Source organism: Chenopodium album, chromosome 11 (genome assembly GCF_948465745.1).
Source record: "Chenopodium album chromosome 11, dcCheAlbu1.1, whole genome shotgun sequence".
NCBI classification, from domain to species: Eukaryota; Viridiplantae; Streptophyta; class Magnoliopsida; order Caryophyllales; family Amaranthaceae; genus Chenopodium; species Chenopodium album.
Window position 1 is genome coordinate 60,042,920 of NC_137844.1, and position 71,250 is coordinate 60,114,169.

Here is a 71,250-nt window from a genome sequence, read left to right on the forward strand (position 1 = left end):
GAAAAAACTTATGCAAAAGAGGGTTGAGTAGCACAGTAAAACATACCTGGCTTCACTGGGAACACAAGAAGGATAAGATAACCACTCACATCGAAGATGGGTGGCCAAGGTAATCAAGGTGCATTGCAAATCAACACAAGGGCAAAAAAATATGAAACATCGAGCCTTGATGTAAGCTTTCATCCAATCAGTATGACAAGGTGACAGATGACAAATTGACAATAACCAAATATGATGATGAAAGAAACATACCCAAAAAAAAAAAATGCATAATCACTCGAACAGTTGAGCATTCAATTGCTAAGTAGTGCCTAGGCAATCTCCAATAATGCTAACTCACAGTGGTATTACCTATATCCACTTCTCTCAAGTCACTGGAAAATATTTCTACACTTATGATCATCATGTGTCATAACTTAGTTGTTTGTCAACAAATTAAACATGGAAAAATATACACAATCAAGTAAAAACATTTTCAACACTGAGCAAACTTGCCAGAGAATTAAACATGGACAGAAAAATATGATACTTAACAATTAGAATGTCAAAGGACATGAAAGCTACGGATACTAAACTTTGAAGTTAATTGTTTGGTTGTACATAGCAAAATAATACGCCGGCTTGAAAGGCACAAAGGCTAGAATACTCACAAGCAAGGAGATAGAAAAGAGTTTTTAAGCCACAAAGAGAGGTGTCATCATCACCATAGCTTCTAATTATTGACAATATCATGTATCACATAAAACATTTAAAACCTCCGGGAATGCAATGTGACCAATATGCGAAAGCAAACCTCCTAGCTTGATGGAATTGAGTCTTCTCAACACCTCCATGCCGAAGCTGCCACCAGTTCCCGCCTCTGCCAACTTAGCACTAGAGATGCCTGCCGCTTCTCTACATGAAATCCCCTCCCTGGAGTTCTCTTTACCACATAATCTGCCTGAGTTTCGGTGAAATTGCTAAACTGCATGGGTGAAAAACCAGCTGAAGCAAATAAGTTCTTCCAGTGGGGCAACTTGTCAGGGACATGGACACGCCCCAACACCGTGCTTTCAATCCTAGGCTGGATAAAAAACTTCTCAACCTTGTTTACAATGTCTGTGGCTACATTTAGACCATCAAGTGACTCTAAGAAATTAGTGCACGAGTCAAGAGTATGGACAAGATGTTGTGGGAAAGGAACGTCACAGCGATCAAACCCTCTGTCCAAAGAGACCACAATTTTGGGGGCACGCTGCTTAACAAACTGGAGGATGGGTGGAAGGATAGATGGGCGATTGGATGACGACCAAATGGGGATACTAACAGCAATTGCTTCATCCTCTGAGGTTCTAAAATTGGGCAAAGAGCATGAAGACGCATCAAACAAATCCAAATTGACAACTTGAAGCTCAAAAGCAATACCAATATCATTTGCAAATTGCACAAGGTTTTCACGGATTAAGGCAAGTTCAAAGGGGTGACTTGAGGATGGAGCTAAAGCAGTGATTTTGAGGGATGGGGGACCTCGTTTCCTCAAGGGAAGCTCTTGAATAAATGACGCCCATTGAGCACCGCAACCAATATCAAAGTCAATAATATGAATAGCATCAGCATCATCAAGAGCCTCGAGGATGGCTTGTGTGCAAGTGAAATTCATAAACTGAGTAATGGGGGAGACCTCAGAAAACATCTTGTAGGCATTCATCTTATGAACAACATCATATGGAGTGAGGGTCTTTGACGAAGGAGCTGCAACTGGGTTGCCCGTCAGGAGCATTTGTAGAGCTTCCTTCACATACAAAGCAGCCCGAACGAGGGGCTTTGCCGGGAGGGAGAGCTGGTGATTGAGCCGCGCCAATATCTCTTGCGCGAGTGAGAAATTCCCAGTTAATATCAGGTCTGCCGCCTTGAAGAGCTGGTCTTTTATAGCCTGCTCTTGCAATTGCTGCTGCTGATGTAGGACGGGCAATGGGAAATGGTTCTGTTGCTGCTGATGATGATGGTTTTGTTTAGGCACCATCATTGGCGGAGGCAAACCCATGGGAAACTGCTGGAAACCCACACCCGCCTGCTGCTGTTTCCGCAACATTAAGTCATGACCCTGATCATGAAACGGGTTCTTGACAGCAAGATTCGGGTCTAGAACAACGCCAGGATTATGACGTTTGTTGGGAGGTTGAAATAAATGCTGGTCTAGGTGACAGTAACCCAATGGGGGCATGAAGAAGCTAGGGTTTCCTAGGCTCTGCGCCTGGTGTTGGTTCATCACCAATTGTGGGTTGAATATCTGGGGCTTTTCATCACCAACCTCAAATTGATGCGGATAATTATTACTATTGTTAATTGAACCCAGAAGCATAGCATTTGAAGGATTTATCCCCCCGTTTTTAGTATCCAAATACCCAGATGAAGAATTAGGAGAAATTAAACCAATCTTGGCATTACCATTACCATATGATTCAGACCCCCCAAGAAAGGCTACACCTTCAGAAGCAGCCGGCGCGGGGAGAGGATGAGGATGCTGTTGCAGCATGTGGTGCCTGGACGGCGGCGGAGTGCCGAATCCAGGACCTTGATCAACAACACCAAGACCAGCATTACCCTCATAATCAACAAGGGTACCAGATTGCAAAAGATGCTTCAAACCCAAAGAAGGGTCTTCAGCATCTCCAATGATCCAAGGCAGTAAAGCACCTTCCCCAGTTGGAAACAAGGCATCCCAATCTTCTAAACCCGCAACTCCGACTCCGGCGGAAGAAGCAGCGGTGACATTGTCATTGTCAGATCCTTGTTGGTGATGGTGGTGGGAGGGCCAATCCTCTTTGCGGGCACAAGCGGGGTCCGCCACACCGGCAGTAGTGGAGTTGTTTTTGCAGTTCGTGAAGGAAGATGAAAGAGTGGATGTGGAGGTGGGTGGACTGGGGCTGCGCCTGGTAGTATCCAGAGTAGATGTGGGTTCACTCTCAATCGAACTTGCCGAGATTTGCTTTTTCGCCGGATTCTGTAAGAATTCGTCTTCGTCGTCTTCTTCGTCTCCCTGAGAAAGTTGTTGGTGGTGCTGTAAATTGTCTAGGGTCTTCCAGGTTGGAGTAACAGAAGAAGAGATTTGTGAAATTAAACCAGAAACCTCAACCACACCCTTGCCTTGCAAATTGTAGGGCATAGCTCGCATCTACATCCAGAAGAGAAAAACACCACCCAAATTAAAACTAAATTAATCAAAGAGAAGAAACCCTAAAGAGAAAAAACATTACACTAAAAAATAAAGACAGAAAGGAAGGAAGGAAGAGATTTGAGAAAAGGGAAAGGCATTACATTACCATAGTGAAATGGGTGGTATCAGAAAAGAGGAAGCAGAACAAGTGGATGAAAGTGGTTCAAGAAGAGGAAATCAGGCATATCTAATCCCTTGAGGCTGAGCAGCAACAACAACATTTCTAATTTCTTCTTCTTCTACTAGTTGTACAGAAGAAAGAGGAGAAAGAGGGTTGCTTCTTCATATCAATCAAATATCATATGATAAATTTTATTAAAAAAAGAGTGGGGTTCCTTGTTGGTGAGCCTAGGGGGTTGGTTTTGTAATGTAGTCTAAAAATGAAAGAGGGAAGCAGTAACTAGTCTGTAGGCTTGTATGGTTGTTCTGGCATGGATGCGTGCATCATAATAAAGTTAAATAAAGTTGCCTCTTTTCTTTCTTTCCTATTTTCTCTCTCCTCTTTCTTTCTTTCTTTCTTTCTTTCTTTCTTTCTTTCTTCTGGGTTTGGTTTTAGTTTTCTCCCTCTATTCAATTTCTCAAGGACATAGGACATTAACCCTTTATTTTCTCTCTCCTGTGAGTTATGTACAGTACTTGTATATTTTCTCTGGGGTTTTATTATGTCCCCTCCTGCCTCCAACTGGTCTACTATTGCTCAACCCATTCTACACTCCTCTCCCTTTTTTTTAAAACTCCTTCCACTATGTTGTTTTAGTTTTTTAGACTCCTTTAATTATGTTGTTTTAGGGCATGTTCTATTCAGCTTAATTTTTAATCAATTTAGTTTAGTTTAGTTCAGTTCAGCTCCAATCAATTCACTTCAATTCAGTTTCTAATTTCCTTCTCTCGTAAACAATTCATTTCGGCTCTATTCAATTCAGTTCAAATCAGTTGTTTTCAGTAAATCAAAACAGGCCCTTAGTGTTTCATTTTGACTTTGTACTATTCATATACTCCGGTAGTCTTCGTAAATCACATTGACTAATGACCTATTAGTCATCAACTCAAAAAAAAGGGACACATTTGAGCAATGTCTTGGTAGATCGGGCATATAATCGAAGACATTCATTCCATCTTTTCTTGGTTTCGCAATTGGAGCATCCAGCACGTCTATCGAAAGACAAATCATACAGCGGATTAGTTAGTTCAAAAACTTTTGTATATGTCCGATATATAGTAATATTATTGTACATCGAGGTAACTTTTGTTGAATATAGAGTAACTTTTGTTGAATTTAGGGTAACTTTAATTTATATCAGGATAACTTATATACTGGGTAACTTTCATTCATTATAGGGTAACCTTTGTTCATTTTAAGGTAACTTTAAAGCGGATGTACAATATTATATTATACATCCGTTTTTTTAAAATGTTTGTCTAGATAGTTAATGTAGGTCATTTAGTATATAATAATAGTAGTATGGATATTGAGGTTTGTAATAGCTCTAGTTTGTTTTATATTCTTTATTTTGATACATTAGGAATTCTCCTCGTGAAAAGGACTTCCTAATGTTTAATCTTTCTTTCCTTTTCAAAAATAAATAAATAAATACTTCATACAGTAATTCTCCCTTTGTTTTTATTTAAGTAGGAGCATGCATGTTTTGTTCAACTTAATTTCAGCTCAGTTCAGCTCCAATCAGTTCTTTTGCTAATTTATTTGTTTTATATGATTTAGCTAGTGATATTGTAATGACAATTTAGTTTAGGCATGCCTTTGGGCCGATCTTTCTAAGTTCATCATCATGTCTAATGATATTGCTATTGATAAATAAAGCCAAATTTCATACTTTTTAGTATATATATTACAACAACAACAACAACAATAATAATAATAATAATAATAATAATAATAATAATAGTAATAATAATAATAATAATAATAATAATAATAATAATAATAATAATAATAATAATCATTGTTCAAATGGTTATTATTAACTATTAGTGGATTAATTTTGAACTTCATTTTATTTTTCATAATTATTAGTGGGTTAATATCATTACTAATCCATAGTTAAAAATCATTAATCCATAGTCAAATATTTCAGTTTAAAACTGTTCAGCTCCAATCAATTCAGCCCCAATCAGTTCAGTTCAACTTAGTTAAGTTGTTTTCAATAAATTAGAGCAAGGCCTACCCTTAATTTGATTGAGCACGTATGTAAATAAAAAACTATGACCAATTTTTTCTTTAATTATCATATATGTATAAAATGTAAAAAGTTAAATTCCAAAACTAAACATTAAGACAATTCTAACAATTAAATACATACATGACTATTTTTTCTTACCTACGAGTACAAATCATTACAATTGATCAAAGAATTTTATGTAAATAGAGTTAAATCAAAATGAAAAACTTTAATAAAACGAAAGGAGTACTTGTACCAATGTCACTATACAACACGGAGTACTATCTTTGCATATATTTAGTTGCAAAATTTACGTGTTTTCACATTTTTCAATTCATTACTTTAGTGTTTGATAACTTTAAACATGCATTTGTAAATTAGATTTTTTATTAAGTACACGTTAAAACAGGTATTACAATATCTTATATGAAAAATAAAAGTAAAAAAGCAAAAGAGTATATAAGATTACACATATCGTCTCAATGTATACTTTTTGAATATCTATTTCTATCATTATATCTTGATAATCTACAATTAAATTAACAAATGCAGAGTACATAAGAACATCGAATCAAACTAAGTATTTATTTTTTTCATTTAAATCACGATCATTGAATAGATTTGGTATTTTCCTTTTATTTGTAGTTACAAGGAGATTGGTACATCTATTGATCACAACCAATCATATTCCTTACACTACAAAGATATTGGTTTTAGGATTGTGTATATTTATTAAAATTAACAAAGAAATTTTGAAGAAAAGGGTCAAAATTAAAAAATCAAACGTGTCAATTACAAAAGAACGAAGAAATTAAAATGCGTTATATTTGTTGCTCCATTCATAAGTCCTATAATAAACCAACCAAGTAGTAACAAGTAGGAGTCAACATCAGTCCGTTTACAAATTTTAAGTAAACCAATTTCTTAAACTTGATTACTTAGCCAAAAAAAATATATTAAAAAAAAAAAAATCAAGGCCTAAATTAGTTTAAGGGGTTGGAAAAACATTTGTTAAGCTTAAGAATGGGTCAATAGGAAGAAATTAGTGACAAAAGAAGCCCCTGAGATAAAAGCAAATTTACTACGGAGTAGAAAATGGCTACACCAGATTTAAGGCACATGTGGGTAGTTAGTACAGTAGCAGCCTTTTAACAAGACAGAGTTTGTAGTAGGAGTTAACTTCTTTTTCTTACTGCGATAAATAAGGCTGTCAATTCTTTTTCTATTTCGTAGTACTTTGTCGTGAACCCCCCTCTTCCATTTGTATTTTTCGGATTATAGCAATACCTCTCCATATTATTTTGTTAAGGTAAGAAAAAATGACGCAAATCAATATATATACTTCTACCGTCCTACGAGTATGTACATTGTTGATTTGTTAAGGAGTACGGAGTATTTTGTAATAATACTAATACAAGTAGTATTTATAAATTTACATGTATAAGCATTTTGTAAAACTAATTTCCAAGACCGTTATATGCTTGGGAGTAAGGGGATTTAATTATATCCCCCTCTATTCTCAAGCGTAGAGCAACAAAGTTGATTTAACATGTTGTGCTAATTCAGTAGGATTTATTTATCTTACCTTTAAAAAAAAATATTTATATAAATCTGATCAAGTTGGATTTTACCTCGTATCTAAAACTAAAACCCAGATTGTCTAGCTAGACTTAATCGCCTAAGAGGCCGAGAAAGAGCCTTGGTGGCTTGGTGCTAATGCAAAACATTGATAATCAACCTTAGCTAGGGAATGGTAGTCTCTATATGTTGCCATCAACTTTCTAAACTCATTTGACAAGCCAAGCAATGCAAATAAAAATGCAAACAAATTCCTATTTCATTTATTGCCTTTTTAAAATTACGAAATACCTTCTACGATTACACCCTAGTGAAATTATTGAACACTTTATTTATTGATAAATATTAGAAGCTACTCTTAAATTGCACTGTAATGGTAATTTTAAAAAAACTACTTCTATATGGACTCTAATCAACAAAACTTGGCAACATAGCAATACAAAAGGGACATGTTTCAATATTGTTTCACTCCTATAAAATCTATTAGGGTTTCACGAGAAAAATGACAATGCTTACTCCATTTTCCCCTAACTATGTCTTTTTCAAATGATCACGTTAATTTTATAACTTCTATAGGGGTTTTCCAACACTATGATGAAATTGTATATGCATATTATGACTCTTAGCAACTTAAAAAATTGCTTAATGATTACTCTTTTAAAATAATAGTGAAGGGTTTGAGAAAAATAATTAATTTAAGCATGTTTGAGTGAAATAGATAATAAAAAATTTCTCCAATCACAAAAAGGGTTTCGGAGTAGTATTTAGATTAATAGATTATAATTAAAAAAAAAAAAAAAAAAAAGAAAAGATTAATAGATTATTTTGTTGTCCCTCTCCACTACTTTTATTAGAGATGATTAAGTTGACGGTAGGAAGGAAACATACAAAGGTTTATATAATTTTTTTATACTTCCTCCGTTCTTTTTTTTATTGCATCATAAAGGATTTCACGTTTGTCAATGTATTACTTTAGCTATCGATATATTCAATTATACTTTTGTAAAAATTATAAAAATTTGATATTTGAAAAGTAGAGATCGATACGAATCTAACTAGATCTCATATGACTATATTTTTTTCTAATGTATAAATCACAAATGATGGTCAAAGAAGATTAAGTAAATAGTGTAAAAGTCCTAATGGTGCAATAAAATAAAAACGGAGGAAGTATATGAAATCATGTTTGTTTTTTTTTTTTTTTTTTTTTTTTTGGTGGGAAGGGAATAGCCGGGTAGTGAAGAGATTAGTAGTTAGAAAAAGGAAGAGTATATACTCGTAGTTAAGTCAACAAGTGCAACGCTATATAATCCCAAACTCCATGTGATGAATCTGATGAAGTTGGTTTAATGGCCTGTTCTCTTCAGCTTAATTAGTTCATTTCAGCTCAACTTAGTTACTAATTTCGTTCTCTCATAAACATTTTACTTCATTTCAATTCACTTCACTTCAGCTCAATTCAGTTCAGCTACGATTGTGTAATGTGGAAAGTGACTTTAGGACATGTACTTTTTTCGTTTTAAGTGTAATGGGTATATACTATATAGACGTACTTTGAAAAAAACAACTTTGTACTACTTTCAAAATTTACAAGGGTCAATGAAATAATAATACTCCGTATTACTAGTGATAGTAATGGGAGAGAAATAACACGGAGTACTACGTATGAAGTGCAACCATTAATCTGAAACAGATGGATTTGTAGAGAAGTGAGAACATATCATATGAAATCATGAATGTATGACTATCATACATTGATACATATACTAAAGTCTAAACCAACTGTTGTAAAAATACCTGTTGATTCCATGAACAATATTAGAAAGTCCCTAGAACAAATTCGGTCACCATACTCGAATCAAAAACCTGTCCTCCTTCGTTTGTACCGTGGGTTGGTACCCACTGCCTTAGAAGCGAAATACGTCACTACCAGTACAGGTTTCCCAGTGACGCAACCCCCCCAAGTTTTACACAACGACCTTTGCAATTCGTGTACCCGAATCAAAGGTTGGAATTGCTCAAGACCTATTCAGATCTCAAAAGGGTAGGTTTGTGTTTATGTGTTTAGGGTTCAATACTGTATTATTAATTTTAGAAAGAAGAAGACAATACTCGTATTTATATGTATCCCAAGAATAGGAGACAAATAAACAAACCCACTCAAGCAAATTAGGTGGGCCCGGTCAGCCAACGGCCCACCCGGTTGGCCGCGAGTATTCCTTGGAAAATCCCCCACGAGTGCAGATCGTCAGGCTTTGCAATTATCGGATTGTATTACCATTTCCAACACCAACTACTTTTCTCTAAACATTTCCTTCTTCTACTGTTATACCGGTTGAGACTTCAAATAAATGATAGTGTCTTATTCAAGTGGGCTGAAATTTAGTTTATATCGATTGTAATGCACTTTTTCAACTCGCCAGCAATAAGGAGTACGTAATATCGTGTTGTATCTGGGTGTAGAACTGATTCTGGCTGGTATGAATAGTGTCTGGTAAAGAGTAGGAAGATAGATCACTTGAGTAGTTTGGTATAAGAGTAGGAAGATGAACTACTGCCAGTACGTGTAGGCATATAGTCATTTGTGAAGAAAACATATACGAGTACTTGAGAATGTGAAGCTATAGACCAAAAATAACTACAGAGTACAATGTAACGCATACTTACAGAATTCATAATGTTCATAATGTAAAAACAATAAATACTGTATTGATATTATTGATCAAGGATTCTGCAAGACTGCAACATTACAATCTTTGAATGTTCTCATACATGTGCCACAAAGCCACAAAAACAAATATGGAGTAACAGCTCAACAATGATCAAGGAGTACTTATTCTGTAAAACGAAAGCTTTAAAGAGGAGCAAGAACCATGTGGTAACTGTTTCAAGCAGCTGCAGTTCTGGCTGGCCTTTACATGTCCCTGTTTTGGAATGACATTGATAATCAGAGGTCTGGCATCTCGTTTCACTTAGATAATTCACTCTTTACATGTCCCTCAGACCCAAATTAGTGATGTATTTTAATGTGGTGACAAGACAACTAAATTCAGAAGGGGAGGTAGTACATACTATCAAGTTTTGAATCAATGATAGCACACTGATTATGCTAGTAGACCCTGCTAGAGTTGATCACAATAATTTTTTTTTTTAAAAAAGGCAACACATCTGGGCTAGTTATCAAACCGATTTTGGACAAGAGTTAGTCTTTTCTGTATAACAGAAGACATTGTTTGCTATGCCACTACCCAATATCTATTTGCTGTAAAGCACATGGCATCAGTATTACAATCAGATATATGCAAAAATACTAGGGTAAACACAGTGGTCAGTACTCAGTAAGTCAGTAGTATCATGCATCTCCTAACAGACATGAGCACAAGGCCATACCCAAGACATCAACAAATAAACACTCTCCGGCAGTCCAGCAACACACAAAACATTGTCGATTAATGTAACAGTGTCAACTCTTTCGAGGACACAATATAAAATAGAATGGGACATAAGCTCCCAGCTAACTGCGAAACAAGGTTTAAATTTACACAGTACTAAAACCAACACTGGCCATTTTCCCTTCAAATCTCTCCAAATTTGGAGGCATGGTGTTTACCGGAAGGGAAAATCCCCTTCCTCCCTTCAACCCCTAGTCCAAACAAGATCTCCCTTTCGGCCTTTCCCAATTTTCCCTCTACTTCCATGTCCTCTCATCCAAACCAAGTGTGAGGCATTTTGGCACGTACTTCACCCTAGGGCCTCCTGCCTTGACAGGGTAATAAACAATGCATGTAACCTCAGCTTGGAAGGAAGCTATGTATTATGTTTTAGGTAAGCATTGGTGAAGGAGAATGGTAGGCCTGATCCTCTGGAATTTGGATCAGGTCATAGCGCTGGACCGGTAATCTGTAATAAGCAATTTCAGGGAGTTCGTTCCAACATCCACCAATACAGTACCCTTGGACTTGAGTCAAATTCAGGTATACAGCTCCCTTCCCACCAATCCACCAACAGCAGTCTCTGTGACAGTTGCACGCCACTCTCGAACCTAACTAGTATAGTGCTACGCATATCTGATTTATGTACATGTCCTGTCAATTCTAAGTGTATAAAGTAACAATCGAAAGAGGTGTAACAGTTAATCTTCCAATCAAAAGATTCAGTGTGATTTAATTTTGCTAGCTCTCCATGTATAAGCAATAAGCTACATCCTATTTGGATTGCCTATATGAGTCGATAGTCCCAACTTTCAGGCCATCGGAAGAAACAGAATATGCTTGCAAAATTTAAAACACAGCACATTCGATAGCCATTAGTCCATTAATATTGTAAATGGGGCTATAATACATGGAGCACAGGTATACAATGGACTTGGAAGTTTCAGTATTCTATAATCCTTTGAAACCCATCAATTAATCAGTAGTCATGGACACGACTATATCCGATTAGAGTATTGGCAAACTTAATCAATCAGAAATGTGAAGCGTCAACACGATTAAGATTTAAATTGCGCTACATTGAACACATAAAACCAAAACTATTAAATCAAAAGCTGGTATAGTTAATCAAAGGGAAAAACCCATAAATGATGTCCAAGTAGTTTACAGTGAAATAATAAAACAAAAAAAGGAAAAAGAGAAGAAAAATTACAGGTAAATTAGTGATCGTCCTCTTCCCCGCGCTTCTTGGGTTTGCGATAAGTTTGCTCAAGGTGGTTGAACATGGCCATACCAGTATCAGCAAGCTTCCTCATGTTGGGGACGTTGTAATTTTGTGCCACATAAACGCCGAATACTGTTCCCAATATGAATGACAAGCTTGATCTTATGATACCAGCCATCTATATCTAATTTAGGGTTTGCAAAAAAAAAAAAAAAAACAGTGGGATTTCAATTTCCGAACAAAAATTAGATTTGAGAAAGATGTGAAATTGGGATGGGGTTTAAGTAATACTCGTTGAAGCAATGACCCCTCACCCAAGCAAGAGGAATTTATTTATTCTTCTCTCTTCCTGCTGCCGGTGAATGGTGAATGGTGAATGGTGATGATATGACCCCTCCTCCAAGACTCCTTCACGCGCCCCCGCCCCTTCTTACTTGTTTCTTTTTCACTTCTGAAATTGTCAACCCCAACACTAACTTTGACTTTGTAAGTAAATTGTCAGTTAAGACCTTGTTTGGTTTAACTTATTTTTACGACTGAACTCAACATTTCAGTTTATCTATTATCAAAACTTAATGCATTGACTTCTGCGCCACTTTAAGATTTTACTTTTATTATTTAAAAAGTAAAAGAAAAATTATTTATTGTGAGAAGAGATATATTTACAAATTCTTTTAACGCTAAATATTTTTAATTTCGTAATGAAACAAATTATGAAAATTACATATTAATAAAATACAGGTTAAATTTGACAACTAGATCTGATCGGATCAGTTTAGATACCTCTGCTTTTTTAGCTGACATGTTTTATTTTAAGATAATTTTAAATCGTACTACCTTTATTTTTTAGCTGACATGTTTTGACTTTACTACTGTTTACATACTCCTCTTTGACCGTGTTCGCTCCTTTGCCACCTTTAACTTACTCTTCCAACTCAAACCTTATGCGTAGCCATTGAGATTAGTTATACGAATATATGGATCGGTTTTGGAGAAGAAAATCTAAGTTTCTCTCTGATATAAATCTGTAAATATATCTCCTCTAAGAGCATCTCCAATGGTTTATTATAGGGACTTGCTTGCAAATTTAAAAAGTATCAAAGCAATAACTTGGCCATTGAAACAACATTGGAAAACCTGCTTCAATGAGCAACACTGCTCACTTAAGTATACTGCTTGAAAATTTGAAGGAAATACTTTTTTTTTTAATTTAAAAAATAATGCAGTTGGAATACTATGTGTGTTAAATTGTTTGTGAAGCAAAATTCTATGGAGTATAGTAGATAAAATATATAGTACTTATATATGATTTTTATTTATTTATTTTTTTGTATTATCTTAATCACGCTCTTTTTAAATATTTTAATTTTTGTGAATCAGTTTTTTTTTTTTTTTTTTAATATGGTATTATCTGTAGACTAAAAAGGTAAACATATTATATACTACGTATAAAAAAACATCTGCAATAATCTATGATATACAAGTAGTAAATAAAAAAATCATTATATTATCTAATAATTTTAATAAAATATCAAATATAAAAAAAATAAATAAAAAGTAAACAATTGTTTGATGAGGCAAGATACAAGATATTGTAGCCAACCAATGTGGAACTTTGTAGTGTGGCAATACAAGTTACAATATGTTGTACCTTGCCATTAGAGATGCTCTAATACTCCCTTTGTCCCTTTATTAGAGTAACTCTAATGGTTGTAGCTAGGGACTTGCTTGTAATTTTTAAAAGCTTTAAGCTACTAACTTGACTATTGGAGCTAAAAATTACAATTAGCTTGGCAAGCTAATTTGCTTGAGAAAAAAGTTTTCAAAATTGTAAGAGATTAATATATTAAATAATTAAATTCTAAAGTTAATTGAGAAAGTCAAGCTTATTTAATTAGCAAGCTAATAGCTAACCATTGGGATACAAAATAGCTAAAAAGAAAGTTAGTGATATGAGTCGTTTACCGTATAAAATTAATTAATAATTTACCTAACTTAAACCTTCAAAAATATATAAACTAGTAAAAGGGTAAGCAAGGGTCGATCCCACGAGGAAATCAATCAACTCTATCAATTCAAAGCCTAACTCGAAATATAAACCATATACATAAAAGAGTAGTATTCACACTATGTACATGAGATTGGGGGGGTTAAATTGAACGAGCAACTAAGCCAAACAAGATAAAAAGAATATACTGATCTATTATTTAAATTAGACGACAAGCAAACCACCAATGTGAAACCAATTCGATTATAGATTAAAATGACATAACTTAGCTACCAACTTCCTTTCATATAGTCTCTCTCCATATTCCACTTAATACTTAGGTAGTCAAATTACCACCGTAGTCGATTTGACATGTATAGCTCACTAGAAATTAGAATCTTACTAATACACTTTCTACCCCAATAAACTTGATTTATTAGACCAATCCACAAACTCAACAAAACTACAATTGAGCCGCTCAAACTAGTAATATCGAGTCATTCACTCTAAATTATCAATTAACGCCGCATCAAGTAATAATTTAGCATAGTCTAATTACTTTATACTAGCAATAATGCATTATTACAAGTATAAATAAATTAAACGTTCATATAAAAACAAGGAAAGAATCATGTGAATCAATTAAATATCAAGCATCAAATTCACCGTCAAATTCATCCCTTTGCCTTCCAATACCACCCAATCGATCAACCTTGGACCAATTCGTGCTCTACGAAGCCTCACAAACTTCCCGTATTTTTTTGTGGTAATACTTGTGTGTTTTTGGGAGGGATAATTGGGGATTTTTTATAACTGAAAACAACCTAGGTTTCCTGGGTTTGAAGGGATAGATCCTTGGTTTAGGATAAATATTCATTTTCATTATCTTGTTTCTTGCTTTACGGATGAATTTGTTAGCTCTTATTGAAGATGAACACTCAGTTTGGTTCTTTGGTTTCCACGCCTAATAGTTAGGCATTCCTTCTTATCTTTTTGCTTTTCTTTTAATTTGCAACTCCTTGGTGCTCTTCACGTGACTTGTGAGCTAGTGGGAAGTAGTTTGCCTCCATTTCCTAATCACAAGATAATGATAAACATATTAAGTACTTATAATATAAGAAACTTAATAAAAGAATAAATCAAATATGAATATACTACTAAAATTATAAAAGTAAGTAAATTTCCTAAAATAATAAATAAAAGGAAATAATAAGACTAATATTAGGGACTAAAAATATGGTATAATATGCACTTATCAGTTAGCTTAAAATCATACTAATTTAACAATTAGCTTACCATGAAAAGCCTATTTCTAATACTCTGTATTTATTCTCATATTATAAAGATAAATGGACTTCTAATTTAGGGACGGAGAAAGTAATATAATATTTAAAGTGCGTGACATAATAATAAATAAATGTAGTTGTGAGAGTTAATAAAATGAAATATTTCCTCTATCTCATAATATAGTTCCTGTTTCCCTATTCTGGAGATCTAAAATCTTGTTCCTATTTTTATTTTTGAATAGTTAGTAAAGACCATTATACCCTCGTTTTTTTTTTACTTTATTCATTATACTTTCTAATTTACCCTTGAATTTTGCTTATGACTTGCATTTTTTTCCACTTTCCCTCCTTAACTTTTGTCTATATTGTACTTTTCACTTTTATTGATGTTATTTTATCCACTTTTTCCTCCTATTTCTTAAACTAGTTTTGGTCTCGTGCAATGGATGGATTTATAAAGTAAGATTTATTAATAATAGTCAATTGAAATTAAATGACTTGTGTAACACAATTTTATTTATTTTTTTTTTTTTAATTTGAATTTATTATTGTCTACCCTTTAAATTTTTATTGTTACATATATATAAAAGAAAATTTTATTAAAAGAATTTTAAGTTTTTAATAGAATTTAAAAAATAGCATTTTGGAGGGAAAATTTTACACAAAATAATGCCAAGTGTGCATTCGGTGATTACTTTAGTATATAGTATATAGACTAGTTTTTTCCCAAGCAACGCTCGGATATTCATAAGAAAAAAAAAATTATATTTACATATTACTATAAATTTGTATTTGTTTATAGATTTTGTATACATTTAATATTTTATTTATTTAAATTTGTTATTGTTCTATTATTTAGGCTGTATAATTATTTTTATCAATTATCTTATTTTTTAAAGGAAAAAAATAAAATAAAAAATAAAAGGTTTTTGGGCGGGAAATTTTTTAATGTGGGCGCGACACATGTATTTTTGTAATTATTTTGGTGATTAATTTAGTGTATAGTATTGATGAAGTACTGATTGATGATTGATTGATTGATACCGTGAAAAAACACAAATAGGAACTATATTATGGACGGAGGAAGTATCAATTGAAGAGATTAACCTAGTCTTCCTGGTTTTGGAGCCGGTTAAATATGGTGATTTTGGTTAAAGTTATTTTGATCACTATGGCCCTGTTTGGTAATTAGCAGAACCTGATTGATAAAAGCTGATTACATTAGCTGGTTTGACAAGCTGATTGTGCTTGTTTGACTAGCTGATTGTATTAATCTGTTTGTATAAAGTTGTTTGGTAAAATTAGCTGATTAGATATAGCTGTTTTTTTAGTTGAACATATTAAAGACAATTTTAGACATTGACATTTTTTTTAGGGCATTAAAATTGTAAATTAGAGTAACTTTTTAGGATAAGATTGTCATTTGGCAACCATATCTCAACCAGCTAAAATGAAAAAGCATTATATTTTAGCTTTTTTACAAAAGTTAAAAAATTAGATGATTTTTGTAGTCAAAACTCTAACTTGATCAAATAAACTCATTTTTGGTCAAAACTCTAATTACCAAACATGGCCTATATTTAGATGATATCGGTGTATTCTTGGATTCTTGGATGAAATCGGTCTATTCTTTGACCTCATTTCCTTTCCTAAGGTTGTTGGAAATTGGAGATGACGGCATGGGAGTAAAAGAAGGGTAAAGATAGAAGAAGAGTGAAGAGAAAGATGTCGAATCGGTCGAATTTGTACAAGAACCCTTCCTTTGCTTACAAAAAGGCTTACAGCCTCTCCTCCATTGTTCAGAATCTTCATGCTTACAATGCCATCACCGGTGCCGGTAATGCTACGCCGTCTAACGATTCGCCGGCACCCGCTGTCAATCCTAAACGACGTCGTCAGCAATCCACCAATCCCCGCCAAGCCCAAATTGAAGTCGATGATATTGACGGCCCTATGTCTCACCAGGATTACATCCACTTACGAAGGTCTACTTTGATTTCAATTAATACGGTGTTGTTCTATGTTTCATCCTCGAATTCAATTTCAATTAATTATTTGACAGGCAAGAAGCTGCTTCTTCTTCTTCTCAGGGGTACCAGGAATTAACCCCAGATGATGTTCTGGTAATTCATTCTTCTTCTTCTCAGGGTTACCAGAAATCAACCCCAGAAATTAATTGTATTTTGAAATTACTTTTATGTACAATGACAGGGTTCATCTTCTTCTGCTTTACAATTGGTGGATTACGCAAGTGACAGTCAGTCTTCTATTTTTTTAATATAAAGATTAGAAGCTAGGATTGCTTTATTTTTTCTGTTATTCATAACTTGTAATTAATCTATTTTCTCTTTTGCATCAGCTGATGATTGTCCTTCAATATCAAATCAACTATCAGGACACCCAAATTTAGGTGTTTTTTCCTTCACTTTTGCCCCAGATGCTCCTTTTATTTTTTACGCATCTCAACTCTTCTTAGGGAGATAGAGGAGAGGAAATAGAGAAGTGAGGAACAAGAAGGAAAATGTGGCACACCTTCTTTACAAAACGAGTATAGTTTTCCTGCTCTAAAAAGTTACTTTCCACCTAAAACAAACGGAGCCTAACAATTTAGACTTTAGAGGCATGATTATATACCTGAATAGCATTTCATTCAGTTTAGAATGCCTTTTCGCTGTTCTGGTATTCTTGTGTGATGAGGTTTTCGTAACTGCATTTTCTCACCTACTAACAGATTCCTAATCGAATTTTAGATCATACAAAAAGTAGAAGTGAGCAGCGATTTCCTCTACCTGGTGAACCTGTTTGTGTTATTTGTGGTAGATATGGGGAGTACATTTGTGATGAGGTATGATGTAGATTGTAGAATTTTGACCACGACTTCATGTTTTTTCTGCATCCTGAATCTTATTTACACCTTTTTCATGGCTTTCCTGCTACTCGTTGGCTTATTTGGGGTGTATTGTTTTTTGGCAGACCGATGATGACATTTGTAGCATGGATTGCAAGGCTGTGCTGTTAAAGCAAAAGCATGATGGCCCTCCTGAGGTAGCAGTCCGTCTATTCTTTGAGTTAGGCTCTGAGAAATTTGAAGAAATAGTTCTTAACAGAAATCTGATTTATGCAGGGTGTTGTTAACAGTGAAGTGATTTTGTCTACATATGAACCCCAAGGATCATTAGGACGATCTGAATTACAAGAAGATACTTGGGACTTTGATCGCAATAGATGGTCTACAAAGAGATCTTGCTTATCGACTTATGAATGGTAAAGTTCTTCAATTATGTAGAATATATAACTTTTTCACAAAGTGTTTTAGCATGGCCTGTTTAGTGTCAAAAATGGTAAAAAAAAAGAACCTTTCATTAGAGTACCAATTAATTTTATGCCTTGATAAAGTGACAACCATGATGCCGGTAATGGAAAAATCTGATACTAGTCTCCTTGTGAAACTATGACTTTCTTGCTTCGTGCCTTTGAATTTGCGAGCATGACTCATGATGTTATGATAAATGATGCTCCCTCTAGGTCATGAAACCTGTGATCTTGTACATCATCATGTCTTCTGTTTCTGCTTCTTACATATTATGTCTTGACTCTCTACTATTTTTTGTAGTTGGAAGTGTAATAAACCTGGTCATCTTGCTGAAGATTGTTTAGTATCCAAACCTTGCCTCCAACCTTTAAATTTGACTCGAATCTGCAGTCAGGTGCTCTTTATGCTGTCACTCTTTCTTTGTTCCCTTCTCTCTCTCTCTCTCTCTCTCTCTCTCTCTCTCTCTCTCTCCTTCTTTGGCTTTGTTCAATCTTTGTTTGATAGCATGTATCTCAAAACTTTTATGCGTGTTACATAATTTTACAGTTTTATGTGCCTTAAACTCCTCTTCCTACAATATGTAGGGTGCAGTTAAGCCGAAGAGACCTGTGTTCATATCCACAAAACTTCGTGAATTGTACAGAAGGTTTGTGTCTGCTGTTATAAAAGAATCTTTCTGTGTTATCTCTATAGGGAATTCAACTTGCTTTTTTTTTTTTTTTTTTTTGCTTCTATGTTGCTGATATTGTGGTTCATTGTGATTTGATCTAATGTTGATCAAACAATTAGTCAATTAGTGTTTTAGTGAAGCCTGTGAAGGTGCGAGATGACTAATGCCCTTTAAATTACCTTGCATACCTCATATCAAATCAATGAAGAATTTTACATGAAGTGTCATGCTTATTTCTCATGCTTTTTTTCCCCTTTATTTTTTTTGGGAGGTGGGGGGCATGTTAACATCTAAAACGAAATATAACTGTTTCACCTCCCCTTGTCTTAATCGCGTGGGCAGGTTTTGATTTTTGACCCTGTTAAATCATAAATGAAAAATTCTTTGCCACCTCTTAACTTCATAAGAGATTATTCGTTGCAAAATTGATGCAACATTTGTCTTTTCATGGTCTTCAATGAATTAGTTTGACCATAAATATCTTTAATTATGCATTGATAAAATTATGAGACGCTTCTAAGAAGATCCCACTTGTCATGTTTTCTCTTATGAACTTGTTACAAATTATGATCAAATTATTATAATTGTTCATCGAAAGAGAAATGGTGCAACTATCAAGGCCGGGTAAGGCCCTGTGCAAGCTGGTCCTCAGCACAGGGCCCTGCTAGAGATCCTTCCAGACCTCCAGTGGTGATTACTTATGCAAGGAAGAAGCATGGCAAAGGCAGTAAAACCAATTAACAATGCAAGGGCAGAAGTGTCAATAGCTTTTATAATTCTGTTAGGGAAAGTTTGTTATAGAGAGAGAAGATTCTATTAGCAAGTGATTAGCTGGCTAAGCTTATTTAAGGGAGGGAATTCTGTTGTAATAATCATGCTAAAAATATTGTTAAGCTTTGCTTAGTTGGAGAGCTCCTTTCCTCTCGAAAGAAAGGTGTATTGATTGAATTTGCTGATCATCAATACAAACTATCTTCTTCTCTTCTCTTAATTTGCTGTTGTGGACTGAGCTAGCTTAAGGTTAGGCTAATTCCTAGCAAAGTGGTATCAGAGCAACCACGATCCTCGCTGGTGTAGATGATGGCTCGACTTACCCATGCTCAACGCTTGGACTTGCTGGAGCAGGAGATTGGTGGAGTTCCTAACCGTGTCGCTTAGTAGATCACAACGGCATTAGCGGTGTTCAAGTCAGACCTCATTGCTCAGCTCGCTGCCGGAGAAAAATCGATCTGAACCCCGATTGTCAAATGGCTCACCATATCAGTGGGATAATCCATTCGCCAGTGCGCAACCACACCTGGCGTTTGGAGATGGCGGAGATCCAGGAGGGCAATCGAACTGGCGGTTGAGGAAACTCGATTTGCCTCTGTTTGACGGCACAAACCCAGATGGTTGGATCCTCGAGGCGGAGAGATTCTTCCATTTTTATCGGCTAACTGCTGAAGATCAGCCGGAGGCGACGATTGTCGCGCTTGACGGCGACGCCTTGCTCTGGTATCAGTGGGAGCACCGGCGTCACCCCTTGTTGTCGTGGGATGCTCAGGCGTTTTAGAACCACCGCCATCGTCACGCTACATGAGCAGTGGCTCGCTCACCAACAGACTGGCACGGTGCTGATTACCGGCGATGCTTCATCGAACTTCTTGCTCCGACTGAGGGCGTACCATAGGAGATCGCAAAGGGTTAGTATATAAATGGGTTAAAAGATGATATCAAAGTGGAGGTCCGGATCCTAGACCCGATCTCCTTGGATCATGCCATGGATCTGTCCATGAGGATTGAGGAGAAATTGCGATTGGGCCCACGGCCCAAATCTGCGAGACATGCCCACTTGGCGAACACCTTATCCATCGATCCGCTCCAACCCACATACCCAGAATTCCCCGAACCTAAACACTAGCCTAAACATTAACTAAACCCTCACCAACTCCTCCACCTATAAGCCAAACACAACCCGAAACACTCACCACAACTAAAAAAACACCGGAGAGATAAGGCGGTTATCGGAAATCGAACTACAACAAAAACGCGAGCAGGGGTTATATTTTCGTTGCGACGAAAAATGGAACCTCAACCACCGTTGTCAGCGGCGTGGGTTGAGTGTTTTGCTTACCGTAGATGAAGAGGAAGACTGGGAGGATACCAGTGACTTTGATGCTGGTGACGATGGTTGAGACGCAACCTACCATGGGAATTATCAATCCACCGACAGTTGACTCCACGCCAGGGGTTTCTCTGAGTTCTGTAATGGGACTAACCAGCCAAAAACTATGAGGATGGCTGGATATGTGAAAGGCAGGTCTGTGGTGGTGATGATCGATCCCAGTGCCACCCATAATTTCATCTCCACCATAGCTGCTCAGAAGTTGGATATCCAACCCTCGGAATCCAAAAATTTTGCGGTGACTCTGGTACCAGTGAGGCGGTGTAAGGTGAGGGCATTTGTAAGGGGGTATTGTTGGATTTACAAGGTGTGTCTATAGTCGAAGACTTCCTCATCCTTCCTTTGGGTAGCTCGGATTTGATCCTTGGTATCCAATGGCTCGAGAAATTAGGCACCATCGCAACTAACGGGAAGACGCAAGTGATGAAATTCTAGTTAGGAGAAAATTCTGTCACACTTCGAGGTGATCAATCTCTTGGTCGCTCAGGTGTTTCTCTCGAGGCTATGATCAAGTCGCTTAAGAAGGAGAAGCAAGGATTCCCGGTGGAGTTAAACCACCTGTTTGGCCAGGCACAAGGGGATTCCAGTTCTAGTACGGTCCCTCTGTTTTTACATCAATTGCTAGCTGATTTCAGGGGAGTATTTGAGATGCCAGGGGTTTGCCACCACGGCGCCTAATTGAGCATTCTATTGTCCTGAAAGAGGGGACTAACTCGATTACTGTGCGTTCGTATCGGTATCCGCTAAGTTAGGAGGATGAGATAGAGCGGTTGGTACAGGACATGCACGCTGCAGGTATTAGTCAGCCTTCTTCTAGTCCTTACTCTAGTCCTATGTTGCTGGTTAAGAAACGTGATGGTTCGTGGCGCTTCTGTATTGACTATAGAGCTTTAAATAAATGCACTGTTCCTGACAAATACCCTATTCCCATCATTGATGAGCTATTAGACGAATTGTATGGTGCTTGTGTTTTTTCGAAATTGGACTTAAAATCGGGTTACCACCAGATTAGGGTCCGTGAAGAGGATGTGCATAAGACGGCATTTCGTACACACGAGGGACATTACAAATTTCTCGTGATGCCCTTTGGTCTAACGAATGCTCCCGCAACTTTCCAGTCCTTAATGAACACAGTTTTCAAGCCGTTCCTTCGTAAATTTGTGTTGGTCTTCTTTGATGATGTGTTGGTCTATAGCAAGTCTCATGAGGAGCATGAGGAACACTTAACCGAGGTGTTAAGGGTGCTGCAAACACATCAATTATATGCAAACCAGAAAAAGTGTGAGTTCGGGCAGGAACGTGTGGCCTATTTGGGTCACATTATCTCAGGCCAAGGGGTGGAAGTTGATCAGAGCAAAGTTCAAGCTATGTTAGACTGGCCACAACTGAGAAATTTGAAGGAGCTACGAGGGTTCTTGGGGTTGACTGGATACTACAGAAAATTCATCAAAAATTATGCTCAAATTGTCCATCCTTTGACACAGCAGTTGAAGAAGGATAACTACGGCTGGAATGAGGCTGCCACCCAAGCCTTTGTGACTCTTAAGGAAGCCATGACTAAGGCTCCTATTCTTGCCATGCCTAATTTTTCTCAACCCTTTATTTTGGAGACTGACGCGTGTGGTCAAGGAGTTGGCGCGGTGTTACTTCAATTTGGGCACCCTATTGCCTACTTCAGCAAGTTGTTAGGTAGCCGCGCATGGAATAAGCCTATCTATGAAAAAGAGTTGATGGCTACCGTGCTCGCAGTTGAAAAGTGGCGCCATTATTTGTTGGGTAGGCATTTCATAGTGCGTACCGACCAGAAAAGTTTAAAATTTATGTTGGAGCAACGTGAGGTAGGACAAGCCTACCAAAAGTGGGTGGGGAAGCTCTTGTGTTACTCTTTTGAAATTCAGTATAAACCCGGTTCTAGCAACATCGTGGCTGACGCCTTATCTCGAGAGTTAGTCCACAATATTACCTGTGCAAATATGGTCTCATCTTGTGGGGTGCCCTGGGCTATGTTTCAGCTCCATATTCAGAAAGATCCTCTGATTTGCAAGCTGACTAGCAGCATTAAGCAAGGGGGTAAGGTTCCCGGATGGTTTACTCTAGACAATCATGTCCTTAAGTACAAAGGGAGGGTTGTTATCCCGAAAGTTTCTGCCTTCACTTCTGCCTTGCTCCGTGAGTATCATGACTCACCTATTGGGGGTCATGCGGGAGACTTTAAGACATACCAACGGCTGTCGGCAGAGTGGTATTGGATGGGCATGCGCAAGGATGTCACTCGTATGTTCAAGCATGCCAGGTCTGCCAGCAAAATAAGACCTCTACAGTTAGCCCTATGGGTCTTTTGCAGCCCCTTCCCATCCCGGACAAGGTTTGGGAGGACATTTCGATGGACTTCATTGAAGGCCTCCCTAAGTCAGCTGGTTGGGACACCATCTTGGTGGTAGTTGACAGACTTTCTAAGTACGGGCATTTCATACTCCTCAAACATCCCTTCACTGCTCCAATGGTTGCCCAAGTCTTCGTTCGAGAGGTGGTGAGGTTGCATGGTGTTCCTTCCACCATTGTCTCTGATATGGATAAGGTATTCCTAAGCATTTTTTGGAATGATCTTTTCAAGCTACAAGGCACACAGTTGGCTAGGAGTACGGCTTATCACCCTCAGTCGGACGGACAGATAGAAGTGGTTAATAAGGGCGTGGAATCTTATCTCCGTTGCTTTGTGAATGGAAAACCAAGGACTTGGTCTACTTGGATTCCCTGGCAGAATATTGCTATAACACATCATTTCATACAGCCACCAACTGTACTTCCTTCAAGGTGTTGTATGGTCGTGACCCCCCTCATCTCATTCGTTACTCTCAAGGTACTACTTCGGTTGCCTCCGTGGAAGATCAGTTAATGGAGCACGATGCTGTGTTGGATGACTTAAAGTTCCATCTTCTAAGGGCTCAGGAATATATGCGCCACTACGAGAACAAGAGTAGGAGAGCAGGACACTTTGAAGTGGGAGATTTGGTGTTCTTAAAACTCCAACCATACCGTCAGCTGTCTGTGGGAAGGAGGACAAATGAGAAGCTGTCTCCGAGGTATTATGGGCCATACCCAGTGATCCAGAGAGTTGAGGAGGTGGCGAATAAGTTGTTGTTGCCTGATGGATCTAAAATTCACCCAGTGTTCCACTGCTCCCAGCTGAAAAGGTCGATTGGTCAGGGACACACCCCTTCTCCATTGCCTGCCCAGCTAACATCTGACATGGTGCTTGAAGTGCTGCCTGAAAGTGTCCTTGGGGTCAGGAACAATCAGCAAGGCAACCTCACTTTCGTTGAAGTCCTCATCAAGTGGCAGCATTTCTCAGAATTGGAGGCGACTTGGGAGCCTTTTGATGACATTGATGCTAGGTTCCCTGAGTTCCACCTTGAGGACAAGGTGAAGCTTGTGGCAGGGGGTATTGCTAGAGATCCTTCCAGACCTCCAGTGGTGATTACTTATGCAAGGAAGAAGCATGGCAAAGGCAGTAAAACCAATTAACAATGCAAGGGCAGAAGTGTCAATAGCTTTTATAATTCTGTTAGGGAAAATTTGTTATAGAGAGAGAAGATTCTATTAGCAAGTGATTAGCTGGCTAAGCTTATTTAAGGGAGGGAATTCTGTTGTAATAATCATGCTAAAAATATTGTTAAGCTTTGCTTAGTTGGAGAGCTCCTTTCCTCTCGAAAGAAAGGTGTATTGATTGAATTTGCTGATCATCAATACAAACTATCTTCTTCTCTTCTCTTAATTTGCTGTTGTGGACTGAGCTAGCTTACAGGTTAGGCTAATTCCTAGCAGGCCTCATGGCCCAATAAATTTCAAGGGCCCCAAATCAATGCATAGTATAATTATCAGATTTGTACATACTCTTTCATACACTACTTTGATGGCGGCTTGGTGGTAGAATTAATAGGCAATGTTTTATTTGGTGTGAGGTTCGAACCTTTAGGAAGATATTTTTTTTTCCTTTTTTGCTAACGTGTTCATATTTTTCTTTTCTTTTCTTTTTATTTTAACTTTGGTTTTGTGTAATATAATATTTTTCACTCTTTTTTTTTTTTTTTATTTTTTTTTTAACAAATGTAAAAAATATTACCATGTATGTATCTTTTGCTATTTGCAGACAATTTATCTGTTTTTTTTTTTTTTTTGTTTTTATTAACTGAATGATTTTTCTCATTACAATAATATAACATTATCTACGTCTTACATGTGTATCACTTACAGAGTATATGATTATATATCATTAACGCATAAATTCACTATTAAAAAACTTGAATATTTGTATCATTTTTTTTTTTTTCATTATTAGCAATATTGTAAACTCTTAAACATTGTAATAAAAATAGCACAGGGCCCCTTATTTGCATAAGACGGCCCTGACAACTATTTAGTAAAGCAAGTAATAAGCAGTAAACTTTAGTTGTTGGCACATTTATGGTGTATCTAGTGGTTTATTATAGATTTGGTGGGCAGCTTTGGGATCACTTTGGGCCTTTAGAAAGACGATTGCACTGCCTTCCAATCTGCCAATTTTCCATGCCATGTGTGGCGCTCTCACGATTTGACATGTTGCCACTTGCCAGTCTTCTGAATGTCGCAGTAATTGGTGGAAGCTCTCTATAAAATTTGGGTCTCACAAAATTACAATCGATTATTTGCTCAAATTCTTGATCAATGGTAAAGATATGCAGTTTTGTAGCTTTGCAAATCTGATAATAGTAAAGGGGAATGGAGGAGAAAGGGAGGAGAGAGATAATTTATAAAATAACAAGAGATATAATTGAAAATAGAAATTGGAATTCTGAGATTTAGGAGTTCGATGCTGTGGAGCATTGTAATTTAATAATATACCCTATCATGATGTTTATTTGTAGATACCTGATTGATAAAAGGTGGTAGTCTAAAACACGTTGTGTCAGGAGTGCCCAGTCTCCTCCAGCTCTTCATTACTATTACGCTTACGAGAATCTAGATTTAGATGAGGGTATATAATTGTTTTTTTCTTGTTTATATATATATTTTCTTTTTTCCAATCGTTCCCTTCTACATTAGCTTACTGTCAATATCATGTTTCAGATGCCACCAGGTAAACAAGACCTTGGTGAATGCTAAGTGCAATGCATGCTGCAATTCTATCTCCTTGGCGACATGCCTTGATTGTAGTACCATAGTTTGTGACAGGTATTCTGGAGCAATGGTTATTTTCATTGAGCTCAGTATTAATGATATTTATATGATTATGTGAAACTTTTATGTGATATGGTAAAATGGTACTATTCCCAAAATTTCTGACCTGCCTGAACCAACTCATCGACTAACGCCTCTTTTGGGTCTGATTCTTGCTGGTCACATCTTCAAGCGATTCCCAAATTTAGACTGCAGTTATTTTTTGTACGCTGTAAAATTTTAGCCTGCCTGTTCTCTATCCCTGTGTTTTATGATATTTTGTGAGTGGTGGTTACATCCCTAAGCTAGGAGGGTGCTCATGCACCTACTTAACCATTTACAAATAATTAAACAACTCACTACATAGTATGTGCTATTAAAGTCGTCAGCCTCAAGTTTGAGTCTTCAGGAGCCTATATAGTATATATGCTCGATAAGCCCCCATTATCATTTAACTTTTTCTTTGACATGTTTTTTAAAAAAAATTATATATGGTGCATCACTTGTTTATTGTCCTAGATCCTTTTATTCAGTCATTATTCTTTAATAGGAATTAGGATCTCTTACTTGCTCTGTCCTCTGACATTAAGAACTTTTGCAGTGCAGGTCATCTCTCTGGGCATATATCAGCTCATCCTGCACATCAACATATATACTCTCATAAACTTGAGCGCTTGGTATGTATTTTGCTCAGAGGATAAAATCTGCTGCTTGTTCTTTACCGCTAATGTGTAGCACTTGTCATTGTGCTGGTTGTTCAGCTTTCGCACTTGTGACAACAGAATCAAAAATAAGTTTTCTTGAGACTATGTTTATCCCAGACTATGCCGAATTCTGTCATGCATTACTTTTACACGTCTTCTGGCTTCTGTTGGTTGTAGTTTGTCTATAAAGTGAGAGTTACTGTTTCTGCCTCAGTTTATTCATCTTAGTACATGGAGAATTTGTGTACAAGATAGTCTTTCTGCTTGTTGCTTGCATTCAACTTTAGGGTGGCAGGTTTGCTGACTGCCTTTTTAGTGATGTTTACCTATATTTGTAGTGAAGTGGGGGAGTGACTGGATCCAACTCGCGTGAGAATAATGTTACTATACTGTGCTTCAAACATAGTTTTACATGTCAATTCCCAAGTTGCTACAATGCCACTTGCAAGTGACTATTTATATAGAGTATGTGGTTAAGTTCTGCTTTATTGAGATAAGCTTTTACTTCCATATAGGTCAAATGCTGCAAGTCAACTTGTGAAGTGATTGATGTCAGGGATCTTTTAGCTTGCCACTACTGTTTTGACAAGGCATTCAACAAGTTCTATGATATGTATACTGCAACATGGTATGTTCTATTTTCCTTACATTGTTCCTCTGAATTTTAATTCCAATTTGACTGTTACTTTGACACCCTCATTTACCTCAAAAATTGAGTGTCGTATCGAAGACATGACACTCTACTTGGGCACTTCATTTTTAACTAAAAACTAGTTTTTTTTCAACAAAATGGCCGAGTTCGATACTTGGACACTCGTATCCAAGTAGACACTTAATCCGTGTCCGAGTAACATGGCGGCGATTTCAGTTTGGCTTGAAGTTTTGAGCATTTTTTATCATACAAGATGATTGAAAAGGGCGTGTGTCCTGTGTCCAGCAGCTAGTCTGCTATCTAAATGCTTAGTCAATCTCCTTGCCAAAAGTCTGGCATCCAAAAATTTGCATGAATCCAAATTAACTAGAGTAAAAATTTAGATACTTAGGATGGATGTGCTGGATTGATGAAAGAGTGAAAATTTCACTCATCCATATCAAGAAGAATTTCAAGCACTGCCTATGCATGTCACAGCTTTATGGTTAACAGCTAAGAGACTTAGTTGAACATTGCATTGAACTTTTTGAGATTGGTTTAATCTGTTGGCCCAACATATAGTGATTAGCTCCTTGTCAAATACAGGAAAGGAGGTGGGCTTGCAATGGTCTGGGGATCCATTTGCTGTGAGGATCATTTTGAATGGTTAGTATTCTGTGCTTCCTGTGTAGCTGCATTCAGATTCTGTCATTTGAATGAATCTCTTCATGAAATATATCCAACTAACTCCTGATTTATCGATTCAGGCATAGGATGAATTGCTTGAATGCAGATGCAGAAGATGGAGCATACATCTTCCGGCGAGGTGCTGGAAGAGAAAAGAATGAGCAAATCAGCAACTTCATATTTTAGTAGGGTCAATCTCCACCAACATTCAGTCGTGCAGTCACTTTGCAAGGTACAGTGGTTGGTGCACTAACTAAGTTCATGGAGCCTGAGATACAAGGGACAAGATCGAGGTCTAGAAGGGAATGTGCAGGTTTCTCTGATTCCATCTATGAATCAAAGAATTGCTACATAATTTCAACTCTAATCATATACTGGGCATTGGTCCAGAGTTTTCCCTTCAAAATCCTTTTGTTGGTCGCCAGAGTCGAGACAACCCTGGGTGATCATGGAATATTGGAAAAAGATCTGATCGACTTCCTGAAATCTGCTTGTTTGCCACTGAGTTGTGCAAATGTATTATGCAGTGTATCATAAATTATTGTAGGACTGTAGCAGATAGTGTGTGTTGTAAATATGTTTTACCTCTGTTTCCTCTTATAGCTCTTAATTAGACATCCATGTTTTTGGATCGTCATCTGTGAACATTGTACTCCATATATCCTGTGTTCTTGGTTTTATTAGTAATATTATTATGTCTGTTTGCATTTATAAAGCAATTTATTGAAATCCAATGTTTTAGAATAGAAACAAAAATTATTTCTGGCCTCATTAACCGGAGAATTCCTTGGAAAAGGGAAATATAAAAAGTAAAGGTCTATTTAAAGAAGTATGATTGTATATAAATGCAAGGAATTATGTAAAATTAGATTACATATATTGTTGAATGTGATGCAATTATGGCATTTAATTAGTTAATAGTCAATGAATAAGATAAGCTTAGATTGGTCGATATCTAATTAAATAATGCAGTCGTTGAACAACAGAAGGTACCAAATGTCCAACAACTGCGAAAAGTAATACAGGAAAACAATTACACAAATAAGTAGAGCCAAAAACTGCAGTGAGTACAAGGTTTGTGAATCCAACCCTTTACAGTCAGAACGTCGTCTTCATGGGGTTGTTTCGTACATGTTAGCTAGTTTACCTTACCTTAATTACCCACTTTTTTTGTAGGTTTATATTAACCCTTTACGTCAAAGATATCCATCAATTACAACATTTATTTGTTATTCCAATCATCCTTTATATCTCCACAAAATTGGCCTCACCGAAAATTTCTTTAAAAACGCGGGACAGAAGAAAGGAAAGTCCCAACAATCATGAAATAGATAGGATTACACGAAATATAATCCTTTAGGCATAGGAGTTTAACCAACATACTCGTTATTATTCCTCGTACTATATTTGTCATTCGTATTACGGTATCAGATTACTAAGCTTTAGGATCTCAAGTATGGAAACAAAGCACTTATACCTGAAGATAGCTGATGTTGATATGGAAAACCAAGGGAGTAACAATGAGTCTTTGCTTCTGTCACCGCCTCGCCATAGGAAAGGAATTCGTATAGGGGTGGTTATTTTCTGTTTGTTTGCCGTTGCATTTTTTATCATCCATTGTTGCCCTCTCTTCCAAACTTACAAAGCTCATCATCATCACTTGCTTGATTACTCTCAAGCTGATTCTTTCTATGCCTCTAACGACCCTCCATATCCATATTATGATGATGAATATAATTATGACAACAGCAGCGGCAGCAGCAACAACAACAACAACAACAGCAACGAACAACAGCAACAGCAACAACACATATATGTCGAGGCTCCTACCGCTTCACCAACAGGTCAACAACAGCACATATATTATGCTTGGAAAGACGTGAGCTACACCAACAAACGTCTAAGAATCAAGAGACTATGATGACACAGAAACAAGCTTAAGATTCAGGAGATTATAACTCGTTTTAGAGAAGACTTCATGTCATTAGGACTAAAACTTTGGGATAACTCCCTTCTTACTCCATTCATATTGTTTTAAAAGTATGTCATTGAAGTGGATGGTATCAATTACATTGTTATGATCATAAAATAATAATACCTAGTATAATGTGATTCCATCCTTTTTATTTTATTTTTTATTTTTATTTTTGAGGTATTTGACAACAAAGCTAATCCAGGCCACTAGTATAACAGTTACAATGTCACATGTAATTTACTCGAATAATAAATAAAAAAAAAAGTTATTAATTAACGTACTCAAGAAAACTACATCATAAAAAGTAAGAGTTTGAAGAGTGGTTAAAGACTTGTGATTTGTGAATAAGAATCCCTTTTATATTGTGTAAAATTGGCTTTGAGGAGAAATCATGTTAATCCTTTACAGTATTAACGAACTCAATCCAGTCCTTCATCCGCTACTTAGTTTAAGATTTACTTGCGTTTCAATACTCTAATTGCACCGAGTTTAAATTTTTTTTTACTAGCTTGATTTTCAATTATTAGAATTTTATTGAACTTATTTTATCTTGAGATGAGTGACCTTTATAAAACAAAACTTGTCACATGACTTAAGCTTAATAGCTTATAATTAGCACATGATTATTACAAACAGAAGAGATTTAAAACCAAGTAACTCCAGTAATTAGCACAAGGTTTATGTTGATATTCGAACAAGTACGCAATTATGCTAGAGGAGAAGAAAAGGTGGGATAGGGAGGTGAATAGGTGTGCCTTCTATAAAGGTCGGGATGGACTAGCTAACGTGACGGAGATGGGTAATTACTAATTATCACTTTAAGAGTTAAAGGGGGATGGATGTGTTTGGTGCACCTCTTGAACAAATTCTATTAACTGAACCAGTATTAAAAAAAAACTCCATAAAGGTCGTCACGATGGATTGCAAATTAGCTCGTTCATGTTATTTGTTATTTGATCAAGATTTGGACCATTTGTGAACATTGACCAATAAATTAGCTTAACATGAACATGAATTTAAATTTATATAAGCTGATATATATAGCTCATTTATTTTTATTTTACTATTTTCTAGTAACATCTAGTAACATTATGACTTATTCACAATTTTTAATTAAAATTTTTAAATTAAATTATGCTTTATTTTGAGAGTTTTTAATGTCAAAAAACACAAAATTGGGTTTTAAGAAACTATGAAAAACATCTAAATATAACTGTATTAAAGTGTTTTTTGAAGGGAATTTTCCCTTATAAACTCTACTTTATTATTATCATTAAAAAAAAAAAAAACTCTACTTTATTATTATTAAAAAATTTATTTATACTTTTCTCTAGAAACTTCTATTATTTAAAACAGCGCGTTATTAAAGTGACTGGACATCTATGTCAATAGACAAACGTCAAAACATGACCAGATAACCCTTGATCGAACTAGAAACCCCTAATTAAATAACCCTGATTAAGTAACCCCTGATCCATCAAGTAATCCATAACTGATCAAATAACCTTTAAATTAGTAATCTCGACAACACGGTATGATCAGCCGAATATAATTTAGGGATTATTTAGTACTCCGTACTTCTTATAAACCGGTGATTCATGAATTCGGAGTAGATTATTTTGTTGTTAAAAAAGGGGTTAGGCTGTGTCAAAAAAAAAGGGGGGGCTAGCTAGCGATGTTGAGTACTGGCGATTAATAACTGAAGAAAATTCCCGTAGTTGAATTCCAAGTGAAACCCTAAGTTCCCGCGGCAACGATCTTCAGCGATCTTGAGGTATGGGTGGTCATGGAGGTCTGAACATCCTTCCTCAGAAGAAGTGGAATGTCTACAACTTCGACAACCGCGAGAAGGTTCGTAAAGACGAGGAAGCCGCCGCCAAAGATGAACAGGTCAAGCGCGACCAATCTCGTAAGCGCGACTCCGAATTCCGCCTTCTGCAGCTCCGTCGTGCCCGTGGCGTTGATCCTCATCCCACCAATTTGAAATCAGAATCAAAATCGGAACCACCAATTTGTGCAGATGAACCGAAATCGGAATCGGATTCGAAGCATATAAACTTGTTCGACGGAATAAAGATATTCGATCCAATTGAGGTTGTAAAGAAGGTGAAGAAAGAAGACGAAGAAGGTAGTAAGAGGAAGAAGATGAAGAAGGAGGAGGTGAGGGTGGTGGGGCCTGAGGATGAGGTGTATAGGCTTGGTTATGGAGTTGCTGGGAAAGGGGTGAAGGCTCCCTGGTATACGCTGAAGCCTGATAAGGAGGTGGAGGTGGAGGAAAAAAGGAAAGAGACAAATGATAAGATGATGAAGAAGACAGTGGAGGAGCTTAGGGAAGAACGACTCAATAGAGAGAAGGCTGAGAAGGAGAGGGAGCGAGCTTTGCTATTGAACAAAAGACCCAGTGATGATCACTATCCAAGGTATATTTCTTGTTTATTTTATGATTGGTATGTCTGGATTATTAGCCGACCCCAAATCATTTTCGGACTAAGGCATTGTTGTTGTTATTGGTATGTCTGGATTATCTTGTTGGTAGGCTCTTGAAACTAATGTTCTAGAGACTGTATTATGTTTATCTATTCGACTATTATGCTTATAGATTTTAAGCCAATTGAACCAATTCTGAGCATTGCCTACAAATTTCAGAACATAATTCTATGGTTGCTTTCACCTTATGTGTTTGAGAATATCAACTCGTTTGTTGTTTAAATTGGGTTTTTTTTACATGAGCTTACAGGGACCGATTTATGAGGCAACGGTGATATATGTCCTGTGTTTCTTCCTCATCTATGGCTTTCTTTCAAGTGCTTGCTTCAGAGACCGGATATGGAGTCATTTTTCTCTAACGGATACTGTGGGGGATTCCAAATATGTTGTTTCCAGCCCCTGTGTATTTGGTTTTCTGCTGGAGAATTGATCTGGTTCTTTTCTTGCTTCATGCGTAAGCTCACTCTGCTTGACGCCTTGACCTGACACCAAACTGCTGATCAGATTCGATGATTGCTTCAACTACTGAGATCTCCCTTGCTCATCTCATATTATTCGAATGCTTAAACTTGTTGGCATTGTTTTGTTTGGTGATCTATATACTTACAAGTTGTAAACACGATAGTGCATTATGTAACCGTCTCTTAAATGATTTTTTTTTCCTCCTTCCCCTTATGTGGTAGTAAAGGTGTTATAAGGCCCTTATGGATAGCCAATGGCATACACTGCGGCGATCATTTATTTTGTTTTTGAATCTGATTGTGATTTGGTGCCTGAAAATTTGTTCACTTATTCCTTGTTTCATTGAATAGACTATAACAAAGTAATTTCCTATAATTTGAGCTCACTATTGTCAACAAGGCTCCCTTTCCTCTCACTTCTGGTGTTTATTATTCACATTGATGCGGAGATGGGTGTCATCCAGCCTTCCCACTTCCCCTCTCACCCCTTTATTTGTATTCTGTCCATACAGATTGCTATACAAAATCGTTTTCTGATGAGGTATTAATTTCAACCCTTCTGTCTTTGGAAGACAGTACCTATAAAAACATAGGAAGTGTTGCTTGCCACACTCTGCTTGCACTGCAGTGAACCTAAAGGTGGCTGTTTGTGCAGTTGATTGTCATGGTCTCAACTTTCCATTTTGTAATTTTGCTATTTGGTTTGTGCAGTTGATTGTCATGGTCTCAACTTTCCATTTTGTAATTTTGCTATTTGGTTTGGTACTCTGTCTAATGTCTTGGGCTCTCCTAAGTTTCTACGAATTGTACTGTTCTCTGCCTTACTTCAAAGTTTAGGAATTGTGTACGCTATTGAGTATTGAGATAGGTTTGATAGGAGCTGTAACCCCTTTTTGTTTCAATTATTATTTTGACCTTAGTTTCTAACTTAAAAATTTTCAAAGTACTGGGACTGATTATTGGTACCCTTAAATCTCTTTGTTTTAACGAGCAGCCAAAAGTCAAAGGAAGGGGTGGAGGTGGGAGGGTTTAGCTATAGTGTTTGTCTTGGTCAAACTTTGGTATGTTAATTTGTTTGCTGTCTAATAATTGTCATAAACATTAACAATGAAGTTCAATGCTCTAGCCGTTAACATATTTAGGAATTGTTTTATATCATGCTTTTGCTTCTCCATCAAATTCTTATAGTAAAATAATGCTTTTAGAGAATTTTCTATGGATTAAAGTGAACATGGAGGCCATAGCCGCCCAGGAGTTTTGACATTTTCTTACCTCTCCTATTTCTACCTTATATAATAGCCATCTTGGTGGAATGCATGAAGAAGAAAGCCTGGAATCACACCGGCTAGTGGCATATTTATATACGAGTATTTTCAAGTGTTGAAAGATGACAACTTCTAACCTTTTCTACTTTAACATCGCCCCTTGTCTTACCCTTATATATTATGCTTGGTCCGACGCTTGATTAGTATTGTTACTCATGCTGTTAGATTGGTTTATAGAATGAAGAAGAGTAGTGCCAATCATTTCATTATCCAGAAAGCTGGAAAGGGTGGCAAGAAAAGAGTGCACAATGCCGTTGAAATGGGAACAGGGAAGAACCTACCTCTAGTTACTGCTGAAGATCTGTCAATCCCTTCTGTAAGTAATCTCATATACCTCTTTTCTGGTGGTTTTATATTTTTTTTCTGCATTATACTCAAGATATACTACTGTCTTTGAATGGCAAGCATTATCAGTAATTGGATCTTTCCATCCTTGAATATGAACAATCTTGGCTGGCATACATTAGTGTTTTTGCGTCATTTGAAATGGTTCATTTTCATTTGAAACAGAATGGAAATTGCTATGAACTTTTCCCCTTCTTGCTCCCTTTTCTTCTGAACAAGTTATAAGACCTATTAGCTATTTAAAGTTATCATTTCTTAATATATTCTTAAATCTAAAACGTAGTAATTGGTTTCATCATGAAAAACAATTTTTATCATATATGTTGATTGGTGTCTTATTACTCAAAAAACTGCATCGTCTGGAAGTAATTTGCAGCTACAAAGTTGCATGAGTATCTTCTTTATTGTGTGGAAGGTGGCTTGTTGATGTCCTTTTAGCTGTTATTTCTAATAATGCAGTAAAAATTATTGTTCATGGTCAGAAACTCATAATACGCTGATCTAAATATCATATCCATTAAACAAATCTGGTAAACTATTCTAATAAATTGACCTGCTCTCATTTTGTACTCAGTCAGAATATGACACACCAGAGTGATACAAAATTATACACAAAAATAAAATAACTCCTAGATACCATTGTAGATAAACCAAGCATAAACATGGGTTTCCCCTTTTTTTCCCTCCCTTTTGTGGTGAAAGAAAATATTGTATATGGTCTTTGTACATGTAATGCTATATTTAGTCAGTGTTTTTTCACTATTATCTCCCCATTTTTATGCAGCATCAGGTCATAGTAATGAGTGCAAACATGGGATGCAGCTCTTGCCGTGACAAAGTGTTGAGAGTTTTGTCAAAAATGACTGGTAATTTAAATTTCTTAAACATTGGATTCTAAAAACTGATAAAAACCTTATTTCATCCTGTATCAATTGAGAAACTAATTGATTCTAACGAAGTGAATGATGTTGGACACTTGGACTGCTCTTTATTATTATGAAGTAATCAATCTTCTCCTTGAACTAACAGGGTTTAAAGAATACACAGTGGATGTACGCAAGAAGCAGGTGATTATCAAAGGTGATGTAAAATTTGTGGAGTGCGAATAAAGAGTTTACTTGACTGGAGTACTTGACTTTGTATCAATTCTCTGATGGCAATGCGCTATCTATAATAGCAGTTTTTGGTGTATTTTATTTTTCATTTTTGGGTTGGATCAGCTAAGCTAACTACATGTATTGTTTACTACATATATATGGTGATGGCAGTCCACGAATGCACAGATATCCTATATACTTTGCTTGTAAATTATTGAAGCTAATTGGCCTGATAGCCCTGATTTGCAACTGGGTTGCGTGTCGCTGTTAGCTTTTCCAACATTTTTTTCCCTCTCATCAAAAAGTCAAGTAGAAAAACACAATTGTATAGTAATGTTTCTATGTTCTATCAGCGTATATATGGAAGGAGTTCAAAGTACTGAAAGTCGTCTAGAATATATGCTTCCAACATGAACATTAGACTCAATTATTTTATTGAGCTAAAGACAAGGATTTAGAAATAAAAGCTGGTAGGAGGTTCAATCAAAGGAATGTCCAATTCTGGAAGTATTTATTTATTTATTCTTTTTTTGGTGCAAAGAAAGTATTTAAATTTAATAATCTTAAAAAGTTCTGATTTATTTTAATTTTGACAAAAATCAACAAATATGTTAATCCTCTATAGTCAACTACTTTAGCTTGGCTAGGACCGCTCTAAATGAAGGTGAAGGCCGAGGGACAAACCTTATGAACTAAGCTCATTTGGTATACTGGTGGCCACATACAATCCCAAAATTGTGGAGAATCATGAGTTGCACAAAAATATTTGTCAATGACCTCTGTTAATGTGTGAACTTTAAAGTTTAGACCGATTATGTTAGTAAAATATTATGATCAAAGCGAATACATAAATAGTGAAAAAAAAAAGTCTAACATCTCATGTAATATGGGGTGAATAGAGTACCTTAATTCCATTGTAAAAAAAAGGAAAAAAAAAAAAAAAAAAAAAAGGTAGAAACTTGTGCTATTTACTTCAATTATGGTGATTTTGTCAACATAGTTTCTGAATCTTTTCAAAATATTGTAAACTAGTTTGATCTAGTGTTCTTCTGATGTGACTAATTATTGAGCGTATATTTACACTAATGCATAAGAAAGGAATTGTCAAGTGAAGAATACAATTCTTAATACTAGAATTCTTAATATTTGTACCTTACTGGCTTTAGATATCTAAAATTTCAATATCTATTTTTATGTATTATTTTTTTATTTTTTTATTTTTTTATATGTACTTCCTCTGTTTTTAAATACTTGCTCAATTTCTCTATACGCGGAGTTTTAAGAGAAATTGGATAAAGTAATAAAATATGAAGGTAGTGAGGTAAGTGGAAGAATAAAAAAAATTGTCAAAAACAAAAGTAGTGGAGAAAATTGGATGAGAGAGATTATGAAATTAATAAAACATGGTTTATAGTGGGTCCACTAGGTGAGAGAAATTAATTAAATATTGTTAAAGCTTTTCAAATAAAGAAATGAAGCAAGTATTTAAACACAACCGAAAATGAAAAGCTGAGCAAGTATTAAAAAAGGAGGGATTACACCATATTATTTTACAAAGTACTCGTAACTGTCATAATTCGTAAGTATGTACAATACCTTATGTCCGTATCAATCATAACTTAATACTAAAACAGACATTAAGAGTGACACGTGTTATATCATGGTGCTGTTTTTTCCCTCCAAAACTCCCCTTCTCTTTTTAGCTTTTTTTTTTATTATATAATAATATCATTTCAAATCTTTTATATTATCTTTATGACAAATATATATTCTTTTTTGTTTGGTGTTCATAATTATTCTATATACATTTATGTAAATAATTATTTCAACTCCTTTTTAATTATCTTTTAAATGGAGTATTATTAGATTTTGCCAATAAAGTAATAATAAATTGATTCATATAATAGGTGTTATAGAAATTACTTTAAAAACATCCCTTAATTTTGTTTTTCAAATACCTCAACAAGCTAATATTTTATTTCAATTTCAATTTAATATAACTATATATTTAAGCTAATTACAATTTTGTTTCTGAAATTTTACTACTATACGTACATATTATCACAAACTAAGGATTTATATAGTATAGTATAGGCGTACAGCTATAAAATAAAAGTTGTGTTTGACAAATGATTTTTAGATATAAAAAAGGGATATAGTATTTGTAATTTTGTGTATGTTTTGCACTTTTGCTAATAGTTTTAGTGGAGATTTTAGTTTGTTGTTTGATTGATTTTTGATGTTTAAATGCATTTATTAATAAGTATGTACTAATATGGCCACTAGACCTAATCAAACCAAGTCCCGCATGAAAAATTCTTGGGTTTAGGCAGCCTAAAAAAATCCATTTTTAGATCTTTTTTTGCTATGCCTATTAATATAGATTATGACATTATAATTTCTATATATTTGATTGATATGTTTTATCAAATTTTATTTGTTGGATGTAATTAATTTTCTTACAAAAATTCAACTTAGCGTGCATGTTACGTGCCTTAAGCTAGTTAGCATACAAAATACAGGCAAAGCTAACAAATCTAACTTTAATTAAAGTCGAAATCGGGTATTTCTTTCCTCAAATAAGTCATAATTCTACTTGTTCCCCTTACCATACGCATACATCTCCTATCTTTCAAGACTCAACCTTGACAATCAAAATCTGCTCATGCTTTTTATGATCGCATATTCTCCATAAACCACTACTTCAATCTTGATTCGCTCATTTTCTCTCCGATTTTGTCCTTCGTTAGCTCCCATCTTTTAACTGCATTTTCCAGGTATTTCAATTACTTTTTTTTTATTTTTCTTTTTTTCTACCTAATCCATGAGTTATACAACTATTTCGTGTTTGTTTCCGATGATTCGATCAAATGTGCATTGTTGTCGAAAACTAAGTTTGAATTTGTTTCGATTTGATATCACATTTCAAATTAGGTGATTCGCTAGTACATTCGCTGAAATTAGGGTTTAAAAATCATCAATTTAAATTAGCTTCATGAAAATTTCGAGATATAGACTGCAATCATTGACTTTCCATTATTTTCTAATAACTGTGCCCATAAACTGTTTGACAAAATGGCCAGCGGAATTTTAATTTGTTTGCAGAAATTACTAGTTTTGTAGAATTAGTTAGAATCGAGGATGTGTATCTGATTGGGGACGAAACTTTAGTTTTATAGTTAGTGTTCATTTGAAGATCAGGGTACTTTAAATGTGACTATGTGTTGACAGATTACTCCATGTTTGAGAAAAAAAAAAAAAAAGAAGAGTGTCATAGATTACCAAATTCATTTTAAATGGGTTTTATCAAGGAACCCATACACAGTCGATGGGCTTCTACACTATAGACACCTCACTGCTACCTTCGGGGTACTTTAATCAGCTTCATTTCACAGAAGGTTAATAGTTGCATTATTCAGTTACTAGTAGTCTAGTACTACTACTTTGAGATTAATACTTATTATCTGAAAAACAATGCCTACTGTTTTTTATGGCATAATACAATCAAAATGTAGCTAAAATTTCAAAATTGTAAAAGTTTCATGTTGCCCGTAAATAGAAATTTAGGCTCTACTAGCTTAATCTCTGATGTGGCTCGTTGAACAAGTCTAGCGGACTTAAAGCATATTATTGAATGGGGCCTTCTTTTTAAAGCCCATTTGAATTGCACTCTTCGATTCTTACTTGTATGGCCTATCCTCGCAAAATCACCCTGTATTTTCTCTCTTTTTCTTTATTTCTCTAAAATCACTCTTGAAAGCAGTGAGATCAGAAGATGCCGGCAGTTGTTCCACGATCTGGGGAGGCCATCTTTGCCAGTGCTGAGCGTGTTGTGAGTTATTATTTTTCTTATAATTGCACTTCCTTGTTATTGTTCTTGGAGTAATTTGATTAAAATTACAATTGATAGTAATTAGGATTTAGGAACATAGTTTAGTTATTAGGCAAGATAATAAATTGATTGAAAATAAGATGGTGTATTGATTGATTGCTTGATTGATTGATTGCATGAATTGGCTTGGATTGGTGCGATAGAATGCGGAGTTGTTTACATTAACATATGGAGCAATAGTTCGTCAACTAATTACCGATCTGGAAGAAGTTGATGAAGTTAACAAGCAGCTTGATCAAATGTAACCTCTCCGAATTCATTCTTAATTTCTTCATTTTCTTTGACTTCTTTATTGTGGGCCTTGTGGCATGCTTGTCAATCAATTATTTGCTCTTCTATGGATTGGTAGATTGCTGGGTGCTGATGTGGTGGTGAACCACTGTTTAAACCTTTTTTTTTTTATCCTGATTATTATCTTGCTCTTCTTGTCTTGATTTATTACATTTAGACCTCTTAAAATATGAAGTATTAAGCTAGCCAATATTGCTGATGAATGTTTCTGGCATGAACATTTAGTAGTAAAATTGGTTAATAGTCGTACAAACATGTGTCCAGTTTTTAGACCTGTCCACTTCATTAAAAATTTGTAACTTTTTCATCCTAAACATGTGTGAAGTATTTGCCATGGATGCTTGAAGTGAAATGAGGAGTCGGGTAATATCTGTGAAGTATTGTGCATCTCTTAGTACACCTCCTAGATGAATTTTGGTTTAATTACCAGTTCATGCGAGGCCTGCATTGAGTAGCCAACTAAAAATCCAAAACTTTGTCAAAGCTTTTGGATTCATAGTGATGATTCTTTTGGCAATGATATGTAAAGCCAACATCGCTTCTCACCTAGACTGTAAAAGGTTTTAATTACTGGTAAGATATTCTACAATTGAAATGTTATGTGCTAGACATTATGTGAAAGGTAAGGATTTTTTTGGCACTTCACTTATTGTAACTGAACGGTTATAACAACTTGGTGATAGATACTAGATGATTAATTAGGTCTTTTTATTACATGTCGATATCAAGTCTTGCTTTTTCATGTAAGTGTAGGAACATTTGTGCATTTTCAATCATCCAAATTTAGCAGAAGTTCTATTTTAAAAATTCCTTGTAGCTAATAAACTTGCTGTAACTCAAAATTTATTATGGGTTGTGTCTTCCCTTTTCTTGCATTGGTTTTACATTGTTGAAACACATGTTGCTGCACATTAATTATCTGTTGTGTCTCAACCTGTAATTGTTTATTTGATGTTCAATTTTCTTGTAGGGGTTATAATATTGGTGTGCGATTGATTGATGAGTTCCTAGCAAAATCCAATGTCTCTAGATGTGTGGACTTCAAGGAAACTGCTGAAGTAATTGCAAAGGTTATATTTCGTGCTGTATTTCTTATTATTGTCTACATGCAAATTTGAAGTGCATTCGGGCTTGTCAGTTACCTATCTTAGTTATCTATTGATTACAGCAGTTGATCTGTCTCAGTTAGATGCACTTTAGTTCCAGTATTCCTCAACTGAATCAGCTAGTATTCCTTAAATCTGGCATATGACATAGAGTAAATTTTCCCCTCAATTGGTATTTCTTTTAATTATGACTCCGATAGTAATTTTATATCAATACTTGTAGCAGGTCAAATGAATTAAGCTACATTCGTATGTATCAGTAATTTTAAGCTTATAAACCAGTAAACCACAAATGTGTGACATGTTTTTGTACAACTAAGGTAGTTGAAAACTTAATTCTATCTTGTTTCTTTTTAGCTAAATTGTAAATTTAGGTCAGTCTCAGTGAACTGTTCTGAATTTTACCTTGTTGTAATTGTACAAATAATACAGTTGTTCGATTGTTTTTAATCAAACATGAATAGTATCTCATATAAGTCTTTTGAGAGAGGGAGTGAGATTAAGAGAGAATAAAAAAACCTAAGTATATAATTATGTTTAGCCTCCTTATAGACAGATTAATGTTATTTTAATGATGCTTATTATAAAAGAAGCTTTCAAAGTTTTGAATTTGGTATCTGTCTGTGACTTGAGTAATTGTCATGCTATGATAAGCCCTGTTTAATGTGATAAATGTTTAAAAGCTAGTCTTATCTAATAGCATATTAGCTGATGGCTTTGTAAGATAGAGTTTTCTATGTTGTTGATTATCCTATGTGTGGGGAACAAATATATGGTTATTGAACAGCATGCAGGTAAACCATATACTCCTTCCATCCCATAATATACTCCTTCCGTTTTTAAGTAATTGCTTCACTTTTCTTTTTCGGCCGTTTTTAAATACTTGCTCTATTTCCTTATTTGGAAATCTTTTACAATATTTAATTTATTTCTCTCGCCTAGTGGACCCAATATAAATCATATTTTATTAATTTCATATTCTCTCTCCTCCAATTCTCTCAACTACTTTTGCTTTTTACAATTTTTTATTCTCCACTACCTCCATATTTTATTACTTTCTCCAATTTCTCCTAAAACTCCGCGCATGGGAAATGAAGCAAGTATTTAAAAACGGAGGGAGTAGTTCCTGTTTGTGTTTTTTCATACTCCTTTCGTGTTTTTTTAAGTGTTACAGTTTAAGTGGCACATAGTTGTAGGCAATTTAATTGACTTTGATAAAATAAGAGGTAAGTGGGGTAGTTAGGGTATTAAAAAATTGTAAAAGAAAGATAGTTAGGCTAATAGTTTATTGAAAAGTAATGAATGTGAGAGGAAAAATATAATAAAAAAAGTAGTAGTGGGTTTGGGTGGGGACCATGAGAGGAGAGAGATATAATATTTTATTATAGCTTTTTGCCAAAAAAAAAAGAAGTGTAACACTTATTAAAATACGGAGGGAGTAGTATTTAAGAAATATGAGAAAGTGGATGAAGTACATAAATAAAAGTGAGAATTACAATCATAGACAAAAGTTAGAGAGAGGAAGTGAAAAAAAGTACAAGACATGTGCAAAAATTCAAGGGTAAATTAGGAAGTACAATGAATAAAGTTAAAAAATTGAGGGTATAATGATCTTTACATACTATCCAAAAATAGAAACAGAAACAACATTTTGGATCTCCAAAATAGGAAAACCGGAACTATATTATGAGATGGAAGGAGTATTTCTATAATTTTAGAAAGAAAACATCATTTATTTTGTTTTATTGTGGTTTATAGGTGCTTTTTGATAACTTTCTAACAGATTTTATGGCATGCTAACAGGTTGGATTCAAAATGTTTCTGGGGGTGAGTGCAACAGTCACTAATTGGGATGCAGAGGGAACAACTTGCAGCCTTGTCTTGGAGGACAACCCTTTGGTAGATTTTGTTGAGCTTCCTGACACGTGCCAAGGCCTTCACTATTGCAATGTTTTAAATGGTGTGGTCAGAGGAGCGCTGGAGATGGTGAGCACTTGCTATCTAATGCTAGTTTTATTTTCTTGTCATATTAGTGGAGTACTTGTTTCCATATTGAAGCAGAGTGTGCTACTGAAATCTAATTTTCAGATTGGCATTATAAGTTGATAGGAGCTATATCTAGATTTCTGGCCTCATCAGCTGCCTGGATAGGTTTCTTGAACAGATCTAGTTAATACTATCTATTTCCCTATATCTTTCATTCTTTCTTTTTTTTTTTTTTTTTTTTTTTTCCTTTTGTTTGTGGAGGAGGTCTTACTTGAAGCTCCTCTCATCACCACCATTAAAGCATTTTTCTCAAGCCCATTTGTTTTTACGTTGTCCCGGGGGAGAAAAGGGGGGGAGGGAGGGGGGGGGGGGGGGGGGGTGTTATATATTATTATCTTGTGGAGCACGCCTGTGAGTTTGATGTCACCTTACCATTAAAATTTTCACCTATGCTTCCAGTTGTATATGCAACTTTCATCTTCTGAAAAAGAATGAATGAATGTTAACCTTCTTACAGAGTCATCATTGCAATATTTATCTTTTGGGCTACATTCCTACATATAATTAGTACATCTTCCCCTTCACCTGTATATTTAGGTATCAATGAAGACAGAAGTCACATGGATTCGTGATATGCTTCGTGGGGATGATGCGTATGAACTGCAAGTCAAACTTCTCAAGCAAATTCCAGAAGAATACCCATACAAGGATGATGAGTGATGTCTAACTTCTTGATGTTGTTATGTATATTGTACCCCAAGGTTTGGATGCCTACTTTTTCTTCACTATCCATTTAGTTCTGGGATATTCAACTGAAGTAGGGTTTTTTTTTTTAAAAAAAAAAATAATAATAAAAATAAAAATTGTTCTGCTCTCAAATACCTGTGGGGTACATGCTGCAGTTAATTTCGCCTATGTGGTAGTAATGCTTTATGTAATAGGATGCCCAAGAACTGTTTTGTTCCTGCTGCCTTTTATGCAATTGCATTCATCCAACATATTGCGGGATTATATTGATTTGGTTTGATTCCTACTCTCAATATGAATAACCTGTTTTTAGCCCTAGAAACTTAGAAAGTACTCAAGTTGCACCTTTTTTTTTCTTTTTTTTTTTTTTTTTTTTTTTTGCTCTTGCTCTTTATTTTGCCTAAGGATCTTATAACGTAATTCCCCTTGTCCTATATTCTAATGTTTGTTTCCCATTATACTCCCTCTATTTCAGAATAACCGACACATTCAACCTTTGCACACATGCCAATGCACTAGTTTGACTTTATTCATATTAAGTGTTATTATGTTAGTTTAAAATTATAGTCAAAGTTAATTTGTGAATAGTGAAAAAAAATCTAACTTCTCAGTTATTCTAAGACAGAGGAAGTATATATAAAATAAAGGATTTTTTATAAATTACCACCCAAAAATGTACCATGTATTGAAATAACTACTCATTTTTGTTGAAATTAAAAATAACCACACATATTTTACAAAAAACATGTGGGTTTTACCACCCGACCTATACTCCGACCAGTTTTCCGAGCATGTGCCCCACAATTTCATTGTGAAGAACCCTAATTTTCAATTCAAGTCAAATTGACCAGTTTAACGGTAAGAGTGCAACCATTATTGACAGCCAAGAATCAGATGTTTCCAAGTTTAGCCAAGTGGCCAAGAATCAGATATACATATGTTTCCAAGTGCAACCACTATATATATGTTAATACAACTCTTTAAATTAAGGCTTTTTACAAACTTTAGCCACACTACTGCTGTGCACTAGAGAGTAGAGACTGAGAGTAGGCACAGGTAGAAGCATGCACGCTATTTTTAAGAGGCCAGCTGAGATATCAAATTGAAAAAACAGGGCATCATTAGTATTATTGACAGCCAAGAATCAGATGTTTCCAAGTTTGTGCAAATTTTGTTCCATTTTTAAAGTCGGTCCAAAAAGCTCGAGAAAAGATTTTCTACAAGTGATTTTACTGATTGGTAATTTCAAAGTGGCAGTAATCTTTCATTTTCAAATTTTTATACTGACAGCAGAGTTTATTGTTTCCCTCAAGGATATCCTATGACACTATTTGTAATTCGGAGTAATAACTACTGTGCACTGCATAAGGTAAACAAGCATACCTAGGCTACAATCCCCAACATTGACAGAAATTTGGTGAAAGTATAAGGTTTGTTTGGTTGCATATGAAAATTAAACATGTATAGGAAGTTACAATAAAATTGTGTTTGGTATAGGAAATCTTATTTCCGGTGAATTAGTTTCCAATGTTTTGTTTGATTAACTTATGTAATATTCATGTATTATTATAACTTAGACTACTTTTTCAAAATTTTAAAGACAATAATGTAATTTTACCCAAAATACAGGTAGGAAGTTTAAGTGACCAAAGTAGGGTGTGGGAAATTAATTCCCATGTTTTATAGGAATTGCTAACCAAACAAGTAAACAACTACTCTTAAACCCATTTTCCATGAATTTGTATTTCTCCCATTATTAAAGTGCAACCAAACAAGGCCTAATACTCAAAAGTCTCTTATACTACTACGTACATATGATCCCAATTACCACTAGTCATGAAATTTATCCTATATCGTTAATTCATTCATTATTCATTAATCTTGTTTAGAAGTATTGAAATAAATATTTTGAACAACAAATAAATCAACATACAAGTTAGTCAATATCATACGATAACCTTCTAATACCCTTTTAAGTTTTAGTACTAAATAAACTGAGTTTACATATTACTCTATCTAAAATCTTAGAACTTCATATGATGATATTAATGGGAATTGGGAAGATAAAAAAAGGCATTAAACCCTGGATAAACCACTACTCTGAGCTTGCTTGATATGAAACTCAAACAAGCACATTAGTACTAGCTAATTCATGTCATAATAATAGATAATCAACCTACAACTAAGACCATAATGCAAGGTTAGGTACGTAATGATTTTAGTCTAGCAACCACAAGGCCATCGAATACTCGCTGCTACTTCCTACACTGGGTGGAACGTCGCGGCAGCTTATCCATGACCACCTCGATGTTACGATATACTACTGGCTTGGGAGCTTCACCGGGCTTAGAAGGAGGTTCATATAAATGAATATTGGAAGGAGGTTCCACAGAAGCGCTCTTGGAAGCTATAAACCTAATGACACCATCTTTGATGTCGTGCTGAACAATCTGGTACTGGCAGCATTCACATTTAGGAATCAAGGAACCAATGTAGCCACGGCAACCCTCGTCGAACATGGAGTCTTTTTGAGCAGCATCAACGGCGAAGGTGATGCTTCTGTCCGCGTTCTCAGTGATGCAGAATAATTGGTAGTTCACCATTGGAACATCCAGTCGGACATAAATCAGATGCTGATTGTTACCAACACTAACAATTTTGTGTTCATACACCCCTTTCACCCCGCTTAGCAGATGCCAGTTGATGTGCTCGGGCCTACCTCCCCTCAATTTTATCCCTAATAATAAAAATAAGCCAATGAATAATAATAATAATAATAATAATAATAATAATAATAATAATAATAATAATAATAATAATAATAATAAAATAAAGAGAGTGACGAGTGAGAACAAGTTAATAACCAGAAGGTTCTTCAGGGGCGTGTTCAATGTAGGTAATAAAGCGCTCCCCTAAGAGCTCGATGAATTCAACTGCATAAATAAAATTAAAAAAGATTACAAGTTTATAAATGCATTGTATGAAGAAATGAAAAAAGGAAAGAAATTACCAGTATCATCATCATAATGTTGGGGTTGGAGAGGAAGACAAGAGTTAGGAGGAGAGAGAAAATGGAGGGAGCCATCAGAGGCAGGGAAGAACAAATGGAGTGTGCCATTCTTAAGCTGAGATTGGACGCTAACAAGTGTTGGGTCTCTGTCAAGTATAACATAACCACCATAAACCCTGTCCGATGTATCAAAGTGGGGCCACACCATCGGTGCTTTTCCGGTGAAGGTAACGGTGCGGCTGTCGGAGTACTTGCACATCTTAACGCCGCCGCTTTCGGGGACACCGGGCATGTCCACCCTTACGTACAGCCCACGGCAACTCTGACCGTTGGTCCAGGTGCCGTTGACCTGTTTAGCCTCGTAGGCTCCCTTGGGACCGTGCTTCTGGTAGGGATGAAGCTTCACCTCTTCCTCTGTAAAACCAAACATTATCACAGTTTCATTATTCTATTTATTTTTTTATTTTTTTAAAAAAACAATGAATTTAAAATGGGGATGGAGTAGCAACGAACCAGAAGACAGAGAGGATGGAGCAGCTGCCATTACTGAGTGATTGATATCTGATAAAAGGGTGGCGTGGATGAGTGGACTAGTGAGGGTAGAGTGGTAGAGTGTGTTTGTGTGTTGTGTACTGAATTACTGATGACTGATGACAAATAAATAAATGATGAGTTGATCTTTCATCTGAGGGAATAATGATATTAATAAAACCAGTAAAACAGGGCAGGGGTAGTGCCAGCTGCCACCTGCACTCTGCTAGTATCAGGGGTATACATGTCATACTACTCCCTACTCATTTTCTGCTTACATTTCCATTTCATACGGAGTATCATCATAGACGTAGTAAAGACTAGAGAGTTAGACACCCTTACTCCTACTATACACTTAGGGGTGGCAATTTCATCCAAATTTAGTGGATAACCATCCACCCGATCTAAATATATGGATGAAAACCCGAATTTAAGCAGGTGATGGATGGATGATGAATGGGTCGAGTGACAAATTGGGTCGGATTCGGATGCTGATACATCCAACCAGTGGCGGATGTAGAATATTTAAGGTGGAGGGGCACTAAATAAAAAATAAAAATAAAAATAAAATGCTTGTATAAAAACTTGAACCCAAAACTTTTAACACAAATTAAATGTACTATTACTATGGCAAAGCTAATTTGATGTTATTTATTGCATTAAAATTGTATTTAACATATAAATTTACATCTTTTACTTAATAAAATTTTAAAAAATAAAATAATGGTGGGCCGGTGCCACCCAGGCCCCTTAATAGCTCCGCCACTGCATCCAACCCATATAACCATCCACCCGATCCAAATATATGTATGAAATCTCGAATTTAAGCAGGTGACGGATGGATGATGAATGGGTCGAGTGACGGATCGGGTCGGATTTGGATGATGATACATGCAATTCATCACCCGACCCATCCATCCACCCATCAAATTTATATATAAAAAATTAAAATAAATATCTTTTTTAATAAGTTAATGTCTATTTGTAATGTTAGGAATTAACATGTGTTTTCAATTTAGTAAAAAGGAACAAGTATTAGAAGGATGTATCAAAGTTTTAATAAATTGATCATTTTTTTTTTTTCCAAATCTTGATTTTAATTATGAAAGTGTAAAGTTGTATTTATATATTTATTTCACCCGAATTATCACCCGATCCACCCGATGGATGATGGATGAATCGGATGTGAATGAAGGAAAATTAGGTGATCGATGGATCAGGTGACGGAGTGATCGTTGGTGAATGGAGGCGGATGAAGCATCACCCGACCCACCTCCCATCCATTTCCATCTCTATATACACTCCTATTTAATGTCAATCTCCTCCGTAATATTTAATCAAGTACACAACAAACAAACTTAATAGTTCTAATCACCTAAATTTGTGACCTCATTATTTTCTTTTCTAGACATAAAAAAAGTAAAAAAATTATCAATATGAACGGTTATCCACATTTTTGGACCAATTATAAGAATTTGTTTTTTCAAAAATGAATATACAGAGTAACTTCAAGATCATAAAAATAAAAATAATTTTGAACCATAATAGATTGATCAATATGTTTATAAAAGTTTCGACATCAAAATTGGTTTTATTAATTTATTTTATGGTTAATAATGTTACATTATTGGTTGTCAACAACTCCAAGAGATGATTCTAATTACTAACTTTATATCCCAAGGTTCTATTATAAGGTGCTAGAAAGAACCTAATTGCTTAACTTTGTTGGGTTTAAAAACGATCTCTAATATCTAAATTTGAAGGCTATAATTCATAAATCCGTCCATTTTAACGAGTTGTAAATCCCAAGAAAATTCCATAACCTCCATAATTTCTGAAACAGAAATAGTCAAAAAAATTTCAAAAATAAAAGCTATAATCCCTACTTTTTGGACCATTATAAAGAATTTTTTATTTCATTTTTTCTCAAAAATGAAGTGAATGGAGTAGCATCTAGTATATCCCTCAAGGTCATAAATTTTGGTTTGCAATTATAATTAAACTACCCAATCATACTACCAATAGCCCAATAGGTTTATAAAATTCTAACAATAAGTTTTAGTTTAATTTGTGGCTATCTCGAAATTAAGTTACATTAGTATTCAAAAACTACAAGATTTAATATTTTGGGTTATGTTATACTCACTCTGTTTTTAAATGGTTACTTTATTTTTTCATGCGTGGAGTTTTAAGAGAAAATGAAGAAAGTAATAAAATACTCCCTCTGTTTTTTTTTTTAATAAATACATCACTTTTTATTTTGAGGTGTTTTTTTTTTTTTTTTTAAATGTATCATTTCTATCTTTGATAACTTTAAACTATATTTTATTATTTCTCTTTCTTTTATAATACCCCACACAAAATATTTTAGCATCTCTCTTTCATGATCCCTACTTATATAATTATATAAATCAATCTTTCTCACATACTCCGTTCCTTTTTTTGCACGGAGTTTTAAAAGAGTGAATTTGGTATAATATAATAATGTGAGTGGATGAATAATTTATTATGGTAAAAGTAATGTGAGGACCATGAAAGTGAAAGTATGTGAGAGAGAGTAGTGGGGACCATGAGAAAGAGAAATGATAACTTATTTGAGTGGTGTTTCTTTAAAGTAAGAGAGAGAATTAATAAAAAATGGTATAAAATTACTATGTATAGAAGTGATGCAAAAAAAAAAAAAAAAAAAAAAAAAAAAAAAAAAAAAAAAAAAACATCTATAAAAGGAAAGTGATGCAAATAAAAAAAAAATGGAGGGAGTACTATCTATTTCATGACCCACATTGTACTTTTATCAAAATAAATTAATCACCTACTTACACAATATAATATTAAAGCAAATAACTTTCCTAAAACTCTGTGTAAATGCAAGTGATGCATTTAAAGAAAACGAAAGGAGTAAGAGAATTGGAGGAGAAATTATGAAATTAATAAAATATGATTTATATTAGTTCCACTAATTGAGATAAATGAATTAAATATTATAAAAAATTTCCAAATAAGGAAATTGAACGAGGACTTAAAAACGGACAGAAATAAAATGTGAAACAAGCATTTAAAAACGGAGTAACATAAAATACATCAATGTGTAATATTATCAAGTTCGTAAATATTTAATGGTTATACTAGGGGTGAGCATGGGACGGGTACTCGTACCGTTAGTACTAACGGTTCGGGTACCTGATAACCAAAATTCCTAAAAGTTATTTCCATAACCCGCACCGATAAATTCAGATACCCGAATTTTCGGATCGATTATCGGGTATCCAATAAGATATCCAATAATAATAATTAAACTTAATTATGTAGTTATTATGATATAATTTACCACTAATTAACAACAATATCACATAATTTTAACCAAATTATTAATAATATTACTAATCATTGATTTTATGAGTAATTATTTATGAAGTAAAATAAGAGTTTAGATTTAAGTAGGAAAAAAAAAGCAAAAAAAATGCTTATCGGATCAAATCGAATAACCGTTAATTTAAAATGATACCCAATAACCATACCCGATAACAAATTATCGAAACGAATACCCAAACTGTTATAGTTATCGAATCGAATACCTTAATTTTCGAAATAATTACGAATTAATTTTTCGGGTAGTTTGCTCAGCCCTAGTTATACTTTGTCAAGAAAAAATTAACCTATGAAAAATAACTTGAAAAAAAAAATTAATAATAATAATCTCATGCTTGAAAAAAATTAAAAAAAAAATGATTTACATTGATTAAAGTAAAAGTTTGATAGCAATCTATTAACATGGATTATTGAATTTATTGGGAACAAACTAGAGGAGGATTACATAAAGTACCAAAAATCAACCTTTAACAAGACTAGACGATATTAGTAGCTCATAACACTAGGTCTAGCCAACACATTAATCAACCATAACATTGAAAACATCCTTCTTCTCTTCTTCCTTGAGCTTAGGAACAATAACTTTGAGCACACCATTCTTCATCTCAGCCTTGATAGCATCAATCTTGTAGAGGTTTGGAGTCAATTCAATCCTGCTTGAGTACCTCCGACGCTGCTCTTCTTCCTCTGTCTCTTTCTCGGCCTCACCTTTGATGATGAGAGTGTTATCTTCCACAGAAACCTTGACATCTTCTTTGGCCAAACCAGGCATATCAACCTTCAATTGAAGAGCTTCTTCGTCTTCCCGAACATCCCAACCTCTTCTGACAGCTCCTCCACTTCCAATGCCTCTGAATGGATTCTCCATCAACTGATCCATCAGGTTCATCAGCTGCCCCACACTCCTTGTTGGCGCGAAAGGATCTAAAACATCTGCAATGTGATGTACCATTTTCCGATTGTCAGTTTTCATTTTTAACTTAAAAAGAAAATCAAAGTGAGAAAGACAGATACCTGAGAAAAATGAAGCAGGAAAGTCACGACGGCGTGAGACAGGAGCACGGTCAGAGCTATCTTCAAGGTCGTGATCGTGATTAACCCTGGCCATCTGAGCATTGGTATTAAAGGACCGACTCCCGGAAAGTGGTCGGAAAATGTTGCCGGAGACTAAGTTCCTACCGGCGAGTCGTCGGAGAGCCAAAGACGCCATGACTAAATTAGAATGGTACGGAGTAGTATTAGATAAGAGAGGATGATTTGTGGGTAGTACCGTATTATGCAACAATTGATTTGGAGAGTGACTGTGGAGTGTGGTCTATATAGCCAACAGATAGGCGGTGGATTAGAACAACCAAGAATTATATCGAAGCTTCTACACACTTACCAACTGCTTCTATGTGTTTCTGGGATAGTGGAAGTAGCCTGGAGAAGCTTCTACACAACTTTTTTTTTAACGACGGTCTTTCGGTTTCTTTTTCCCCAAGCTTATATGTAAAGATACTTTTTTTTTTTTTTTTAATTTTTAAAATGATCTCAATTAAAATTTTTAAAGTTAAGGTTTAGAAGATAGTCTTTTCAATTGACAAATTGACATACGACTATTAGCCATAGCTAAGTAGCTGTAGCATATTTAAATATTTTAAAGTGCACCAAAAAAAAAAAGAAAAATATTTAAATGGCAATATTAGAAACAATTAGTATGTGCTTATGGCAAATTAAATAGACTTTAGCATTAAAAAAAACTACTACCTCTATTTTTTTTTTTTAATAGTTGCAACACTTCTCTTTTCACGCTTGTCGAGGCATGTTTTCAATCGTTAATATCTTTAGTTACCAATATGTAAAAATTATAAACCTTAGATATTAAATTATATAAGTCGAGATGAATCTAACAAAACCCCACATGACTATATTTTTACTTAAATATAAATCATTAAAGCTAGTCAAAGTGAGCTACATGAATAGTGTAAAAGTCAAACTATTACAACTATAAAAAACTGAGAAAATATTTTGTTTAACTCAAATTATTAATTTGAAAATTAAAAAACAAACAAACAAACCCGTGAAGCTTTTTTCAATAACTTGGATAACTCTATAGTACAACACAAGTGAAACCAGTCAAAATCACCTTAGAATCCCTAGATGAATCCAACCCATCAACACTAAATATTAAGTCAAGCAAGTTTGGAAGAATAAGTAGGGAATTTATCTTATGATTTTGAGGTCATTCTAACCCCCTATATTCTCAAACAGACCTACATAGCTGGCTAGCTAGTAGATTGTACTAAGTTACTGTACCAAGCAATGTACTCCCTCCGTCCCCAAAACTTCGACCATTTTGGCCTAATTTTAGTCTCAAAATAATCGACCCATTTACATTAAAATACCCACCAATTTACAATAATATTTGTGCAAAATTAGCTTCCCCATATAAAATTTTGTTTTTTCATGTATTTTTAATACTTCATCTGTCTACTTTTTTACAAACCCCATGTAAATTTATCTTTTCAATATGTTTTTATTTCTTTTTATTTAAGTTTCTTAATAACCGCAAAATCAACCCAAAAGAGTCGAAATTTTGGGGACGAAGGGAGTAAAACACTACGGTTGATACTAAGATCGATCACACTCCTAAACTTGGTGCACATACTTGTTTCAGATACTTATTACTTATTCATTAATAAATTCAAATCAGACCAGAAACATTCAGATCATACCAGATCAGATCTTTTAATTATCATTTACTTATTGTTAAACATCATTAATTGCGTATTACAAAAAATTATGAAAATTACATATTTGAAAAATCTAACAAGATCCATTTTGATAATGTTTTTCTTTATAGATTAGTATTGAAATGTGGTCAAAGTTTAGTCAAATTATTAGATCAGACCAGACCTGACCTTATTAAAATCAAACCAGATCTCCTTGTTTCAGCTGATGAAAACAAGTCCATAGCCTTGCTTGTTAGTTGAGACTAGTATTGATATCAAGATTGATCATAAGGCAGTACACAGGCATAAGCAGGAGATCATAGCTAAAACTAATACGTAGTAATAGGTGATTTTAGTAAATTCCTCTTGTATGAGTTTATCCCCTTCTTCTCACGAATTTATACATAATTCTTTGTTTTAATTTGGTCCAAAGCCATAGCTTGAAAGCTATATGTATTTTGCAGATTAATATTATGAAAAAATAATATAAAAGGAAGAAATGTAACCCTATTTATAATAAAGGAAAAACAGCTGAATCTTGATTTCATGCACAAAATTCGTAAGATTAAATACATAACGAGGGGTAAACATTCCTCTAGATACAGCACGTAACAGGTAACTCTTCGTACGTACACAAATATGACTGACTAAGCTGTTATGGTGAACCAAAAGGCTAAAAAAGGAATAGTACAGAGTTGTTAAATTAGCAAAGAATGATGTTGCAACAAAAACATCAATGGTCTCAAACCCAGGAACAAAAAAATCTCAATAAGTTCCATCAATACTAGTGAATCAGTTAACTACAAACACATGAACACTGCCTAAACAACCTTTTTCCCTTCTGCATAGATAGCTAGCACCATCACCTGTTTCCGTTTCTCTAATTACTGGTGTAAATAATACAGTAACAGTAACGGGATAAAAGGTAACCGGCATTCCTAGCTTCCTCATGCCTTCTTCATGATATAACCCAAAATTACTCCAATCAAACCGATTAATATCACAAGCATAAATGAAACTCCACCTTGGCTTTTGCTAGCTTCTCGCCTCAAAAGCTCCTGCATATTGTTGTATTAGCATAGGAATTTGTATAAGCAGCACATAAAGAAATACTACAAAGTATTGAAGTACTACATATATACTAGTATTAAAAAATGAAAGGCACCAAGATTTTCCTAAAACTACATCAAAACCAATCAAGAGAGATTAGAGTTACAACTCCAGCAAGAGTCATCTCTCTTTTCTTTTTTCCTTTTATGATAGGTAAGAAAAAGAGTGAACATGGAGAGTTGGAAGTCCAGCAAGAATATCATATGGACAAGAGAACTATTGACATGCCAAATTCAATATTCTTTTTCAGCCTAGTACAGATCATTGACATTTTGACCTTGTCAGAAGCTATTATATGTAATGAGAGGGTGATTGTCATATGTCACAATTTAGCTCACCACCATCCATCCTCTCAGCTCTGGGCCTCTGGTGTTGGTGGGCTCTACCCCCTTATGAATAAGAAAACTAAATATTCTGATTCAACCAGTTAATGCAGGCATGGATGCATGATGGGCAGGAACACTGATTCAACCACATCACAATTCACAACGACACTAAATAAACTAAATGTAGAGATACACCAATTCTTTATTACAGAATTAAATTAAAAATGCTCACAAAATATATCACCCATTTTTTCCATAAAAACATAAATTTCAGAACCATAAAAGCCTCTCAAAAGTTGCTAAATAAATTAAATTGATGAAGCAATATGTCCACTAAACCAAACAAAGTCAGCTAGACGTCTAAAAGAGTTAAAGGCATAGCTTTTATAATAAGTAACAGAATTTTTGGTAAGAGATTTCAGCTAGATCTCACAGAATGTCTCAACCTCATGCAGAAAATTGACATGTACCAAAATTTTGAAAGCTGCTTGGCCAACTTTATGAAAGAAAGTGGTAAACAAATTAGACAACCAGTAAAGCTCTCACCAATTCCTGTCGGAGTTTGTTATTATGATGAATTGCAGAATTTTTCTCCTCGGTCAGCTTTGCAATAAGAGCTTTTGCCTGAAATAGTGTTCACATTTTAAAGAGAATTCACAATGCATACATTATTATGAAGCTGACAAGATTCGAATAAAACAGGCCAGGAGAAATGAAACAAGCAATCTAATAACTTCATTTGCACTCATTTACATACAGAGATGGACAACTAACATCACAAAGAATACAAAGGGGCTATACTGCAAACTATAAATCATGTTCTAAGGAAAGGAGAAAAGGTTTACATCGAAACCCCCAAAGACCTAATTTCTAAGATGTAGCCTTGTGAGTAATATGTCATAAAATTAAAGAACAATTTGGTTGGAAAATTTCATAAAAAGGGAAAAGGAAACATCTCCCCTGTTTGGCTGTTTATCTGTTTCCCTTCAGAAGTGATTAATTTAACATTTTTCAGCTTTTGAAAATCCACAACAACTACTTGCAACCACAACCACACATACTTCCACCATTACTGACAAACACAACCTCCCCCGACCTACATATGACACCCTTTAGGTGCTATAGCATATCTATAACCCATATCAACTTCAACAAAACCCATCATCAAAGATATAAAATCACAAACCACAATAACAACCCAAACCAGAATAAACCACCATGGCCACCACCTTGTACTTCATCAATACCAGACTACCGGAAATACGACCAACAAATCATCCCTTAACGTAAAACATGCTTCCAATCCCCACAAAGAAAGATTCAATATTCCGCTAACTTCCTTTTGTCTAATGTCGTGGGATGGAATTAAGAGTCAAATTCCGGATTTGGAAATTTTAGCCAATTTCAAACACCAAAGAATCAAGTTTAGCCCATAATCTTCAAGGCGTTAGTGAAATTTTGGTGATACTGGTTGAAGGCGCCAAACATAAGGATGAATAAGATAGCAGAAGGGTTGGGTAAAGCGATGAAAGACGTTGAGTAACTTGAGAGTGTTTAGAGATGAGAAATGGTGGCAGAACCTTTGAGGATTTATATACCCATTATCTAGTACTGAGTAACAAACATTATTTAAGAGATTTGAATTTCATTCCCTGGTTAACCGAACACAAAAACTGATTTCCGTTTCTTGATTACTTCCCTTGTTTCCCTATCCATAAACACCCAAGACATTAATATTTGTTGAAGTGGATTTCTTCCCCAAGCTATTCATGCTAATACCCTATTGAAGCCATAGTCAGATCACCATTCAAATGAACACCCTCACCCCGTACAACCATCAAAAAAACAATGTATGAACTAAAAGCTATTTCATGACTCCATGGTGAAGGTTATGATTTAATACTGGTCCAACACCCAACCCATCACCATAAGAGGGAGGGGGGGGGGGGGGGGGGTGACAAAAAAACATAGGCAGTAATGCAGTATACATAAAACTCACTACTTTTTTCAAATTTTTGAGCTTCAATTGCATCACAAACTTGGTAGAGACTTAGCAAGCCATGTCAAATTCAGATCCACCAGAAACCCCCCAGTCAAAGGGATAAGATTGAAAAGTGAACACCCTAATAGCCCCTCCCTCTTTAGATATTCAGGGACGGATGACTTTAGCAGAAATGGCTGGAATGTGGATCGGGGACATAAATTAAATTATACGGGCATCCCCACCAAGAAAAGGGCACTTTCCTTAGCGGCTTGTTAGGGTTAGGCTCATTCTCTCTCTCTCTCATCTCTGTCCTCTCGATTCTTTGTTCCAATAAAAGATTGGCATACTAGTCCACAGGACCACCACAACAGCTGAACAATTCCTCTAAGCTGAATTGAATCCTCCATTCCTTCTCTTTGAACTCTGTTCTCTCTTAATAAGTTTAAGATCAAGGGTGTTTTATTTTCTCTTAGTGAACTCAGTTTGTTCAATCCATAGTTATTTTCCCCTGCTAAAGTGCTAACTTTTTCAATTATGTGTGGAAGCTAATATACTTCCTCCATTATTTAATGCTTGCAAACACTTATCTAAAATAGAAATGTCACAGTACTTGTAACACACTATGATTGAAAAGTATTTTGTGGTAAAAGTTGTACTAATACCCTTATTTAAAGCTAATAGCATGCTATTATACTCTTACAATCTCTCAACCTCATTTTAAGTGTGTTAAAACATGTGAGACCCACTTTTCTTAAACAACGAAAAAGTGTGTGTTGCAAGTATTAAAAAACGGAGGAAGTATATGAGTTGATGTTAATTTTTATTTGAAAAAAAAAGAAGATTTAAGAAGTATATAACTCGTAGATTCTCAAAAAGCTGATTGCTTTAATTAATTTAGATTTATTTGTTGAACAAGTAATTTAAACTTTGCCGTATATTTTTTATTTAATTTTCAGTTTTCCCTTTCTATTTTGTCCCGTCACATAGTAGTCTAGGCAAGAAGTTCCTATAATTCTTGGTAAACCCACTCTTATCTCCTAAGGTACTCCCAAAACAAAAAATAAAAATAAAAAAGGACAAACCAGTGAGATTAAAAAAGGCATACGAATGACATGATATAGAGTTGGTATGTCAAATAGATTTGAGCCGTCAAACCAGACCCATATTAACTGTATTAAACTCAAATGTTAAATCTTATCTCAAATTGAGAAACTAATATGTAAACAGAATCAGAGAGTTTCAATAGAAAAAAAATGTTCAATAATAACAAAGATAGATCATTTTACTTCCCATTCATACACCCAACCAATCATAAACATCAGCAACATATTAGCGACTCATTTCTCCCCCTCTCCAAATAAAAATCGATTAAGAAAATTTGTAAATAGGTCGTTTACAAACGCACAAAAATTTGTAAATACTTCCGTTTTATTTTCTTGCACAGTTTGACTTTTCCACCATTCATATACTTCATTTTGACTAGCTTTGATGATTTATTAAAACATAATCATGTGGGATTATGTTTGAATTATCTCAATTTATACCTTCATAGTAATAAATTTTTATAAATTTTGCATATTGGTAATTAAAGATATTTGTGATTGCAATAATGCATTGGCAAGCATGAAGTGAGAAGTATTGCAATTTGCAAGTAAACAAAAACAGAGCAAGTATTATTTGACAAACCTAACTGAGAATTGAGTGGGTGGGGAAAAAAGGAGGGTTGTGTAGCAAAGACACAAAATTGATTTAGAGTTATATCAACAACTTCCTAGAAGCTAACTAGTTAAACCTTACATAACAATTTTAATATAATGCCTCAAATTATGAAGCAAAGATGCAAAATTATCCAGCATCTAGTTACAAGCACAATAAAGCCAGGCAGTGTGTTTATGTATATGTACGCACGCACATAGAGTGATAGAGATTGATACAATTACAATCCTAAACTAAAGTACATTATTTCAATTTGCAAAGCAATGTCAGATTGATAAAAAAAAATTGGTGAAGTGAATCAGTTACAAAGTATGTTAACACGAAAAATATATTACCTCTGTAGGTTTGTCATGAGATTCACCAAATGTCCTTGATGCCTGGAATTTGAAGTAAGAGACCCATTATCAATAGCAACAAGTGAAGAAACAACGAGAACAAAAAGAGAAAAAGAATGAAATTACTTACAACAGCAGACTCGGAATTACTAAAATGACCATTGTCAGAAACAGAACCCCTAGGGGAATTGCCTTCTTCAGAGCCTTCAGGAACTGGCGAAGGCGGTTGGCGTGGGGAAACGTAAAGCACTCTCAATTTGCACTCCTCGACAACATGTCCAGCCTCCTTGCTAAACTGGGGGACGAAGAGCACACGAGTAAGTAGCCCGCCACGAATGCCACATAACATGAAAGGAAATGAAATTGTTGGTAGGCTTATTCTTATTAATCGAAAATATAATTACCATTTCTGGAGTAATATCTTTAACCGTTGTGCCGTGGTTAGCTATAACACTCTGAAGGAGAAATTTGTCCTTGCATTGCATATCAGAAGGGGGCTCCTTCAGTGCTTGCATAGTAACTGTATATATTAACAGAAACCCAATTAATTAATAGAAAAATTGAACACCCCTCAATAATCAATCAAATAAAATAAAAATGTTGTTCAATTACCTACAACTTGACATGTTGATCGGGGCAAAACTACGCCGGTGTTAGGACGAACGCAATACTTCTTGGGATTCGTGGTTTTAACCTAATTAAATAAACATTATACATAAGAACCATAATTGATGAAATGCGAGAATTGAAGAAGAAGAAGAAGAAGAAGAAATGAGAAAAGAAAACCTTGAAGGCTACATAGCTATCGGTCTTGTTGGTTAAATCAAGAGAAGAGCAGATCTGCTTCTTGAGCTCAACTGCATAATAAGAAATAGATCAGAAGAAGAAACAAATGACAGATCTGTAAAATTAAGAAAGAAACAAAGAAGAATGAATTGTACGGTCAAACTTGAGCTCCAAAGGTTCGATATTCAGAAGTTCGCCCGTGCTCATCTTCAATCACAACCGGATCCGACAAATTCGATGATCAAACCCCCGCTACAGAATTACACCTTGTTTCGTAATCGGTAATCTGCAAAGGTGAGACGGAGAATTCGAGATTCTGGGGAATAAAGGAAGCCCTTTTTCTTTTATTTATTTATTAAGTTTAGGTGGGAAGACAGTTTGATTTTGGGAAGGAAGGAATGAAAGATCAAGGACAAGGATGGATCGATTTCAATTTCAGATTTTAATTACTCACACAATTGTACAACGTGCTACACATCTCTCCCTTTCCCACAATTTTTAATTCTACTCCATTTCTATGTTCATTTGATGTTATTCTTTCACTCACACATAATTTTTAGATTAATCAATTAATTTTAATATGTAAACAAAATATAAATAAGGTGCTTAGAGTATTAAAAAAATTATATGAAAAAATAATGGTTAATATTTTTATTAAAAAGTAAGGAATTTGAGAGGGAAAGAAATATCATTTACTATTCTTCACTCGTACTCTACTCACACTTTAAAATTTACTTTTAAATAAGTAATACTTAGAGGTGATCATAAAATCAGGCCGGATCTTAACATTATATCACGTACCAAAATTCACAAAAAAAAATTAAAAAAAAAAATCGGCCATTTTTCGAGTCGAGTTCGGGATTTGAGCTAAAATTGCGTTTTTGGCCTTGCCCAAATCCACCCTATTTTCAAGCTAGATCGGGGCGGACCATAGTTGATCACCTCTAGTAATACTACAAGGCTTGAGGAAAAACCTTCTAAATTAAAGGCATTGTAAGTGTAAAATAGTTGTCACAAAAATAATTGGTTTGTAGCAATGACAATCCAACCTACTACAAGAGGAAAATACACAATGGGTCATTACACTTGAATGAAAACAAAACTATCATTTGCTTGATTATGACTTAACGCTTCTAAATCGAAATTTATGCCAGAAGCAAACACATGCCCGATTGTCGCCTATAGCAACCCCCCTAATGGCATCTCGGGATCACATGAGATTCATGAGAAACACCTCGACATCTATCTTTTTGAAGTTTGAAATATACAATAATCGTCAAAATGGAAGGTTGTAAAACACGAATTCAGATTAATTTTAAGAGTTATTTATCAAACTTGAAGATAAATGAGAATTTCTTTTATGGAAAATCAAGAATTTAATTTTGTCAAAAGTTCAACGGAGATTAAATTTTTAAAGTGTACAAAAAGATCGTTGATGTAGAACTATAACAGATGTAGAAGAACAAGTCCATAATCTGAGGCCTCGGTTGGTAGATATAGGAAATAACTAGTTTGGGGCCCGGACGATGTCCTGAGTTATGATTAAATACAAAATGAAAAAATTACCTTGAATTTAAATGATATTTTGAAACCGATACCTTAAGCTTAAATAATAAAATAAAAATGGTAAAATTAGTTGGGGATACACAAAGAGTTGCAATAGTATTTGTTTGACAATTAAGCGTGAATTACATATAATGCTTAATAAAAAGTTACAATTCATATATGAATATTAATTAAGCTATAAAGTGACATCAATTGCGGAATAGTGGTAATGAAAAGTTGGGAATTTCAAGGGATGTAATGGTTCAAATCTAATCCAAATACTAATGTGTTGTCATGCCATCATCTATGTGACACTATGTCATTAATGTTATGATGACAAAACATGACACATGTCATCAACATGTTAATCCCTTGGGTTTTAATAATATTATAGATTTCCTTTGAGAATTTTTAATGCAAGGAAATTTAATTCATAAGAATTACAATCATGTGTTTGATTGCCATATGTGAATGTCTAAATAATAGAAATTGTGAATGACCAATGGGTGGGATGGTTCATGGGTGAATAACTTTCCACATTTTGCAATTCCCATAAATTGTAAATTCCTCCATTTATACTTTCAGTAACTTTGACCAAGTAACCCCTACTGACCGAGTAACCCTTTTTCATAAATTAATTTCAACTCTACTGTTTGAACGTTAAATAAAGTTTAATTTTTGAAAAATATAGGAATTGAGGAGAAGGAGAAGAACAAACCAATTCGAGAGCAGAACATAACATTAATCAATACCCGCAAAAAACTTGAAAAGGTATCATCGTATTACCAATCAGTGTGAATTAAGAGCCAAAAACAATTCCCATCAAAATTATCATTCTGATCAACCCGAAATCAAATTAATCATAGAAATTTGTACGTGATCAATTGAAAGTCGCCGAGCAAAATCATATTGGCTTACCAGAAGACTGAAGAGATTCAGGCGGGAATTGGTGGCGCGATGCACCGAGCAGCGTCGAATCGTCGATGAGAAGAAGCAAGAATTTTAGGGGTTTAAGGGTGAGGGGTGGAGTTGTGACGTAGGATTTTTTTTAAAAAAAAATTATGGCTAGCCACATATGAAAGTTTGTGGTATACTTTTTAATGTCAATCAAATAATACAGCCAAAAGGTAATTCATAGAAATTTTGAGTGTCCAACCTCCATAATACTTTATAGCTCCTGTTTTCCTATTTTGAAGACTCGAAATATTGAATCTATTTCTACTTTTAGATAGTATGTAAAAACCATTATACCCTCATTTTTTTTAACTTTATTCATTGAAATTCCTAAATTGTCCTTAAATTTTTCATTTGCCTTATATTTTTTTCCACTTTTTGTTCTGTAACTTTTGTCTATTGTACATTTAACTTTTTAAAAATATATTTCATCCACTTTTTTTAATATAGTGAAAAAATACAAACAGAAATTATAAATCAGGGAGTAACACCTGAAGATTTAAAACTACTTGTAGAAGATAATTACAAAAGTTACAATACTTGATTTACAAGGAAAAGAGAAAATCTATACAAACACGTCTTTCCTGTTGATGATGCTATTAATACCCATTGGAAATTGGAACCACTTACCCATCTGCACAAACGAAAATGACTGAGTAGTGAGTAATTACAATACTGCAAAGTGCAAACTCATTAAATCCATCATCATTCATCTGAAGCTAAACCTTGAGCTTAAGCTTCACGTGCGGCCAATAGTTTACTGGCGTTGACACATCTACAAAAAGTCAACTCCCCGAGGCACACGTTAGTGCTGGTTCAAATTATTCCACAAAGTTGCACACTCCCTGCGGGCAAATCCCACCCGGCGCTCCGCCAAGTCGTAAACCACCTCAAAACCTTGCTGTTGATAGTTTCCGAGCGTAGCGCCGGGCCCACTCTCCTCCTCTTCTTCTTCTCCAGCGTCCATCATCATCAAGCATCCCACCTTCCTACCCTTGCTCTTCTTCTTGTCATCTCCACCATCCATAAATTCGTGAAAGTAATTTCTCTTGGGGAGCACCACACTCGAATTCCTCCCAAAATGCAACGCCAACGACGGAATCACTACCCCCACCCCCAAGCTCCCTTTTCCACCATGCATATAAAAGCAGGGCCTCAATCCTGTCATGGACTCTGTTTCCGTTGCCCGCTTTAACACCTTTCCTGCTCGCCTTTCCAATTCTGCTGCCACCGCCTTGTACAGCTTGCTTGGCAACATGGTGTACGTGGTCCCACTATCCACCACAACTCCCCCGTTTCCCTGTCTGTCTACTCTCCTCAAATTCTCCGGTGCTTCAATCCGTCGACTTCCAACAGATATTGCCTCCAACCCAACAGAGTAGAAGTAAGGATGTTTGGGGTTTTCCAACATGGGAGTGTAGACATATTCAGAAACTTGATCAATTTCAGTCTCCTTGTATTTGCCGAGAATGAGGGGACTTGGGTGTCTGAGTTTGGTGGAGTCAAAGGAGTGAGAAACCAAACAATAAGAAAATTGGTTACCCAAGTCGGGGGATAAGTTAGCTAATTGGGCTGGAAGAGACAGAGATCCTCTGCCAAAGCCAGCAACTCCGACGGGTTCACCTAGAGTAGAGTGAGCACAACCAAAGGTAAAATTCTTCAAATTCAAGGGCTTATTATTTGAGGTGGAAGGCATAAGTAGAGTCTCACTGTGTAACTGAGCAATCAGGCTTCCATCTCCATAAGCGTAGTAGAAAGAGGGGCAACTGTAATTGGAACAGTCGGAGATTTCGATTTCATCTAGCGGACACTTAGCGATGGCACACAGGTTAGAGGAGGAGAGGGAAGAGTGAGCGGAAGAACAAGCAGGAGACTTGCAGGAGAGGAGAGAGGATTTGGAGACGTTGAGAGGGGAAAGGGAGCCAGGGGGGTACTTGCCTTCACAGAGGATGCATTCAAAGGGAGAACAAGGGAACCAAACCATATCACTTCCAGTGTCCATATAAACAGAGAGGGTTTGGGATTTGAGGGTGAAGGTAAGCGTGTAATCGCTTCCGGGAGTGAGTGGAAGAGATACTTGTTGGTGGTGGCTTCTGTTTTTGTTTGTATGGCGACGGTGTCGAGCAGCTGAGATGGTGGCGGTAGACTTCAAGAGGTGGTGGGCAGATGAGAATTGGGTTTTGGAGAGTGAGTGGGTTAAAGGGAGTAATTGTTGGGACGTTACTGAGACCTGTGAAAGAGATAGGAAGAGCGCAAAGCATGCAAGGAGGAGTTTAGAGGAAGCCATAGACATAGACATAGACATAGATGATGGCTCTGTTTTCTTGAGAAAAAGAAAGAAAAAAAGAAAGAAAGAAAGAAGATGGGGTTTTGAGTTTGAGTAAGCGGAGATATAAAGAAAGAAGGGTAGGGGAACTGGGGAAGCAGAGGATGAGGTAAGGTAAGGAGGAAGTTTCTGGTAAAATTGAAGGGTTACAGCTATACACTTTAGTACTAGTCCACTCCACTCGACTAGGTAGATATTTCGGGCATGTATTTTAATTTGAAGAGAGGCAAAACTTTAAACTATGAATTGTGTGAATTCTCTAAAATGTTACAAAGGAAACATTCTGTATAAGTTGATACTAGACAGGAGCCAAAAGATATTAGACAGGAGCAGTGGGGTATTATAGTCTTGTTGCTTTTTTAGCTTTGATGCTGTTTGTTTTGATTTATTAAGAAGGTGGTAATTGTGTTCAAGATAAGGATAGTTTTAGTTATCTCCATCTAATACAAAGTCTACTAATACTAATATAAAAAGTCGGCTATTTGTAGTAAGAAGTACAGTACTTGTTACCCCTCATCTTCCCGATTTTATTACAGTACTTTATATGTTACACTTATTATGGAATCGGGACAAATTTTGTTAATCATTTCGTCTCAAAATAAACTTGACCTATTGATGATTAAAGTTGAATATAAAAAAGTCTAATGGAAATATTTGTTATTTTTGAGGGAAGTAAGAGCAATTAGCTTTTTTTAATTATAAATTAAAATTGACATCTAAAAATGGTGCCGAGATAGGCAAGTATAATTGGTAGAGCGACTCTCATAATCTTTCTTCCTTTGCTGTTACGGATGGAGGGGGTGAATTGACCAATTTGCTTTGAAGAAAGGCAAGAACCCAAAAGAACAATTATGTAGTTGAGTAGTTCATATAGAACAAATTATAAGTTGCTTAAACAAAAACATTGACCAAAGAATGGTTTGGTTTGAGTCAGCGGTACCGCCAGGTTTGAACATAGAAAGTTACGAGTACAAGTTAAGGCTTAAGAGGCGTCAATATCAAGTAAAAGTAGTAGTACAGGAGTAGTAATAGTAAGACAGAAAACGTTAATATGAAAATTTAAAATAAATATAAATGATGGAATTCATTAATTAATCATAAGTATGGTAGTCTTAACTCTTAGAACTTAGTGTTCCTTTAATAATAAGTTGCCAAGTTGGCGCTTATCATCACTGAAAGTCTGAAAGACAGCTAGCTACCTAGAGACCTACAAAAACACAGGAACTAGATGATATAAATTAATGATGAAATCAATCTTAATAATAATACTAATAATAACGTTCTTTCTCTCTTCTAATGTCTCCGTCAACTAATGGGAAGGGAATAGTATTCTGTGTTCAAAAGAAAACTTTAATTTTTATAGAGTAGATGAATGCCAGCTTACATACAGCATACCAGTTATGGTTCAATCTATTTCAGCTTCAGGATTTCCCACCAAAAAATCCTTTATGAGTAATTCTCATCCAATAGTAACAAAAAGTTTGTCCTAAGTTTGCATGACAGGTGTCCTAAATACGGCCAAACCTTGATGGTTGCACCTCAACAAATTCCAAAATTAAAATCAATCAGGCCTCTCATTAGTAACTAACTAAAACTAATAATCGTAAAATTTTTAGTTAGATACATAATCTCATAGCTTATTAATTTTCGAAAATACAAAATACTAATCATATGTATTATCTACCACTAATAATAATAATAATAATAATAATACGTGTGGGAGAAAAGGGGGAAGAAAAAACAAAAGACAGCTTTGCATATTGCATATTGCATGTTGCATGGCTCCAAAATCTAAATAGTTAGGCCACACACAAAGAAAAGGGCGCACGGGCATGTCAGGGTGCAACACATAAGCCGACGTCGAAATTCTTAGTTACAGTCCAAATTACTATAGTCGATGGTCCCATTTTGGTGCTAGCTTTTATTATATTTTATTTTTTTGAAAAAAACAAGGATATAATTACAACAGTTGAACTTGCTTTTGGCATGCTATGCATTTTAAATTAAATAAATTTTTAAAAAGGAGAAAAAGACGGATTAGAATGAAGGATGAGGGCCGACGAATATAAAATGTACTCGTATTCCGTATAAAATAGGTGTTGTTGGCCATTGTTGGCACTTCCACGACCACCTACCCACCCAAACAAAAATTAAAAAGAAAAAAAACAAATACAGTCCAACTCCTCCTAACTCAATTATTCGAACCCTTTCTTTCTTCTCAATCACCAATCACCTATGATTATTCAAAGTGCTTATTTTCTCGGGGCCTCTACAAATATGCTTCGTATTAAATACTCGTGACAAAAAGGCATCAATGCTGAAATAAATAGCCTAGGTATTGATTTGTTATCATCATCAGGTTAAGGTCTTAGACTCATCATTCATCTACAACTTACAGTACAAATGGCTTTACGAGGACCAGGCCCTACACCCTCTAGAATTAACAATAATTTAGCTGCAACCATAGTTATCCATCTCTACATATTCATTGAACTACTATTCCCACTGCTCATACACTTTATTACAGTACTGCTTATTTAACTAAATTACTTGTCGCAACCAAATCCTCACCACTATATTCATATAAATAATCTATTTTACGGACATAATATTACTAATAACAATAATTCATCTTTGTCCACAATCGTAGTCTGTTCATCCTCAATCTTTCAATTTTCAAAGAGCTGCCCCTAACTACAACCTTATTACTTGCTACCCCAATATAGCAGCAGATTACAACTTCATACTGCATAACTACCATACCACACTAGTACACCACACACCTATTCAACCACCACACAACTTTCCCTATTGCCATTTGCCAATTCCACATCTAACGTACAGAATGACAACGCTCCGACAGCTAACCTACGAAATGACGAAACTACTTGTTTAATAGATCAATCAATTATAAAATAATGGCGGTCACAAGTGCAAAATACTACTTGTAGCTATTTGCTCTACGGTTCATCCGACTGTATTATGAAAATTGTGACAAAAACTATTACTGCTGTGAACATTACAAGAAAGATCCAGCTGTACTTGATGCTTGACAATTATGCAGCCAGTTTCAATAATTCCATTGAAAGGGAGTGGTTCCAGAATTTTGACGGCCGTAGATAGTACGGTGGGGAATACTCTAAAGCAGCCAAAATCACTATAAATACATCACCATATATTGACTTTCTATGTCTAAAATTAGTAAAATCGAAAGGCCTGCTCTACTCATTCTGTCACACTCATATTAATTCTATTAAATAATTAGCCTAACTATACATTCAGCATCTTATCCCTTACACAATCATCTAAGTTCTCAATCAATCCAACCACTTAAATCTGGATGTATTAAAAAATGCTTATGCAAAAAGAGACGCATACTAAAGCAGTAGTGCTTCAAGGGCCAAAACAGGGGATGCCTGTTGACTATTCAACAAACACTTCAAAGGCAGGGATAATGATAATTAAAGGGTTCTTATATAGAAACTTTAACAAAGACTGAGAGCAACAGGGTTTCTAGGTCTATACATGGGATAGGTGATTACCTAATTAATGTAAAGTAAACAGCTACTTTCACAGTAAGAACCTCATTTCTATAGAAATCAGCTGTAAATGCGATACGCCAATTACTCTGCTGCATCCAATTTCAACACATAACTGAAAAATTAGATGGATATGGATATGGATATGAATATTTAGGTTATCTACAAAATATAGCAAAAAAATGCAGAAAACCATTTTCTATCCAAGTCAATACTTATCATCAGTGAGATCAGTCTGTCACTTCCAAAGAGTTTGAAAGGTTAGCAAAACACTACTCGTACATCTTTTGTCTTTTTTCATTTTAATTTTCTTCAAGATAAAAAATGGTATATCTATATAAGCACAAACATTAAACTTACAATGATCTTAAGTGGGCCAAAACCAGTTCTTTAAGAATCAATTTAAGAGATAAGAAGAGGCAAAGAGCCCATCAAAATAGAACGGGCAAAGAGAGGGTACTACATGGTATCGGATTAATGGCCCAACAAAAAAACAAAAAGAGATGGACCAATGCTCAGAAGCTGACTAGACAGTAGATGATTATTCATGTTTACTAAAGGTGAGAGTCTGCATTTAAGACCACTTTAAAGATTAAAGATTATTCATGTTAATATTATCACACTATATTACAAAACCCTTGTTTCAATTAGTTAAACTAGAATAAAAGGTGGCACTGTGGCAGTACATTAGAGATAATAAAAACCCTGAAGTCCCTGATTAAGAAGAGTCCACTACAAAAATTTGCTAAAGCAATACTCAATGTCACATTTTTCTACCTCGATTGATTGGCTCAAACATGGCATGAATTAGGTTAGGCTAAGCCAAATATTCAAATTAGAAACCTACCCAATTTTAGTCATGTCAGACTGATTTGATCACCAGTAAAGCCTTACAAAGTATTTAGTGAATTTGAAAAAAAAAAAATAAAAAAAAAATAAAAACAATACTCTGCCTACTTTTGCTTAAAAAACTTGAGTATCCATACAAGGACTACAACAAAGTCTTTAGAGTTATTGAATATTTAATCTAAACCCCATTCACTCAATCTCTTAATATATTTATACCTATTACTCGTATTAGTTTACAACTGCTACGAGCAAGTGGTGACTCTATAAACACTGAAAAGACTTGTCTCACATCTGAGCGTGAAACAGCAAAGGATGTATCTCATTGGAAATCACAACCTTGGACACTGAGAATGTTATTATTAAACTAGTCATTCCTAAAACAGAGTGAAAAGTACCCCGACAACAGCCACCAGATTCAAACTTACTACAGTCACAATTCCTAAAATAATTGGGATTTTAATATCCTCCCTAACTGATAGTCTCATCAAGAGGGGATTAATGTTCAAATTCACCATGACACTATCAGATGGATGGGGCCTCTAACCACGTATTTCGTCTGTGTTAGTAACTGTAGAGTAATGGACATATGCATATATCAGTATTGGTAACTGGATCCCCAACATTATATCCTGCTTGCTTATATAGACCACATGGCTCAGGTAGCAAATGAAAATCCAATATGTGTTTGCATCCTAAGGGCACTTGGTTAACAAGAATGAAAGGGATTTTCAAATATCAGTAAAAGTTTTTTTGGCTATCAACTCTAATATTAATTATGGCTATTAACTATTATTAAAAAAAAAAAAAAAAAAAAACCCAATACTCCATAGTAGTGTATTACACAAGTATCATCCCCTCAACCAACACAACCAGAAAACAATAACAAAGCCAGAGATGAACCAACCAGCCAATTAACAGGTCAACTGGGAATTCATTCCCAATAATATAGCATATGTGCAATCAACGAAAGTTTTCTGGAAATCTGTACATCATTGTAATTTTAACAATGACAATTTTGGATAATATAGACATATTAGGCACACAAAGATACACTTTTTACACAGCAGCAACTGACAGCAAGAGATTAACACAAAAGGTTGCACAAGACAGAGCACCATATAGTATGTACACACACATCTGAAACTGACAACAAAAAAATCTTTAGTACCTCGGATAAGTTAAATCTTTATTCTTCTTGAGACACTAAAAGCTACTATCGAATCCTGCAAAAGAAAATGCACATTATCTTACACATTTGGTAAAGCAATTTGTATTAATACAAGACCAAACAGAGTAAGAAGGAAACTACAAATACCTCTGACCAACATTTCAACCACCCCTCTACAAAATAGAATACACTGCTGAGCATCAGAGCATTAATCCCAGTGAATACAGGCTAACCATATCTAAATTATAGGGATAGGCCGAGTAGCCCTATGCTCCTACTAGAGGCATGAAATATTATCCTAAGTCCTATATACATAATAACAAGTAAGAAAAAATGCAGTCACAAATTTAGCTGTTAAACCATATTTGACAAGTTGTGCTTTAAAACAGAATATATATATATATATATATATATATATATATATATATATATATATATATATATATATATATATATATATATATATATATATATATATATATATATATATATATACATATATATATATATATAGATCAACCCAATTCCTTTGAACCTCCCCAACCCAATTATTCTAGAAATGATTTGAATCAAGTAACCTTTTCTCACAACTATCTTTATTGCTTTATTTAGGTACTCTCTTAGTTTTACCTTAGTCTGAAAGTGGGGGTTTTACAAGTGAGTTTCAATAATGTTTTTAGACATTGTCTTAGTAGTAGTTATGGGGCCTTGGGCTTCCAAAGTTGTGTTAATTAGTTAGAGGGCTATCTTGGTTCATTAATTGATTATTAGGACTTTCATTTAGTTTGCTTGCAGAGCAAGTAGGATACATTTATTTTTCCTATATATACTAGTTGTATGTCAATTACTTTAATAGGATGTTTTATAATAAAAAGTTGAGTTTTATTGAGCTTTTGCTTGAAGAGAACTTTGTTAAGGTTCCAACTAGTTGTTAACTAGGGTTTTTGGGATCGTTGCTCCTAAAATCAAACTTAGAAGTCATTGCCTTCTAAGACTATCCTTCAAATTTCCACCATTAAAATCACTCAAAT

General features: G+C 35.1%; 7 protein-coding genes, 1 long non-coding RNA gene and 1 pseudogene across 11 annotated transcripts in view; 4 read left to right on the forward strand and 5 right to left on the reverse strand.

Moving 5' to 3' along the window:
* Positions 1-502: 502 nt before the first annotated feature.
* On the reverse strand, positions 503-3,822 carry LOC145568001 (scarecrow-like protein 22). 2 transcript variants are annotated; one of them, XM_081627445.1, is made up of 2 exons: positions 3,303-3,822; positions 503-3,154 (listed from the first exon to the last, which is right to left on the reverse strand). In XM_081627445.1, the coding sequence occupies exons 1-2, from the start codon at positions 3,303-3,305 to the stop codon at positions 821-823; spliced, it is 2,337 nt and encodes a 778-aa protein (XP_081483571.1). In that variant the 5' UTR covers positions 3,306-3,822; the 3' UTR covers positions 503-820. The 2 variants fall into 2 exon arrangements, with proteins under 2 accessions (XP_081483571.1, XP_081483572.1); XM_081627446.1 differs by having other exon boundaries at positions 3,298-3,822.
* Positions 3,823-16,452: 12,630 nt separating this feature from the next.
* Positions 16,453-28,974, forward strand: LOC145568002 (uncharacterized). Of its 2 annotated transcripts, XM_081627447.1 has the most exons (14): positions 16,455-16,865; positions 16,943-17,003; positions 17,092-17,137; positions 17,240-17,290; positions 17,631-17,725; positions 17,854-17,925; positions 18,005-18,144; positions 18,494-18,587; positions 18,778-18,839; positions 26,134-26,238; positions 26,825-26,900; positions 27,443-27,555; positions 28,165-28,224; positions 28,326-28,974. In XM_081627447.1, exons 1-14 carry the CDS (start codon positions 16,606-16,608, stop codon positions 28,429-28,431), a joined length of 1,341 nt encoding a protein of 446 aa, XP_081483573.1. In that variant the 5' UTR covers positions 16,455-16,605; the 3' UTR covers positions 28,432-28,974. The 2 variants fall into 2 exon arrangements, with proteins under 2 accessions (XP_081483574.1, XP_081483573.1); XM_081627448.1 differs by lacking the exon at positions 17,240-17,290 and having other exon boundaries at positions 16,453-16,865.
* Positions 28,975-31,840: 2,866 nt separating this feature from the next.
* Positions 31,841-33,460, forward strand: LOC145569515 (uncharacterized). The gene is made up of 2 exons (XM_081628855.1): positions 31,841-32,640; positions 32,958-33,460. The coding sequence occupies exons 1-2, from the start codon at positions 31,997-31,999 to the stop codon at positions 32,980-32,982; spliced, it is 669 nt and encodes a 222-aa protein (XP_081484981.1). The 5' UTR covers positions 31,841-31,996; the 3' UTR covers positions 32,983-33,460.
* Positions 33,461-34,230: 770 nt separating this feature from the next.
* On the forward strand, positions 34,231-36,320 carry LOC145569516 (uncharacterized). Its single transcript, XR_014096119.1, has 3 exons — positions 34,231-34,809; positions 35,623-35,704; positions 35,868-36,320. It is a non-coding gene; the product is annotated as an uncharacterized LOC145569516 (long non-coding RNA).
* Positions 36,321-38,538: 2,218 nt separating this feature from the next.
* Positions 38,539-44,235, forward strand: LOC145569517 (uncharacterized). Its single transcript, XM_081628856.1, has 6 exons — positions 38,539-38,712; positions 39,699-39,767; positions 39,971-40,068; positions 41,089-41,188; positions 43,028-43,210; positions 43,808-44,235. Exons 2-6 carry the CDS (start codon positions 39,711-39,713, stop codon positions 43,928-43,930), a joined length of 561 nt encoding a protein of 186 aa, XP_081484982.1. The 5' UTR covers positions 38,539-38,712; positions 39,699-39,710; the 3' UTR covers positions 43,931-44,235.
* Positions 44,236-51,354: 7,119 nt separating this feature from the next.
* LOC145569518 (small heat shock protein, chloroplastic-like) lies at positions 51,355-52,092 on the reverse strand. The gene is made up of 2 exons (XM_081628857.1): positions 51,882-52,092; positions 51,355-51,800 (listed from the first exon to the last, which is right to left on the reverse strand). The coding sequence occupies exons 1-2, from the start codon at positions 52,075-52,077 to the stop codon at positions 51,388-51,390; spliced, it is 609 nt and encodes a 202-aa protein (XP_081484983.1). The 5' UTR covers positions 52,078-52,092; the 3' UTR covers positions 51,355-51,387.
* Positions 52,093-54,255: 2,163 nt separating this feature from the next.
* LOC145569519 (vesicle-associated protein 1-1-like) lies at positions 54,256-60,279 on the reverse strand. Its single transcript, XM_081628858.1, has 8 exons — positions 59,994-60,279; positions 59,839-59,909; positions 59,665-59,746; positions 59,457-59,572; positions 59,183-59,347; positions 59,053-59,094; positions 55,564-55,641; positions 54,256-54,639 (listed from the first exon to the last, which is right to left on the reverse strand). The coding sequence occupies exons 1-8, from the start codon at positions 60,043-60,045 to the stop codon at positions 54,529-54,531; spliced, it is 717 nt and encodes a 238-aa protein (XP_081484984.1). The 5' UTR covers positions 60,046-60,279; the 3' UTR covers positions 54,256-54,528.
* A 2,471-nt stretch (positions 60,280-62,750) lies between these two features.
* LOC145568003 (putative aspartyl protease At4g16563 pseudogene) lies at positions 62,751-64,737 on the reverse strand (annotated as a pseudogene). The gene is made up of 2 exons (XR_014095762.1): positions 63,063-64,737; positions 62,751-62,971 (listed from the first exon to the last, which is right to left on the reverse strand). The product of XR_014095762.1 is annotated as a putative aspartyl protease At4g16563 pseudogene (transcript).
* A 5,255-nt stretch (positions 64,738-69,992) lies between these two features.
* LOC145567037 (bifunctional adenosine 5'-phosphosulfate phosphorylase/adenylylsulfatase HINT4-like) overlaps positions 69,993-71,250 on the reverse strand; it is an 11,112-nt gene continuing 9,854 nt past the window's right edge. Inside the window, exon 8 of the mRNA XM_081626261.1 lies at positions 69,993-70,274. The gene's annotated coding sequence lies outside the window, so the exon portion shown is untranslated. The remainder of the gene's footprint in view (positions 70,275-71,250) is intronic.

Excerpts from the sequence above, each read along its gene's own strand:
- LOC145569517 (XM_081628856.1), top strand. The coding sequence starts at position 39,711 with ATGCCGGCAGTTGTTCCACGATCTGGGGAGGCCATCTTTGCCAGTGCT. Across the intron at positions 40,069-41,088 it reads AACAAGCAGCTTGATCAAAT|GGGTTATAATATTGGTGTGC; the intron begins GTAACCTCTCCG and ends ATTTTCTTGTAG. Across the intron at positions 43,211-43,807 it reads TCAGAGGAGCGCTGGAGATG|GTATCAATGAAGACAGAAGT; the intron begins GTGAGCACTTGC and ends CTGTATATTTAG.
- LOC145569519 (XM_081628858.1), bottom strand. The coding sequence starts at position 60,045 with ATGAGCACGGGCGAACTTCTGAATATCGAACCTTTGGAGCTCAAGTTT. Across the intron at positions 59,910-59,993 it reads TTTGGAGCTCAAGTTTGACC|TTGAGCTCAAGAAGCAGATC; the intron begins GTACAATTCATT and ends CTTATTATGCAG. Across the intron at positions 55,642-59,052 it reads CTCATGACAAACCTACAGAG|GCAAAAGCTCTTATTGCAAA; the intron begins GTAATATATTTT and ends ACACTATTTCAG.
- LOC145569515 (XM_081628855.1), top strand. The coding sequence starts at position 31,997 with ATGGGTGGTCATGGAGGTCTGAACATCCTTCCTCAGAAGAAGTGGAAT. Across the intron at positions 32,641-32,957 it reads AGTGATGATCACTATCCAAG|GGACCGATTTATGAGGCAAC; the intron begins GTATATTTCTTG and ends ATGAGCTTACAG.
- LOC145568002 (XM_081627447.1), top strand. The coding sequence starts at position 16,606 with ATGTCGAATCGGTCGAATTTGTACAAGAACCCTTCCTTTGCTTACAAA. Across the intron at positions 17,004-17,091 it reads TAACCCCAGATGATGTTCTG|GGTTCATCTTCTTCTGCTTT; the intron begins GTAATTCATTCT and ends GTACAATGACAG. Across the intron at positions 27,556-28,164 it reads GATATGTATACTGCAACATG|GAAAGGAGGTGGGCTTGCAA; the intron begins GTATGTTCTATT and ends TGTCAAATACAG.
- LOC145569518 (XM_081628857.1), bottom strand. The coding sequence starts at position 52,077 with ATGGCGTCTTTGGCTCTCCGACGACTCGCCGGTAGGAACTTAGTCTCC. Across the intron at positions 51,801-51,881 it reads TCCTGCTTCATTTTTCTCAG|ATGTTTTAGATCCTTTCGCG; the intron begins GTATCTGTCTTT and ends ATCACATTGCAG.